Consider the following 70242-nt stretch of genomic DNA (forward strand, 5'->3'; position numbering starts at 1 on the left):
AGAGCCAGAATAAAGTCTTCATACCCCTCTATATACAGAGCCAGAATAAAGTCTTCATACCCCTCTATATACAGAGCCAGAATAAAGTCTTCATACCCCTCTATATACAGAGCCAGAATAAAGTCTTCATACCCCTCTATATACAGAGCCAGAATAAAGTCTTCATACCCCTTGAAATCCCCCACACTCTCTCATGTTACACACAAACCTGTAAATGTCTTTTATTGGGATTTTATGTGAGAGACACAAAGTGTCACATAATTGTGAAGTGGAAGGAAAATGATACAAATAAATATGTGAAAAGTGTGGGGGGGGGGGGCATTTGTATGGCGCCCCCCGGAGTCAATACTTTGTAGAACCCCCTTTCTCTACAAGTCTTTTTTGGGGGGGTCTCTACCAGCTTTGCCCATCTAGAGAGGGACATTTCTGCCCATTCTTCTTCTCAAGCTCTGTCTGGCTGTACTTTAGGGTCGTTGTCCTGCTGGAAGGTGCACCCCCCCCCCCCCCCCCCCGGTCTCATGTCTTTCGTAGGTTTTCTTCTAAGATTGTCCATCAACTCTGACCAGCTTCCCTGTCCCTGCTGAAGAAAAGCATCCCCACCACATGATGCTGCCACCACCATGTTTCACAGTGGGGATGGTGTGTTCAGGGTGATCCCTGTCGCTGCACTCTCCCCACACCCCCTGATTTGCTGTGATTTCAGTCCCTGTACCCCCCCCCCTCCCCTCCATACTCATCATCTTCTCTTCTTCTCTCCGCAGGGACCGCTGTTCTGTGTAGCCCCCCCGTCAACCTGAAGGAAGGAAACAGTAAGACTTTTATTTATTTTCTTATAACAAAAGATACGACTTTGTCTGTGTTAGCTGCAGGGGGGGGGGGCTTGCTGCTGAACTCTGATTTGGGGGGGGCTGGGAATGCTGCCTAGCCTTGATTGAGGGGCGGGGGGGCTTGCTGCTGAACTCTGATTTGGGGGGGGGGGGGCAATGCTGCCTAGCCTTGATTGAGGGGGGGGGGGTGTAGTTCTGACACTTGGTGGTTCTCTCTACCTCCTGCACATTCATGTTGGGCAGTAATGGGTGGGAGGAGCAACAATGACTCTTCTAAAGTAAGAATGGCTCCAGAATCAGAAAAGTGCCCCCCCCCCCCCCCTCGGTACCCACCCTGCTACCTGCTGGAACCATTGTGGAAGGGAAGACTCAATGTAGTAGTCTCCACTACTACAATGAACAGGCTGTCTTCATGTCCCATGCTGAGCTGCTGCATAATTACCACAGGGGGTCACTTACCCGGCACAGACGCCATTCACAGAACGCCTTGTACACCATATAGTGCAAGCAAAACCCTCTGCTTATTTTGAAGCAACTGCTCGGCAGGGGGGGGGCACACTGGGTCTCGTGGCGGCCAGGTCTTGGCGGGCACACTGGGTCTCATGGCGGGGGGGGCACACTGGGTCTCAGGGCGGCCAGGTCTTGGCGGGCACACTGGGTCTCATGGCGGGGGGGGCACACTGGGTCTCAGGGCGGCCAGGTCTTGGCGGGCACACTGGGTCTCATGGCGGGGGGGGCACACTGGGTCTCTTGGCGGCCGGCTCGTGGTGGCCGGCTTGGCGGGGGGGCACACTGGGGCTCGTGGCGGGGGGGCACACTGGGGCTCGTGGTGGCCGGCTCGGAGGGGGGGGCTCGTGGCGGGGGGCTCCTGGGCGGCCGGCTCGGCGTGGCGCACACTGGGGGTTCCTGGGCGGCCGGCTCGGCGGGGGGGCACACTGGGGCTCGTGGCGGGGGGGGCACACTGGGGGCTCGTGGTGGCCGGCTCGGAGGGGGGGGGCACACTGGGGGTCCTGGGTGGCTGGCTCAGCGGGGGGCACACAGGGGCTCCTGGGTGGCTGGCTCAGCGGGGGGCACACTGGGGGCTCCTGGGCGGCCGGCTCGGCGTGGCGCACACTGGGGGTTCCTGGGTGGCCAGCAGTTGTCCATGGGGTGTCAGTCTGGTGTACTCATACTGTGCTCTTCCTCCTCAGATGCAGAGTTCCCGTGCAATTTTCCCAGTTCTTACCAGAACCCGCGTGTGGAGTGGAAGTTCATGTCCGGCAATGATGCCATCCTGGTGTACTATGATGGGGCACTGACAGGTAAGTCACCCATCACCCCCTCCATCTCCTGCCCAGATAAATTTTTAGACACAAATCTGGGTCAGGAGGTGCGAAGAGATCACTGTGTGTATGGGGGGGGGGGGGTATTTGTGAGGGGGCACAGATCATTGAGGTGAGGGAGATATTGGTGAAGGAAGGCATGTACAAATCAAGGGGTGGGGGTTGGATCTTCATGTGAGGGCACTAATATAAATAAGAGGAGGAGGATATAGGGGACAGATATAAATCATATGTGTGGGGGGGGGGGTGGAAGATGGTGATATGCGATGGATACAGTTTGTGAAGGGGGGAGGGGGGGTATTGGTGAGATGGCACACAACAATCGCAGGGTGGGGGGTTGTTTTCCATCATAAATCCCCCGCTATTATCTGTATTGGGACGGGTGAGGTGTCCTCCAGGTATCAGATCTTCATCCTCCATTCATATGTTGGTCTCTCCCTCAGCACCCTATAAGACCCGGGCGACCTTCTTCCCACAAGGCCTCCGGCTGAGTTCGGTGACCCGGAAGGACGCTGGGGAATATTCGTGTGAAGTGACTGGAATGGTTTCCGGGAGTCCGCAGTTGTTCCAGGACAAGACTCAGCTGGTGGTGTTGGGTAAGATGATTGGTGACCTCAGTACTGGGACTTTCTAGGACGGGTTGGGATGACCTCTCACTCTCTGTTCTTCTTCTTCAGTTCCCCCCTCTGTGCCCATCGCTCAGGTACCAACTTCTGTCAGTACCGGGGGTACGGCAACCCTTTACTGCATTGAGACGGACGCCTCCCCACCGCCAACCTTCACCTGGTACAAGAATGGTGTCCTGATGCCCCCAAACCCCAAGGACAGCCCCAACTTCCAGAACTCCAGCTACGCTATCGATGCCACAACTGGACAGCTGGTAAGCTGCAAACCCATATACCAGTTACTGACCATCCACTGTACTAGGTATAGATCAGGGATCGCTATAGTGACCCATCTCCTGTACTAGGTATAGATCAGGGATCGCTATAGTGACCCATTCCCTGTACTAGGTATAGATCAGGGATCGCTATAGTGACCCATCCACTGTACTAGGTATAGATCAGGGATCGCTATAGTGACCCATCCCCTGTACTAGGTATAGATCAGGGATCGCTATAGTGACCCATCCACTGTACTAGGTATAGATCAGGGATCGGTATAGTGACCCATCCACTGTACTAGGTATAGATCAGGGATCGCTATAGTGACCATCCCCTGTACTAGGTATAGATCAGGGATCGCTATAGTGACCCATCCACTGTACTAGGTATAGATCAGGGATCGCTATAGTGACCCATCCCCTGTACTAGGTATAGATCAGGGATCGGTATAGTGACCCATCCCCTGTACTAGGTATAGATCAGGGATCGCTATAGTGACCCATCCACTGTACTAGGTATAGATCAGGGATCGCTATAGTGACCCATCCCCTGTACTAGGTATAGATCAGGGATCGCTATAGTGACCCATCCACTGTACTAGGTATAGATCAGGGATCGCTATAGTGACCCATCCACTGTACTAGGTATAGATCAGGGATAGCTATAGTGACCCATCCCCTGTACTAGGTATAGATCAGGGATCGCTATAGTGACCCATCTTTTGTACTAGGTATAGATCAGGGATCGGTATAGTGACCCATCCACTGTACAAGGTATAGATCAGGGATCGCTATAGTGACCCATCCACTGTACTAGGTATAGATCAGGGATCGCTATAGTGACCCATCCACTGTACTAGGTATAGATCAGGGATCGCTATAGTGACCCATCCCCTATACTAGGTATAGATCAGGGATCGGTATAGTGACCCATCCCCTGTACTAGGTATAGATCAGGGATCGCTATAGTGACCCATCTACTGTACTGGGTATAGATCAGGGATCGCTATAGTGACCCATCCCCTGTACTAGGTATAGATCAGGGATCGCTATAGTGACCCATCCCCTGTACTAGGTATAGATCAGGCATCGCTATAGTGACCCATCCCCTGTACTAGGTATAGATCAGGGATCGCTATAGTGACCCATCCCCTGTACTAGGTATAGATCAGGGATCGCTATAGTGACCCATCCACTGTACTAGGTATAGATCAGGGATCGGTATAGTGACCCATCCCCTGTACTAGGTATAGATCAGGGATCACTATAGTGACCCATCCACTGTACTAGGTATAGATCAGGGATCGGAATAGTGACCCATTTACTGTACTAGGTATAGATCAGGGATCGCTATAGTGACCCATCCCCTGTACTAGGTATAGATCAGGGATCGCTATAGTGACCCATCCACTGTACTAGGTATAGATCAGAGATCGGTATAGTGACCCATCTCCTGTACTAGGTATAGATCAGAGATCGGTATAGTGACCCATCCACTGTACTAGGTATAGATCAGGGATCGCTATAGTGACCCATCCACTGTACTAGGTATAGATCAGGGATCGGTATAGTGACCCATCTCCTGTACTAGGTATAGATCAGGGATCGCTATAGTGACCCATCCACTGTACTAGGTATAGATCAGGGATCGCTATAGTGACCCATCTCCTGTACTAGGTATAGATCAGGGATCGCTATAGTGACCCATCTCCTGTACTAGGTATAGATCAGGGATCGCTATAGTGACCCATCCCCTGTACTAGGTATAGATCAGGGATCGCTATAGTGACCCATCCACTGTACTAGGTATAGATCAGGGATCGCTATAGTGACCCATCCCCTGTACTAGGTATAGATCAGGGATCGGTATAGTGACCCATCCCCTGTACTAGGTATAGATCAGGGATCGCTATAGTGACCCATCCACTGTACTAGGTATAGATCAGGGATCGCTATAGTGACCCATCCCCTGTACTAGGTATAGATCAGGGATCGCTATAGTGACCCATCCACTGTACTAGGTATAGATCAGGGATCGCTATAGTGACCCATCCACTGTACTAGGTATAGATCAGGGATAGCTATAGTGACCCATCCCCTGTACTAGGTATAGATCAGGGATAGCTATAGTGACCCATCCACTGTACTAGGTATAGATCAGGGATCGCTATAGTGACCCATCCCCTATACTAGGTATAGATCAGGGATCGGTATAGTGACCCATCCACTGTACTAGGTATAGATCAGGGATCGCTATAGTGACCCATCCCCTGTACTAGGTATAGATCAGGGATCGCTATAGTGACCCATCCACTGCACTAGGTATAGATCAGGGATCGGTATAGTGACCCATCCCCTGTACAAGGTATAGATCAGGGATCGCTATAGTGACCCATCCACTGTACTAGGTATAGATCAGGGATCGGTATAGTGACCCATCCACTGTACTAGGTATAGATCAGGGATCGCTATAGTGACCCATCCCCTGTACTAGGTATAGATCAGGGATCGCTATAGTGACCCATCCACTGTACTAGGTATAGATCAGGGATCGCTATAGTGACCCATCCACTGTACTAGGTATAGATCAGGGATCGCTATAGTGACCCATCCCCTATACTAGGTATAGATCAGGGATCGGTATAGTGACCCATCCCCTGTACTAGGTATAGATCAGGGATCGCTATAGTGACCCATCTCCTGTACTAGGTATAGATCAGGGATCGCTATAGTGACCCATCTCCTGTACTAGGTATAGATCAGGGATCGGTATAGTGACCCATCCACTGTACTAGGTATAGATCAGGGATCGCTATAGTGACCCATCCCCTGTACTAGGTATAGATCAGGGATCGGTATAGTGACCCATCCACTGTACTAGGTATAGATCAGGGATCGGTATAGTGACCCATCCACTGTACTAGGTATAGATCAGGGATCGCTATAGTGACCCATCCCCTGTACTAGGTATAGATCAGGGATCGCTATAGTGACCCATCCACTGTACTAGGTATAGATCAGGGATCGCTATAGTGACCCATCCCCTGTACTAGGTATAGATCAGGGATCGGTATAGTGACCCATCCCCTGTACTAGGTATAGATCAGGGATCGCTATAGTGACCCATCCACTGTACTAGGTATAGATCAGGGATCGCTATAGTGACCCATCCCCTGTACTAGGTATAGATCAGGGATCGCTATAGTGACCCATCCACTGTACTAGGTATAGATCAGGGATCGCTATAGTGACCCATCCACTGTACTAGGTATAGATCAGGGATAGCTATAGTGACCCATCCCCTGTACTAGGTATAGATCAGGGATCGCTATAGTGACCCATCTTTTGTACTAGGTATAGATCAGGGATCGGTATAGTGACCCATCCACTGTACAAGGTATAGATCAGGGATCGCTATAGTGACCCATCCACTGTACTAGGTATAGATCAGGGATCGCTATAGTGACCCATCCACTGTACTAGGTATAGATCAGGGATCGCTATAGTGACCCATCCCCTATACTAGGTATAGATCAGGGATCGGTATAGTGACCCATCCCCTGTACTAGGTATAGATCAGGGATCGCTATAGTGACCCATCTCCTGTACTAGGTATAGATCAGGGATCGCTATAGTGACCCATCTCCTGTACTAGGTATAGATCAGGGATCGGTATAGTGACCCATCCACTGTACTAGGTATAGATCAGGGATCGCTATAGTGACCCATCCCCTGTACTAGGTATAGATCAGGGATCGCTATAGTGACCTATCCACTGTACTAGGTATAGATCAGGGATCGCTATAGTGACCCATCCCCTGTACTAGGTATAGATCAGGGATCGCTATAGTGACCCATCCCCTGTACTAGGTATAGATCAGGGATCGGTATAGTGACCCATCCACTGTACTAGGTATAGATCAGGGATCGCTATAGTGACCCATCCACTGTACTAGGTATAGATCAGGGATCGCTATAGTGACCCATCCCCTGTACTAGGTATAGATCAGGGATCGGTATAGTGACCCATCCACTGTACTAGGTATAGATCAGGGATCGCTATAGTGACCCATCCACTGTACTAGGTATAGATCAGGGATCGCTATAGTGACCCATCTCCTGTACTAGGTATAGATCAGAGATCGGTATAGTGACCCATCCACTGTACTAGGTATAGATCAGGGATCGGTATAGTGACCCATCCACTGTACTAGGTATGGATCAGGGATCGGTATAGTGACCCATCCCCTGTACTAGGTATAGATCAGGGATCGCTATAGTGACCCATCCCCTGTACTAGGTATAGATCAGGGATCGCTATAGTGACCCATCCACTGTACTAGGTATGGATCAGGGATCGCTATAGTGACCCATCTACTGTACTGGGTATAGATCAGGGATCGCTATAGTGACCCATCCCCTGTACTAGGTATAGATCAGGGATCGCTATAGTGACCCATCCCCTGTACTAGGTATAGATCAGGCATCGCTATAGTGACCCATCCCCTGTACTAGGTATAGATCAGGGATCGCTATAGTGACCCATCCCCTGTACTAGGTATAGATCAGGGATCGCTATAGTGACCCATCCACTGTACTAGGTATAGATCAGGGATCGGTATAGTGACCCATCCCCTGTACTAGGTATAGATCAGGGATCACTATAGTGACCCATCCACTGTACTAGGTATAGATCAGGGATCGGAATAGTGACCCATCTACTGTACTAGGTATAGATCAGGGATCGCTATAGTGACCCATCCCCTGTACTAGGTATAGATCAGGGATCGCTATAGTGACCCATCCACTGTACTAGGTATAGATCAGAGATCGGTATAGTGACCCATCTCCTGTACTAGGTATAGATCAGAGATCGGTATAGTGACCCATCCACTGTACTAGGTATAGATCAGGGATCGCTATAGTGACCCATCCACTGTACTAGGTATAGATCAGGGATCGGTATAGTGACCCATCTCCTGTACTAGGTATAGATCAGGGATCGCTATAGTGACCCATCCACTGTACTAGGTATAGATCAGGGATCGCTATAGTGACCCATCTCCTGTACTAGGTATAGATCAGGGATCGCTATAGTGACCCATCTCCTGTACTAGGTATAGATCAGGGATCGCTATAGTGACCCATCCCCTGTACTAGGTATAGATCAGGGATCGCTATAGTGACCCATCCACTGTACTAGGTATAGATCAGGGATCGCTATAGTGACCCATCCCCTGTACTAGGTATAGATCAGGGATCGGTATAGTGACCCATCCCCTGTACTAGGTATAGATCAGGGATCGCTATAGTGACCCATCCACTGTACTAGGTATAGATCAGGGATCGCTATAGTGACCCATCCCCTGTACTAGGTATAGATCAGGGATCGCTATAGTGACCCATCCACTGTACTAGGTATAGATCAGGGATCGCTATAGTGACCCATCCACTGTACTAGGTATAGATCAGGGATAGCTATAGTGACCCATCCCCTGTACTAGGTATAGATCAGGGATAGCTATAGTGACCCATCCACTGTACTAGGTATAGATCAGGGATCGCTATAGTGACCCATCCCCTATACTAGGTATAGATCAGGGATCGGTATAGTGACCCATCCACTGTACTAGGTATAGATCAGGGATCGCTATAGTGACCCATCCCCTGTACTAGGTATAGATCAGGGATCGCTATAGTGACCCATCCACTGCACTAGGTATAGATCAGGGATCGGTATAGTGACCCATCCCCTGTACAAGGTATAGATCAGGGATCGCTATAGTGACCCATCCACTGTACTAGGTATAGATCAGGGATCGGTATAGTGACCCATCCACTGTACTAGGTATAGATCAGGGATCGCTATAGTGACCCATCCCCTGTACTAGGTATAGATCAGGGATCGCTATAGTGACCCATCCACTGTACTAGGTATAGATCAGGGATCGCTATAGTGACCCATCCCCTGTACTACGTATAGATCAGGGATCGGTATAGTGACCCATCCACTGTACTAGGTATAGATCAGGGATCGCTATAGTGACCCATCCACTGTACTAGGTATAGATCAGGGATCGCTATAGTGACCCATCCACTGTACTAGGTATAGATCAGGGATCGGTATAGTGACCCATCTCCTGTACTAGGTATAGATCAGGGATCGCTATAGTGACCCATCTCCTGTACTAGGTATAGATCAGGGATCGCTATAGTGACCCATCTCCTGTACTAGGTATAGATCAGAGATCGGTATAGTGACCCATCTCCTGTACTAGGTATAGATCAGAGATCGGTATAGTGACCCATCCACTGTACTAGGTATAGATCAGGGATCGGTATAGTGACCCATCCACTGTACTAGGTATGGATCAGGGATCGGTATAGTGACCCATCCCCTGTACTAGGTATAGATCAGGGATCGCTATAGTGACCCATCCCCTGTACTAGGTATAGATCAGGGATCGCTATAGTGACCCATCCACTGTACTAGGTATGGATCAGGGATCGCTATAGTGACCCATCTACTGTACTGGGTATAGATCAGGGATCGCTATAGTGACCCATCCCCTGTACTAGGTATAGATCAGGGATCGCTATAGTGACCCATCCCCTGTACTAGGTATAGATCAGGCATCGCTATAGTGACCCATCCCCTGTACTAGGTATAGATCAGGGATCGCTATAGTGACCCATCCACTGTACTAGGTATAGATCAGGGATCGCTATAGTGACCCATCCACTGTACTAGGTATAGATCAGGGATCGGTATAGTGACCCATCCCCTGTACTAGGTATAGATCAGGGATCACTATAGTGACCCATCCACTGTACTAGGTATAGATCAGGGATCGGAATAGTGACCCATTTACTGTACTAGGTATAGATCAGGGATCGCTATAGTGACCCATCCCCTGTACTAGGTATAGATCAGGGATCGCTATAGTGACCCATCCACTGTACTAGGTATGGATCAGGGATCGGTATAGTGACCCATCCACTGTACTAGGTATAGATCAGGGATCGCTATAGTGACCCATCCACTGTACTAGGTATAGATCAGGGATCGGTATAGTGACCCATCTCCTGTACTAGGTATAGATCAGGGATCGCTATAGTGACCCATCCACTGTACTAGGTATAGATCAGGGATCGGTATAGTGACCCATCCCCTGTACAAGGTATAGATCAGGGATCGCTATAGTGACCCATCCCCTGTACTAGGTATAGATCAGGGATCGGTATAGTGACCCATCCACTGTACTAGGTATAGATCAGGCATCGGTATAGTGACCCATCCACTGCACTAGGTATAGATCAGGGATCGGTATAGTGACCCATCCCCTGTACTAGGTATAGATCAGGGATCGCTATAGTGACTCATCCCCTGTACTAGGTATAGATCAGGGATCGCTATAGTGACCCATCCACTGTACTAGGTATAGATCAGGGATCGGTATAGTGACCCATCCACTGTACTAGGTATAGATCAGAGATCGGTATAGTGACCCATCCACTGTACTAGGTATAGATCAGGGATCGGTATAGTGACCCATCTCCTGTACTAGGTATAGATCAGGGATCGCTATAGTGACCCATCCACTGTACTAGGTATAGATCAGGGATCGGTATAGTGACCCATCTCCTGTACTAGGTATAGATCAGGGATCGCTATAGTGACCCATCCACTGTACTAGGTATAGATCAGGGATCGGTATAGTGACCCATCTCCTGTACTAGGTATAGATCAGGGATCGGTATAGTGACCCATCCACTGTACTAGGTATAGATCAGGGATCGCTATAGTGACCCATCCCCTGTACTAGGTATAGATCAGGGATCGGTATAGTGCTCAAGGGGGGTCCACCTCTGATGGCCTTCAACCTCTCTCTCCTACGGGTGCCCGCCCAGATCATAGAACTGCATGTATGGAAAACTCAAGAGTCCGGATGGTGTCTGCACTCTCTGATATCCATAAAATCGCCGGAATGCAGCACTAGGACCCAGTGGGAGCCTGGAGAAAAGGTCAACGCGTTTCACACTATCGCTGCACTTACTCATGACACCACCATGGCTGTGCCTTGCATAACCCAAGGAAGCACGAGAAGTAGGGCGGCCCGGAAGGAAGCGGATCTCTTCCTCTCCTGAGTGGAGCTTCACGATCCCGCTTTGTCCGCGGTCCTCATAGGAGGGGAAGATTGGCAGGTGGATTTACTGTCAGCAGATGTCTCCAGGAGAGGGAGCTCTGCATCGGGAGGTGTTCAAGGGAGACCTGTCAGTGGGGGGAGGGGGGCACACAGGATGAGGACCTTCAGGTGTTCTGTGGGGGAGGGGGGCACACAGGATGAGGGCCAACAGGTGTTCAGTGGAGGAGGGGGGCACCCAGGATGAGGGCCTTCAGGTGTTCTGTCGGGGGTAGGGGGGCACACAGGATGAGGACCCTCAGGGGTAGGGGGGCACACAGGATGAGGACCCTCAGGTGTTCTGTCGGGGGTAGGGGGGCACACAGGATGAGGACCCTCAGGGGTAGGGGGGCACACAGGATGAGGACCCTCAGGTGTTCTGTCAGTGGGTAGGGGGGCACACAGGATGAGGACCCTCAGGTGTTCTGTCAGAGGTAGGGGGGCACACAGGATGAAGACCCTCAGGGGTTCTGTCAGGGGGGGGCACACACAGGATGAGGACCCTCAGGTGTTCAGTGGAGGAGGGGGACACACACAGGATGAGGACCCTCAGGTGTTCTGTCAGTGGGTAGGGGGGCACACAGGATGAGGACCCTCAGGTGTTCTGTCAGAGGTAGGGGGGCACACAGGATGAAGACCCTCAGGGGTTCTGTCAGGGGGGGGCACACACAGGATGAGGACCCTCAGGTGTTCAGTGGAGGAGGGGGCACACAGGATGAGGACCCTCAGGTGTTCTGTCAGAGGTAGGGGGGCACACAGGATGAGGACCCTCAGGTGTTCTGTCAGTGGGGGAGGGGGGCACACAGGATGAGGACCCTCGGGTGTTCAGTAGGGGAGGGGGGCACACAGGATGAGGACCCTCGGGTGTTCTGTCAGTGGGGGGGCACACAGGATGAGGACCCTCAGGTGTTCTGTCAGGGGGGGGGGGCACACACAGGATGAGGACCTTTAGGTGTTCTGTCAGTGGGGGAGGGGGGCACACAGGATGAGGACCCTCCGGTGTTCAGTGGAGGGGGGCACACAGGATGAGGACCCTCCGGTGTTCAGTGGGAGGGGGGCACACAGGATGAGGACCCTCGGGTGTTCAGTGGAGGGAGGGGGGCACACACACAGGATGAGGACCCTCAGGTGTTCTGTCAGTGGAGGGGGGCACACAGGATGAGGACCCTCAGGTGTTCAGTAGGGTAGGGGGGCACACAGGATGAGGACCCTCAGGTGTTCAGTGGGGGAGGGGGGCACACACACAGGATGAGGACCCTCAGGTGTTCTGTCAGTGGGGGGCACACAGGATGAGGACCCTCAGGTGTTCTGTCAGTGGGGGTAGGGGGGCACACAGGATGAGGACCCTCAGGTGTTCTGTCAGTGGAGGAGGGGGGCACACAGGATGAGGACCCTCAGGTGTTCTGTCAGTGGGGGGGGGGGGCACATAGGATGAGGACCCTCAGGTGTTCTGTCAGTGGGGGGTCACACAGGATGAGGACCCTCAGGTGTTCTGTCAGTGGGGGGGGGCACACAGGATGAGGACCCTCAGGTGTTCTGTCAGTGGGGGGGGCACATAGGATGAGGACCCTCAGGTGTTCTGTCAGTGGGGGGGGGCACACAGGATGAGGACCCTCAGGTGTTCTGTCAGTGGGGGGGGGGGGGCACACAGGATGAGGACCCTCAGGTGTTCTGTAGGGGGGCACACAGGATGAGGACCCTCAGGTGTTCTGTCAGTGGGGGGTCACACAGGATGAGGACCCTCAGGTGTTCTGTCAGTGGGGGGTCACACAGGATGAGGACCCTCAGGTGTTCTGTCAGTGGGGGGTCACACAGGATGAGGACCCTCAGGTGTTCTGTCAGTGGGGGGTCACACAGGATGAGGACCCTCAGGTGTTCTGTCAGTGGGGGGGCACCCAGGATGAGGACCCTCAGGTGTTCTGTCAGTGGGGGCACACACAGGATGAGGACCTTCAGGTGTTCAGTGGAGGGGGGCACACAGGATGAGGACCTTCAGGTGTTCTGTAGGGGGGCACACAGGATGAGGACCCTCAGGTGTTCTGTAGGGGGGCACACAGGGTGAGGACCCTCAGGTGTTCAGTAGGGTAGGGGGGCACCCAGGATGAGGACCCTCAGGTGTTCTGTAGGGGGGCACACAGGATGAGGACCCTCAGGTGTTCTGTCGGGGGGGCACACAGGATGAGGACCCTCAGGTGTTCAGTGGGGGGGCACACAGGATGAGGACCCTCAGGTGTTCTGTCAGTGGGGGGGCACACAGGATGAGGACCCTCAGGTGTTCTGTCAGTGGGGGGTAGGGGGGCACACAGGATGAGGACCCTCAGGTGTTCTGTCGGGGGTAGGGGGGCACACAGGATGAGGACCCTCAGGTGTTCTGTCAGTGGGGGGGCACCCAGGATGAGGACCCTCAGGTGTTCTGTCAGTGGGGGGGCACCCAGGATGAGGACCCTCAGGTGTTCTGTCAGTGGGGGGCACACAGGATGAGGACCCTCAGGTGTTCTGTCAGTGGGGGGGCACACAGGATGAGGACCCTCAGGTGTTCTGTAGGGGGGCACACAGGATGAGGACCCTCAGGTGTTCTGTCGGGGGTAGGGGGGCACACAGGATGAGGACCCTCAGGTGTTCTGTCAGTGGGGGGGCACCCAGGATGAGGACCCTCAGGTGTTCTGTCAGTGGGGGGCACACAGGATGAGGACCCTCAGGTGTTCTGTCAGTGGGGGGGCACACAGGATGAGGACCCTCAGGTGTTCTGTAGGGGGGCACACAGGATGAGGACCCTCAGGTGTTCTGTCAGTGGGGGGGCACCCAGGATGAGGACCCTCAGGTGTTCTGTCAGTGGGGGGGCACCCAGGATGAGGACCCTCAGGTGTTCTGTCAGTGGAGGAGGGGGCACACAGGATGAGGACCCTCAGGTGTTCTGTCAGTGGGGGGGGGGGCACACAGGATGAGGACCCTCAGGTGTTCTGTCAGTGGGGGGGGGGGCACACAGGATGAGGACCCTCAGGTGTTCTGTCGGGGGTAGGGGGGCACACAGGATGAGGACCCTCAGGTGTTCTGTCGGGGGTAGGGGGGCACACAGGATGAGGACCCTCGGGTGTTCTGTCAGTGGGGGGGCACACAGGATGAGGACCCTCAGGTGTTCTGTAGGGGGGCACACAGGATGAGGACCCTCAGGTGTTCTGTCAGTGGGGGACACACAGGATGAGGACCCTCGGGTGTTCTGTCAGTGGGGGGGCACACAGGATGAGGACCCTCAGGTGTTCTGTCGGGGGTAGGGGGGCACACAGGATGAGGACCCTCGGGTGTTCTGTCAGTGGGGGGGCACACAGGATGAGGACCCTCAGGTGTTCTGTAGGGGGGCACACAGGATGAGGACCCTCAGGTGTTCTGTCAGTGGGGGACACACAGGATGAGGACCCTCAGGTGTTCTGTCAGTGGGGGAGGGGGGCACACAGGATGAGGACCCTCAGGTGTTCTGTCGGGGGTAGGGGGGCACACAGGATGAGGACCCTCAGGTGTTCTGTCGGGGGTAGGGGGGCACACAGGATGAGGACCCTCGGGTGTTCTGTCAGTGGGGGACACACAGGATGAGGACCCTCAGGTTTTATGTAGAACAGGGCGGGTCCATCTCCAGGTTGGGGGGTCCTCGGCTGATTATTGTTGAATCCTCTGCAGCTCTTCATGGATCTCGGTCCTCGGGTGTCCTTACATTCCCTACCTGTGTGCAGTGTTGTCTTTGTCCTGTGGGGGGCGCTCTTCACACTGACACATGTGGGGTGTCTTTCCCCCTGTGCTGTGTGATGTCATCACTAGGGGGTGTGGTTGGTGGGTGGGACTTCATAATGAGGGGCGGAGCTCTTCCAGTATTGGATGTGTAGATCTTTTATCTATATACAATGTAATAATGATCGTCTCTCTGCAATGATTGTGTGATGATGGAGTGTTTGCCTGTCCAGTGACTTGGAGGGGGGGTGTACTTACTTTCTCACATGACTGCACGGTATTGGGGTCCAGTCGCTCGTGTACAGATCTCATGACGCGCTTTGTTCATCTTGCAGCGGATCAGTCCGGTGACGCAGGCGGACGTCGCACAATATTCCTGCCAGGCAGAGAATTCTGAGGGGAAGCGAACCTCGGAGCCGGTCCAGGTGGCAATCAGTAAGTGTGGGAACTGCGGGGGATGTGTTGTACTTGTGTCCCAGCTCCGCCCTGACCCCGTTCTTCAGTGTGGGACCTGCGGGGGATGTGCTGTACTTGTGTCCCAGCTCCGCCCTGACCCCGTTCTTCAGTGTGGGAACTGCGGGGGATGTGCTGTACTTGTGTCCCAGCTCCGCCCTGACCCCGTTCTTCAGTGTGGGACCTGCGGGGGATGTGCTGTACTTGTGTCCCAGCTCCGCCCTGACCCCGTTCTTCAGTGTGGGACCTGCGGGGGATGTGCTGTACTTGTGTCCCAGCTCCGCCCTGACCCCGTTCTTCAGTGTGGGACCTGCGGGGGATGTGCTGTACTCGTGTCCCAGCTCCGCCCTGACCCCGTTCTTCAGTGTGGGACCTGTGGGGGATGTGCTGTACTTGTGTCCCAGCTCCGCCCTGACCCCGTTCTTCAGTGTGGGACCTGCGGGGGATGTGCTGTACTTGTGTCCCAGCTCCGCCCTGACCCCGTTCTTCAGTGTGGGACCTGCGGGGGATGTGCTGTACTTGTGTCCCAGCTCCGCCCTGACCCCGTTCTTCAGTGTGGGACCTGCGGGGGATGTGCTGTACTTGTGTCCCAGCTCCGCCCTGACCCCGTTCTTCAGTATGGGACCTGCGGGGGATGTGCTGTACTTGTGTCCCAGCTCCGCCCTGACCCCGTTCTTCAGTGTGGGACCTGTGGGGGATGTGCTGTACTTGTGTCCCAGCTCCGCCCTGACCCCGTTCTTCAGTGTGGGACCTGCGGGGGATGTGCTGTACTTGTGTCCCAGCTCCGCCCTGCCCCCGTTCTTCAGTGTGGGACCTGCGGGGGATGTGCTGTACTTGTGTCCCAGCTCCGCCCTGACCCCGTTCTTCAGTGTGGGACCTGCGGGGGATGTGCTGTACTTGTGTCCCAGCTCCGCCCTGACCCCGTTCTTCAGTATGGGACCTGCGGGGGATGTGCTGTACTTGTGTCCCAGCTCCGCCCTGACCCCGTTCTTCAGTGTGGGAACTGCGGGGGATGTGCTGTACTTGTGTCCCAGCTCCGCCCTGACCCCGTTCTTCAGTGTGGGAACTGCGGGGGATGTGCTGTACTTGTGTCCCAGCTCCGCCCTGACCCCGTTCTTCAGTGTGGGAACTGCGGGGGATGTGCTGTACTTGTGTCCCAGCTCCGCCCTGACCCCGTTCTTCAGTATGGGACCTGCGGGGGATGTGCTGTACTTGTGTCCCAGCTCCGCCCTGACCCCGTTCTTCAGTGTGGGAACTGCGGGGGATGTGCTGTACTTGTGTCCCAGCTCCGCCCTGACCCCGTTCTTCAGTGTGGGACCTGCGGGGGATGTGCTGTACTTGTGTCCCAGCTCCGCCCTGACCCCGTTCTTCAGTGTGGGACCTGCGGGGGATGTTCTGTACTTGTGTCCAAGCTCCGCCCTGACCCCGTTCTTCAGTGTGGGAACTGCGGGGGATGTGCTGTACTTGTGTCCCAGCTCCGCCCTGATCCCGTTCTTCAGTATGGGACCTGCGGGGGATGTGCTGTACTTGTGTCCCAGCTCCGCCCTGACCCCGTTCTTCAGTGTGGGACCTGCGGGGGATGTGCTGTACTTGTGTCCCAGCTCCGCCCTGACCCCGTTCTTCAGTGTGGGACCTGCGGGGGATGTGCTGTACTTGTGTCCCAGCTCCGCCCTGACCCCGTTCTTCAGTGTGGGACCTGCGGGGGATGTGCTGTACTTGTGTCCCAGCTCCCCCCTGACCCCGTTCTTCTTGTACCCCGCAGAGGACGTGAACGTTGGAGGGATTGTCGCCGCCGTCATCGTCAGCCTCCTGATCCTTGGACTCATCGCATTCGCTGTCTGGTTCGCCTATCAGCGGGGATACATCGGCAGTGAGTATCCGGCGGCTCTGCAGGGGAGGGGGGAGGGTGGGGCTCCTCTGTAGTGATTGGTCCGCTCCACTCACTGATTTAATTGGGGAGGGGACCAGAGTACCAGAAGAACCAATCACCTCCTCCTGTAACACTACCAACTCCTACAGAGGGGGGCAGTAGTGATGTAGGGGGGTGTGTGAGGGGTGGTTTGGGGGGGGGGGGTATTATGGTGTAGTTTGGGGTGTTTGTAACATAATGAGATACATTTCTAATTGTTTTTTCTTTTTTTCCTTTTTATTTCAGAGAAAGACAAGTAAGTGGATACTTACTGGAGCGTGCCACCGGTCCTCCTTCTGTGTTACACCCCCCCTCCTCTGTGTAACTCCCCCTCCCCCCCATCATCCTATGTGTCACCTTCCTGCCTCCGGGTGTCCCCCCTGCTCACACTTTGCTTTCTCTGTTCACTTTGTCACCTCTGGGTGTCGCTCTATTCACACCCAATACTGTCATCCTGCTCGCATTGCTAGCGCAGTGTCCCCCCCTGTCCACCTCCCGGGGGTCGCGCCCTGCTGGCGCAGTGTCCCCCTTGTCCACCTCCCGGGGGTCGCGCCCTGCTGGCGCAGTGTCCCCCTTGTCCACCTCCCGGGGGTCGCGCCCTGCTGGCGCAGTGTCCCCCTTGTCCACCTCCCGGGGGTCGCGCCCTGCTGGCGCAGTGTCCCCCCTGTCCACCTCCCGGGGGTCGCGCCCTGCTAGCGCAGTGTCCATCTCCTGGGGTCGCCCTTCTCACGCTCTGCTCTGTTTCTTGCAGTAAGAAAGTCATCTACAGTCAGCCGTCAGAGACGCGGAGTGATGTAAGTACAGCCGGGATTGCTTTGTGTGTAATGGGGAGGGGTTATAATGGGGTGGACTTCCAGTTATGGGCGGAGTCCAGCAGACTGAAGTGCTCACCGATCTCTTGGCGATTCATCTCTGAATTCTGTATAATACGACCGACTCTCATTATACGGCCAGAGATGGTGCTCAGCCCATCATTGGGCTCTGCTAGTACCCGTCCAGAATGGTGAGTTGTGGGGGTTGTTGGTCGATGGGTGGCCCCGGGGGGGGGGGGGGGGTTTGTTGGGCGATGGGTGGCCTGGTGTTGTAAACTTTTTTTTTTTTTTTATTCTTTCTTGTCCATTGAGGGACACGGGAATTCAGATGCTGTCGGGTTATCCTGACACCTGGAGGAGGATTGGACCCTGACAAATTCCCAGCATCACAACATGGATTCAGGATGGGCATGAGAACAGTTGACCTGATCTTGGTTTTAGGAGATTCATCGGCTTGACTCTGGAGGCTGAACCCCACTGGGCTGGAGGATCTCCCTTGCCCAGGATCCTTGGCTGTTGGAGGGGGGGAGGAGCTCCCTTGCCCAGGATCCTTGGCTGTTGGAGGAGGAGGAGCTCCCTTGCCCAGGATCCTTGGCTGTTGGAGGAGCTCCCTTGCCCAGGATCCTTGGCTGTTGGAGGAGCTCCCTTGCCCAGGATCCTTGGCTGTTGGAGGAGCTCCCTTGCCCAGGATCTTTGGCTGTTGGAGGAGCTCCCTTGCCCAGGATCCTTGGCTGTTGGAGGGGGAGGATCTCCCTTGCCCAGGATCCTTGGCTGTTGGAAGGGGAGGAGCTCCCTTGCCCAGGATCCTTGGCTGTTGGAGGGGGGAGGAGCTCCCTTGCCCAGGATCCTTGGCTGTTGGAGGGGGAGGAGCTCCCTTGCCCAGGATCCTTGGCTGTTGGAGGGGGAGGAGCTCCCTTGCCCAGGATCCTTGGCTGTTGGAGGGGGAGGAGCTCCCTTGCCCAGGATCCTTGGCTGTTGGAGGGGGAGGAGCTCCCTTGCCTGGGAGCCTTTGCAAAGGGATGTGTCGGCACAGCCAAGCCTGAATGTCTTCCAAGACTTTGTGCTCACACGCCCTCCCACACACACGCCTTTTCACTAGGAAAGATCAGTGTACTGCTGTTTCTCTGCCTCCTGCTGACACTTTCCCTTGTAGTCTCCACCACCACCTCTCCAAGCCCCTTGTGGAGGTCCCGCCCCCCTCTGGTTGCATTGAGGGACGCGGGGTCCTGCCCCCTTCTGGTCATACAGTATAACCCAACAGTATCAGAATTTCTGGTCCCCTCAATGGACTCCAATCAAAGGATTTCCTTGATCTTCTATGAAGCCGCAATGATGTAATGACACCATTTTTTTTATTTCAGAAAAACTTCCAGCAAACTTCCTCCTTCCTGGTGTGAGTCTCCTGTGCGGGGAGGCCGCCCGTCCTCTTCTCTGCTGTGGCCTTTCACCTATCCAGAGGAAACCCTTCTCCCCAGATGTCTGACTCCCGGGGCGGGGTGACGGGGGGGGGGTGACTGCGTGTCTGTGTATGTCTGTGTGTGTGTGTCTGTCTCTGTGCGCATGCGTGTGACGCCGCTTGTGTAGTAGAATGGGGACAGGCGTGGGCTTTACATGTGGTTTGTTATTTATAATTCTCAGACTTGGTGCCTTCCGCTGGTCTCCAATGAGCCAGGAACAATGCTTTCCAGAAATCTTATATTTTAGGTATTTATTGATTAGTGATTGGGATCCGATATCATGCTTATGTTACCTGTAGTAAGTCCGGGCTCAGGATGGGGGAACGATTAAACCTCTCCAGTTACTGGGTGACGATGCTTACTCATTGGTCAGTTTAGGGCAACACGTTCAGTAATATCACAGCTGCTTCCATGTGGTGACGGCTGACTGTGGCCTTGTTTTACTCTAAATGTAACAGAAATATCATCTTTTTGATAATAATGAAATTTTAGTAGTTCACACTGAGGGATATGAATGAATTGCAATATTCTGCCATGGCCACAAGAGGGCAGGGGTGCACAAAGCACCGAAAAGAAGCTGTGGTCCTTGGGTTGCCTCCCGCGGAGCTCCTTTGGGTTGGGTTGCCTCCCGCGGAGCTCCTTTGGGTTGGGTTGCCTCCCGCGGAGCTCCTTTGGGTTGGGTTGCTTCCCGCGGAGCTCCTTTGGGTTGGGTTGCTTCCCGCGGAGCTCCTTTGGGTTGGGTTGCTTCCCGCGGAGCTCCTTTTGGGTTGGGTTGCCTCCCGCGGAGCTCCTTTGGGTTGGGTTGCCTCCCGCGGAGCTCCTTTGGGTTGGGTTGCCTCCCGCGGAGCTCCTTTGGGTTGGGTTGCTTCCCGCGGAGCTCCTTTTGGGTTGGGTTGCCTCCCGCGGAGCTCCTTTGGGTTGCCTCCCGCAGAAGTGTGAAGTAATGTCTCCCAGGAAGAGTTGCATTGCTGGTTAGAGAGGGAAAAGAGCATCTTGAGCCAGAGAACTGTCCCAAGGGCCACAATAGTCCCTCATATACTGATGTGACATATGGAACTTCCAGAGTGCAGAGGTAGTGCATGGTCTGTAGGCAGTCCGACAGCCATCCACACCCTCTGCCAGAAGGCCGTATTTTTGAGTGGGAAGTCCTGATTTGTAAGTCTCCTCTCTGGTCTAACACTTGATAGTCCGGATGCAGGGACAGCGGTGGGGGCTGGTATGGGTATGGGGCTTGTGTGTCTTGTCCTGATGGAGGGGTCCAGTATGGGGCTGTGTGTCTGATTGGTCCTGATGCAGGGACAGCGGAGGGGTCCGGTATGGGGCTGTGTGTCTGATTGGTCCTGATGGAGGGGTCCGGTATGGGGCTGTGTGTCTGGTCCTGATGGAGGGGTCCGGTATGGGGCTGTGTGTCTGATTGGTCCTGATGGAGGGGTCCGGTATGGGGCTGTGTGTCTGATTGGTCCTGATGGAGGGGTCCGGTATGGGGCTGTGTGTCTTGTCCTGATGGAGGGGTCCAGTATGGGGCTGTGTGTCTGATTGGTCCTGATGGAGGGGTCCGGTATGGGGCTGTGTGTCTTGTCCTGATGGAGGGGTCCAGTATGGGGCTGTGTGTCTGATTGGTCCTGATGGAGGGGTCCGGTATGGGGCTGTGTGTCCGATTGGTTCTATCGGGAGGAGCCAGTAATTTGCCGATCATTGGTAACCTGATGTGGGTGCCAGAGGGGTTGGATGATCTGCAGGGTGGGGAAAAAGTCCTTGTGTGTTGTGGGGAAGGGGGAAGGGTTCGCTGATTTTGGGGGTGGGGGGTTGTCGTGTTTTTTTTTTTTTTTTTTTTCTTCATTTGTTTTGTTTTTTTTAACGTGTTTTTCTATCATTTTTAAATCCAAATTTTGGGAATAAATCTCCTGAATGAAAGAAATCTGTCCTGTGTTCTTGTATGGGAAAGGGTGGGGAGGGGGGTGGCGGCGTCTAATGTTTGGAGAAGGTGGGGGCTATATCTTATGGTCTGGGGGGGGGGGGGGGGGTCATGCCTGTAATGGGTGGAGGAGGTGAGGGCGTTACATTGGTTGGGAGGTCGGCCTGAGCACAGCAGTTGGTGCGATGAGAAGTCTACCCAGTTCCACCATCACTATTCTGTCTGCCAATCACCAGGCTGGAGTTTGGTCGGCGTAACTTCGGCATCCACATGACTTGCAGAAAATCTGGACTGAGCGGGTCCGAGCTGCAGGGTACGGCGCCATGTCTGTGCAGCCTTCACCAAAGGTACAGAGGGAGGTCATGTGACCGGGCGGGAAGGCTCATCCATTCTACGGACATTACATTGTTTTACTCTCATATAACCAATCTGTACCAAGTGTTCACTGATAATATTCACCCTCAGAAAATGCATATCAAACTCTTTATTAATTTGTTTAATTTCTACCAAAGTCTATTAGATTGGAAACATTCTGTCCCTTCCATGGGATGTCCCTGCCTTGCAGTGCACTATACATTGACTTGGTCCCTTTCTTGTGAAGTCCCCTGCGGTAGACTACAGTGGTTTTGTCCCTCATGGGATGTCCCCTTACAGTAGACTATACATCCACTTTGTCCCTTTTCTTGTGATGTCCCCTTACAGTAGACTCTGCATTGGCTTTGTTCCCTCGTAGGATGTCCCCAGAGACTCTACATTGAATTGGTCCCTTTCTTATGATTTCCCCTGCAGTAGACTCTACATTGGCTCTGTCCCTCATGGGATGACCCTTACAGTAGACTATATAATCGGCTCTGTCCCTCATGGGATGACTCTTATATCAGCTTTGTCCCTTGCGGTGGACTATACATTGACTTGGTCCCTTTCTTGTGATTCCCCCTGCAGTAGACTCTACAGTGGCTTTGTCCCTCATGGGATGTCCCCTTACAGTAGACTATACATCCGCTTTATCCCTTTTCTTGTGATGTCCCCTTACAGTAGACTGCACTGGCTTTCTTCCCTCATAGGATATCCCCAGAGACTCCACATTGACCTGGTCCCTTTCTTGTGATGTCCCATGTGGTAGACCTTACATCTTTGTCGCTCCATAGGATGTCCCCTGCAGTAGACTATATATTGACTTTGTCCCTCATGGGATGTCCCCTTGCAGTAGACTATGCACCGGCTTTATCCCTTACAGTAGATTCTGCATTGGCTTTGTTCCCTCGTAGGATGTCCCCAGAGACTCTACATTGAATTGGTCCCTTTCTTGTGATGTCCCCTGTGGTAGACCATACATCTTTGTCCCTCCATGGGATGACCCTTGCAGTAGACTATATAATCAGCTTTGTCCCTCATGGGATGTCCCTTTACAGTACACTATACATTGACCTGGTCCCTTTCTTGTGATGTCCCCTGCAGTATACCATACATCTTTGTCCCTCCCAGAGGATGTCCCCTGCAGTAGACTCTACAGTGACTTTGTCCCTCATGGGATGTCCCCTTATGGTAGACTATACATCTGCTTTATCCCTTTTCTTGTGCTGTTCCCTTACAGTAGACTCTGCATTGGCTTTGTTCCCTCATAGGATGTCCCCAGAGACTCCACATTGGTTCCTTTCTTGTGATGTCCCATGTGGTAGACCATACATTTTATTATCCCTCCATAGGATACCCCTTGCAGTAGACTATACATTGGCTTTGTCCCTCATGGCATGACTCTTACAGTAGACTATACATCCGCTTTGTCCCTTTTCTTGTGCTGTTCCCTTACAGTAGACTATGCATCGGCTTTATCCCTTACAGTAGACTCTGCATTGACTTTGTTCCCTCATAGGATGTCCCCAGAGACTCTACATTGACTTGGTCCCTTTCTTGTGATGTCCCCTGCGGTAGACCATACATCTTTGTCCCTCCATAGGATGTCCCTTGCAGTAGACTATACATTAGCTCTGTCCCCAGACAGTAGACTACATTGACATTGTCACATACATTCATGCATAAGGTGCTGGGTTAGTATTCGAGAAGTTAATCACTTATTCTCTAACGTTTTAGACTTTTCATGTCTCTCTATAGCAGCAATTCACTCGTCGTCCTCCCTCCCGTCTCGGATTCAGTCAGTTCCCCCGATGATGCCTGGTTCAGATTTCTGCTTACTACTTGAAGGCACTGATCATCTTGTAGAACAGAAGTGGTGCTGTGCAAACAGGAACAAAAAAAAGTGTTCTGGCCATAAACTTTCAAGAAATGGCCCCATGTATTAGGATGGCTGCCCCCACCCCACCATGTGGTCCATTGACATGGCAGATGAGGCAGAATTCAGAGAGAAGGGTGTCTCTAGATTCATTGATTGGATGGATGTACATAAACACTCCTCTAGGAGAAGGTCCTGAGGGGGATCTTCTGAAACGGATCTCATTGCCGAACATTCCACCTCTCGCACCTCCAGAATAGCTTACAATTCGGCTGCTAAACAAATTCACACAAATCGCCAATTCTCCAGATGAAAGTGTCCTGGAGGAAACATTCAGCTGGTGGGTTTTCTACATTCCCCTAGAAGTTAGGATATAAGGCATCAGTGTATAGTGTGCCTGGCTGGGTTGAGCCGGCTTCTACTATAGAATGGTGTCTAGGACTAGAGATCATACGTTGCTGATCCTGACACTCAATGGGCTTCCTTCTTTCTCGGACTTATCCCTGAATGATTCTTCAAGTTTCAGCTTTTCGGGGTCTCCATAGCGAACAGCCTCGTGAAAGCAGCATGGCGGAGACACTTTGAGGACTTGATCAAATAAAGTAAAGTCTGCTACATACTTTCCACTGGAAGACAAAGAAATGATTGGGGTGAACTCGTAACCCCATAAAATCTCCTCGGGAAGGTAGGATGTTCTGACCTGACAGGTTGCACTGGTGGACTCCACTGTCCCACTAAGAATGACCACCAGTTCAAAGTCCCCTTCACCCGAACGAATGGCCACATCTCTGAGAGGACTTGCCTCATCGACCACATGATAGAAAGTGAGTGGCAGGATTAGAAAGGGACTGTCAGACGAGGTGTCCACCTGGAAGTCCACATTGATCTGATTTAGGTGTATGTTCTCGCCCTCTTTCGTGGCCTGGGTGTGAAGGAGTTTTCCAGTCACTTGGCATCCAATGAGTAGACTTTTGCGCATGTTGGCCACTCGAATCATGAGGCAGAGCTTGCCTTCGTTTTGGGCCACCACGGCATTCTGGCTGAATTTGATAGTCTCCGCTCTTTTTTTTGGGCGAGCAATTTTTGCCAAAAAAGTTCCAGTGATAAAAATTTCCAGGATTGTGGTCAAAACCAGCTGACTGATGAGCAGAATGATGGCCAGAGGACATTCTTCGCTGATGTACCGGAAGCCATAGCCAATGGTGGTCTGTGATTCCAGCGAGAAGAGGAACGCTCCAGTTAAAGTGTGGACCTGCATGACGCAGGGGGTGTGGTTAGCCGGTGCGTTGAATTCCAGGAGATCACCGTGGACTAAGGCCACCAAATACCAGATCACCCCAAAAATAAACCAAGTTCCAGCAAATGTGGCAGAGAATAGAAGCAGCTTGTATCGCCATTGCATGTCAATGAATGTCGTCCATAGGTCCTTGAGGTAGAGGAAACTCTTATCAGTGATGTGGTCCATACGCACGTTACTCCGCCCATCCTTGGTCATCACACGCCTCCGCCTCAGGCTGGAAGCAATAAGGGGCCGGCTATCTGTCTGGGTGGTTTGGCTGTAATAGACCTTCACCGGAGACGTCATCTGTGGAGAGCAGAAGAGAGAAAATGTTAGTTTAGCCACAATGGTGGCTTCCTTGCAGCAGAGGGCAGTAACCATAGCAACCGGAACTTCTGACTATAAAATGAGGGGAATGCAGTGACCATAGCAACCGGAACTTCTCACTATAAAATGAGGGGAATGCAGTGACCATAGCAACCGGAACTTCTGACTATAAAATGAGGGGAATGCAGTGACCATAGCAACCGGAACTTCTGACTATAAAATGAGGGGAATGCAGTGACCATAGAAACCGGAACTTCTGACTATAAAATGAGGGGAATGCAGTGACCATTTCCCCTGACCTGCAGGCATGACGACCGACTGATGGCTGAAAAACGTTTGTGTAGACTGTGACTCTGGGCCAGATCTATGAATGCTCAAGCCATTGGCTAACCCTCGTCTTTTTACCGATGAAACTCTTGCCCCGTATACACGATCGGAAATTCCGACAAGAAAACCTGTTGATTTTTTCTGACGGAATGTTGGCTCAAACTTGTCGTGCATACACACGGTCACACAAATCTTGTCAGAATTTCCAATTGTGTGTACACGGCATTGGTGTGCGACATAACTATAGCACAGCCTGCCCAGTTTTTCATGTATGGAAAAGAACAAAGATCTTCTCTTTTTTTTTTTTTTTGATGGGTTATAACTGGAGATATAAAGCCGTAATTGTCAATGGTCCACCATCACAACCGCCAATGAAAATGCTGACACCAGTAATGTCGTGCTGCTAGAGTCAATCCAGGGATTCCACAAGACTTCAGTCAGCAGTCAGACTGTTGGCTGAGGGATCCATTAAGACTGATCAGAGGGAGGGGGGAGTATGGCAGATATGCCAGGTGTGGCCTTTATCTCAGGAACCAGGCTCACCAAAACATTTCATCCTCTCCTTTGAAGGACCAGCTTTGGGTGTCCACCTCCCTGAATCTGGTCACCTAAGCTGGCTCCATTGGATGAGGATCTCGCCTGTGGGGATGGCTTTAGTTTGGTTACAGTTCATTGTCTGCAGTATGGAAGACTAACCATGTCTAGGTGCTAACTGGTTGGCATAAAGCAGGGGTCTCAAACTGATGGCCCTTCAACTGTTGTTTAAACTACAAGTCCCCATGAGGCATTGCAAGGCTGACAGTTACAAGCATGACTCCCACAGGCAGAGACATGATGGGACTTGTAGTTTTGCAACAGATGGAGGGCCACCAGTTTGAGACCCCTGGTATAAAGCCTTCTAAGCAAGGTACTGATTTATGGTCCTTCAGATTTGTGGGGGCAGACTGTGGCCAATGGGAGCAGGAAATGTCCCAGCATCAGGGGGACAACTCACCATGCTCAGTGGTGGTAGTCGGATTATAGTACCTGTGGGCAGTTGTAGGAGAAATGGTGCCCCATTGTTTGTGTTAGTGGGATAAATGGTGCCCCATTGTTGGTGGGAGAAATGGTGCCATATCATTGATGTTGGTGAAAGGAATTGTAACTCAAGGGCTGGATTAAGACAAGAAAAGGGCCACATCTGGGCAGTTTGAAGACCACTGGTATAAAGCAGAATGGGGATCTGAAGTCAGGGACTCATCGGTTGGTGTCATTAAGCCAAAGATCATGAAGTGTTGTCATGACCTTCACAGGCCAGTCTACTAATCATGATCTACACTGTTAAATACTGTATATGGTCTGTGGATCTTCCTCACTAATTGGTGATTCTGCCCCTCCCGCAATAGTGAGAATTCCTATAGTAGGTTGCCTTTACCCCTCCCACAATGGTGAGATTTCCTGTGGTAGGTTGCCTCTGCCCCTCCCACAATGGGGAGATTTCCTGCGGTAGGTTACCTCTGCCCCTCCCACAATGGTGAGATTTCCTGCGGTAGGTTGCCTCTGCCCCTCCCACAATGGTGAGATTTCCTGCGGTAGGTTGCCTCTGCCCCTCCCACAATGGTGAGATTTCCTGCGGTAGGTTGCCTCTGCCCCTCCCACAATGGTGAGATTTCCTGCGGTAGGTTGCCTCTGCCCCTCCCACAATGGTGAGATTTCCTGCGGTAGGTTGCCTCTGCCCCTCCCACAATGGTGAGATTTCCTGCGGTAGGTTGCCTCTGCCCCTCCCACAATGGTGAGATTTCCTGCGGTAGGTTGCCTCTGCCCCTCCCACAATGGTGAGATTTCCTGCGGTAGGTTGCCTCTGCCGCTCCCACAATGGTGAGATTTCCTGCGGTAGGTTGCCTCTGCCCCTCCCACAATGGTGAGATTTCCTGCGGTAGGTTGCCTCTACCCCTCCCACAATGGTGAGATTTCCTGCGGTAGGTTGCCTCTGCCCCTCCCACAATGGTGAGATTTCCTCCCGTAGGCGGTTTTCGGATGGAGATTGTAAAGTGGTATAAAGTCTCATACACTAAATTGTGGGTGGCATTGTCTTTTGACAAAGTGCGGTGTGTGGTGATTTGAGTGTCTATTGGAGCAGAGGTGTGAGGGGATTGGCGGAGAGAGAGAAGTCTGAGGACGCCATTGTATATGTGTCAGAAGGTGGCGATTGTTGATGAGGCGCCAGATATTGTCCTCGTCTCCAGAGGGAAAAGAGAGGAGATTTATGGTGGAGTACAATGGCGGCTCAGCGGAGATCCCTCTGGAGATGACATTTCATTCCAAAACAATTCACTCTCATCTGTCCAATCCATGTGACCCTGTGTGTGGGGGCAGACCGAGGGGGGTGTGAATTGAGGGGACCCCTCTGAGAGATGGGGGTTTGTATTGGGGGTGATGAGGGATCGGAGTAATGGATCGGTTTGGGGGTGAGGGGGTTTTGATGTGTGGTGGGCTTCAGGGGTCAGGATGGAGCGGGTGATGGGCTCCAGGGAGATGAATGGCTGACAGGGAGTGATTTATGTGGCCTTTTGTGTGTCGGGGGCCCCACATCAGCTCAGGAATATGGAAACCGAGCAACCAGCTGCTGGATTATAGAATGGAGATGGGGGGGGGGGGTTGTACATCGGCCTAACACACAGCCTGATGTGGTCACACGACCCCCAGTGCTCCCTTTTCATGGTGGAAATCTCTGAGGATGGACACGGTTCCTACATGGTCAGATTGCAGATTTGGAGTTTTGCCGCCATGCTGTCCCGTATTTCCACATACACGACTATGGCAAAGTCTTAGGCAGGTGTGATGCCGGAAATAAAGTCTTCCAGACTTCCAAGTGTAAGCGTTATTTTTATCAATAAAGAAAATGAAGATGGTTCCTAATAACATTGGCTGGATGTTGGGGGTGGTTGTCCTGCAGAATAAATGTGGGGCCGATCGTACGCCTCCCTGATATGTGTGACAGGAGTGACTGGCTAGATTTCTCAGCATTGAGGACGCCATTAATCGGGTAACATTGAGGAGCGTAGACGAAGTGATGAGCCAAATAAACTTAATGCAACAGATAAAAGACACATCCCGGCTTCCTTCCCTCCCACATCAAAAGATGTCTAGCAGTGCCATCAGCACAGAACTGGAGGAAACCAGTAGGGCCCAGGTACCCCCATCTACTATCCAGAGACGTCTGAGGGAAACCAGTGGGACCCAGGTACCCCCCCCCCCCCCATCTACTGTCCAGAGAAGTCTGAGGGAAACCAGTGGGACCTAGGTACCCCCATCTACTGTCCGGAGGAGTCTGGTGGGACCAAGGTACTTTCATCTACTGTCCAGAGAAGTCTGGGGAAACCAGTGGGACCCGAGGAAACCAATGGAACTCAGGGAAACCAGTGGTACCTAGGTACCCCCATCTACTGTCCAGAGAAGTCTGGGGAAACCAGTGGGATCCAGTTACCCCCATCTTCTGTTCGGAGAAGTCTGGGAAAACCAGTGGGACTCGGGTACCCTCATCTACTGTCAGGAGGAACCAGTGGGACCTAGGTACCCCCATCTACTGTCCAGAGAAGTCTGGGGAAACCAGTGGGACCCAGGTACATCCATCTACTGTCCAGAGATGTCTGGGGGAAATCAGTGGGACCCAGGTACCCCCCCATCTACTGTCCGGAGTAGTCTGGGGAAACCAGTGGGACCCGAGGAAACCAATGGGACTCGGGGAAACCAGTGGGACCCGGGGAAACCAGTGGGACCCAGGTACCCCCATCTACTGTCCAGAGAAGTCTGAGGGAAACCAGTGGGACCCAGGTACCCCCCCCCCCCATCTACTGTCCAGAGGAGTCTGGTGGGACCAAGGTACTTTCATCTACTGTCCAGAGAAATCTGGGGAAACCAGTGGGACCCGAGGAAACCAATGGGACTCTGGGAAACCAGAGGTACCTAGGTACCCCCATCTACTGTCCAGAGGAGTCTGGGGAAACAAGTGGGATCCAGTTACCCCCATCTTCTGTTCGGAGAAGTCTGGGAAAAGCAGTGGAACTCGGGTACCCTCATCTACTATCAGGAGGAACCAGTGGGACCCAGGTACCCCCATCTACTGTCCAGAGAAGTCTGGGGAAACCAGTGGGACCCGAGGAAACCAATGGGACTCGGGGAAACCAGTGGTACCTAGGTACCCCCATCTACTGTCCAGAGAAGTCTGGGGAAACCAGTGGGACCCAGGTACCCCCCCATCTACTGTCCGGAGGAGTCTGTTGGGACCAAGGTACTTTCATCTATTGTCCGGAGAAGTCTGGGGGAAACCAGTGGGACCCAGGTACATCCATCTACTGTCCGGAGAAGTCTGGTGGGACCAAGGTACTCTACTGTCCAGTGACATCTGGTAGAAAGCAGTGGGACCTAAGTACCTCTATCTACTGTCCTAAGGAAACCAGTGGGACCCAGGTACCCCCATCTACTGTCCGGAGAAGATGTGATCAGGATCAATGGTGTCCTCAATGCTGAGAAATCCAGGCAGATTTGTCATGCCATACCATCAGGGAGGCTTGCGATTGGCTGGATGTTTGGGGTGGTTCCCCTGTTGAAGTATAAACTAGGGGCCAATGTCATTAGGATCCATCTTTCGTGTAAAGAGGGGATCCTGGAAGTGATGGTTTGGCCCTGTTCTTTGTTCTCCAAGATGTACAGAGAACAACCTACCTGCAGAGTTCCTTCACACACCGTGCAAGTCTACCTAGAAGAAGGGGGGAGGGGGGACCCCAAATATTGATTTATTTACCTTCTAATTTTTTTTCATTGATAAAAATATATTAACCTTTTGATGTCTGGAAGACTTCTTAATTTCCAGCATCACACCTGCCTATGACTTTAGTACAGTACTGTATAATCGGCCAATAGGAGATGACCTTCTGTGGTATAAATAGACACGGATGGGAATGAAGGTGTCAGTTGGATCATTTTGGGGTTCCCCATGGATGGGGATGAAGGTGTCGGTTGGATCATGTCGGGGTCCCCCATAGATGGGGATGAAGGTGTCGGTTTGATCATGTCGGGGTCCCCCATGGATGGGGATGAAGGTGTCGGTTGGATCATGTTGGGGTCCCCCATGGATGGGGATGAAGGTGTCGGTTGGATCATGTCAGGGTCCCCCATGGATGCAGATGAAGGTGTCGGTTGGATCATGTCGGGGTCCCCCATGGATGGGGGTGAAGGTGTCGGTTGGATCATTTCTGGGTCCCCCATGGATGGGGGTGAAGGTGTCAGTTGGATCATTTCTGGGTCCCCCATGGATGGGGATGAAGGTGACGGTTGGATCATGTCGGGGTCCCCCATGGATGGGGGTGAAGGTGTCGGTTGGATCATTTCTGGGTCCCCCATGGATGGGGGTGAAGGTGTCGGGGTCCCCCATGGATGGGGGTGAAGGTGTCGGTTGGGGCCCCACATGGATGGGGGTGAAGGTGTCGGGGTCCCCCATGGATGGGGGTGAAGGTGTCCCCCATGGATGGGGGTGAAGGTGTCCCCCATGGATGGGGGTGAAGGTGTCCCCCATGGATGGGGGTGAAGGTGTCCCCCATGGATGGGGGTGAAGGTGTCCCCCATGGATGGGGGTGAAGGTGTTGGGGTCCCCCATGGATGGGGGTGAAGGTGTCTGGGTCCCCCATGGATGGGGGTGAAGGTGTCTGGGTCCCCTATGGATGGGGGTGAAGGTGTCTGGGTCCCCTATGGATGGGGGTGAAGGTGTCGGGGTCCCCCATGGATGGGGGTGAAGGTGTCGGGGTCCCCTATGGATAGGGGTGAAGGTGTCGGGGTCCCCCATGGATGGGGGTGAAGGTGTCGGGGTCCCCCATGGATGGGGGTGAAGGTGTCTGGGTCCCCCATGGATGGGGGTGAAGGTGTTGGGGTCCCCCATGGATGGGGGTGAAGGTGTCTGGGTCCCCCATGGATGGGGGTGAAGGTGTCTGGGTCCCCCATGGATGGGGGTGAAGGTGTCTGGGTCCCCCATGGATGGGGGTGAAGGTGTCGGGGGTCTCCCATGGATGGGGGTGAAGGTGTCGGGGTCCCCCATGGATGGGGGTGAAGGTGTCAGTCCCCCATGGATGGGGGTGAAGGTGTCGGGGGTCTCCCATGGATGGGGGTGAAGGTGTCTGGGTCCCCCATGGATGGGGGTGAAGGTGTCGGTCCCCTATGGATAGGGGTGAAGGTGTCGGGGTCCCCCATGGATGGGGGTGAAGGTGTCGGGGGTCTCCCATGGATGAGGGTGAAGGTGTCGGGGTCCCCCATGGATGGGGGTGAAGGTGTCGGGGTCCCCCATGGATTGGGGTGAAGGTGTTGGTTGGGGCCCCCATGGATGGGGGTGAAGGTGTCGGGGTCCCCCATGGATGGGGGTGAAGGTGTCGGGGTCCCCCATGGATAGGGGTGAAGGTGTCGGGGTCCCCCATGGATGGGGGTGAAGGTGTCGGGGGTCTCCCATGGATGGGGGTGAAGGTCTCGGGGTCCCCCATGGATGGGGGTGAAGGTGTCGGGGTCCCCCATGGATGGGGGTGAAGGTGTCGGGGTCCCCCATGGATGGGGGTGAAGGTGTCGGGGGTCTCCCATGGATGGGGGTGAAGGTCTCGGTCCCCCATGGATGGGGGTGAAGGTCTCGGGGTCCCCCATGGATGGGGGTGAAGGTGTCGGGGGTCTCCCATGGATGGGGGTGAAGGTGTTGGGGTCCCCCATGGATGGGGGTGAAGGTGTCGGGGGTCTCCCATGGATGGGGGTGAAGGTGTTGGGGTCCCCCATGGATGGGGGTGAAGGTGTTGGGGTCCCCCATGGATGGGGGTGAAGGTGTTGGGGTCCCCCATGGATGGGGGTGAAGTTGTCTGTCCCCCATGGATGGGGGTGAAGGTGTCGGGTCTCCCATGGATGGGGGTAAAGGTGTCGGTCCCCTATGGATAGGGGTGAAGGTGTTGGGGCCCCCCATGGATGGGGGTGAAGGTGTCGGGGGTCTCCCATGGATGAGGGTGAAGGTGTCGGGGTCCCCCATGGATGGGGGTGAAGGTGTCGGGGTCCCCCATGGATGGGGGTGAAGGTGTTGGTTGGGGCCCCCATGGATGGGGGTGAAGGTGTCGGGGGTCTCCCATGGATGGGGGTGAAGGTGTCGGGGGTCTCCCATGGATGGGGGTGAAGGTGTCGGGGTCCCCCATGGATGGGGGTGAAGGTGTCGGTCCCCTATGGATAGGGGTGAAGGTGTCGGGGTCCCCCATGGATGGGGGTGAAGGTGTCGGGGTCCCCCATGGATGGGGGTGAAGGTGTCGGTTGGGTCCCCCATGGATGGGGGGTGAAGGTGTCCCCCATGGATGGGGGTGAAGGTGTCGGTTGGGGCCCCCCCATGGATGGGGGTGAAGGTGTTCCCCATGGATGGGGATGAAGGTGTCGGGGTCCCCCATGGATGGGGATGAAGGTGTCGGGGTCCCCCATGGGTGAAGGTGTCGCGGGTCCCCCATGGATAGGGGTGAAGGTGTCGGGGTCCCCCATGGATGGGGGTGAAGGTGTCAGGGGTCCCCCATGGATGGGGGTGAAGGTGTCGGGGTCCCCCATGGATGGGGGTGAAGGTGTCGGGGGTCCCCCATGGGTGAAGGTGTCGCGGGTCCCCCATGGATAGGGGTGAAGGTGTCGGGGTCCCCCATGGATGGGGGTGAAGGTGTCGGGGGTCTCCCATGGATGGGGGTGAAGGTGTCGGGGCCCCCCATGGATGGGGGTGAAGGTGTCGGGGTCCCCCATGGATGGGGGGTGAAGGTGTCCCCCATGGATGGGGGGTGAAGGTGTCCCCCATGGATGGGGGTGAAGGTGTCGGGGTCCCCCATGGATGGGGGTGAAGGTGTCGGGGGCCCCCATGGATGGGGGTGAAGGTGTCGGGGTCCCCCATGGATGGGGGTGAAGGTGTCCCCCATGGATGGGGGTGAAGGTGTCCCCCATGGATGGGGGTGAAGGTGTTGCTTGGGGCCCCCATGGATGGGGGTGAAGGTCTCGGGGTCCCCCATGGATAGGGGTGAAGGTGTCGGGGTCCCCCATGGATGGGGGTGAAGGTGTCGGGGTCCCCCATGGATGGGGGTGAAGGTGTCGGGGGTCCCCCATGGGTGAAGGTGTCGCGGGTCCCCCATGGATAGGGGTGAAGGTGTCGGGGTCCCCCATGGATGGGGGTGAAGGTGTCGGGGGTCTCCCATGGATGGGGGTGAAGGTGTCGGGGCCCCCCATGGATGGGGGTGAAGGTGTCGGGGCCCCCCATGGATGGGGGGTGAAGGTGTCCCCCATGGATGGGGGTGAAGGTGTCGGGGTCCCCCATGGATGGGGGTGAAGGTGTCGGGGTCCCCCCATGGATGGGGGTGAAGGTGTTGGGGGCCCCCATGGATGGGGGTGAAGGTGTCGGTTGGGGGCCCCCATGGATGGGGGGTGAAGGTGTCGGGGTCCCCCATGGATGGGGGTGAAGGTGTCCCCCATGGATGGGGGTGAAGGTGTCCCCCATGGATGGGGGTGAAGGTGTTGCTTGGGGCCCCCATGGATGGGGGTGAAGGTCTCGGGGTCCCCCATGGATGGGGGTGAAGGTGTCGGGGGCCCCCATGGATGGGGGTGAAGGTGTCGGTTGGGGTTCCCCCATGGATGGGGGTGAAGATGTTCCCCATGGATGGGGGTGAAGGTCTCGGGGTTCCCCATGGATGGGGGTGAAGGTGTCGGTTGGGGTTCCCCCATGGATGGGGGTGAAGATGTTCCCCATGGATGGGGGTGAAGGTGTCGGTTGGGGCCCCCCATGGATGGGGGTGAAGGTGTTGCTTGGGGCCCCCATGGATGGGGGTGAAGGTGTTGGATTTTTCGCAGTGTTATGTAAACTGATCTCTTCCCCTCCCCCTTACTCATCTCCGGGGGGGGGGGGGAGAATGGCATCCGCAATGTTCTGCCAGCAGCGCTGCACCTGGATTGGCCGGCGGAGGAGGAAGGGGCGCAGAGCGGACACTGGCACCATTGTACATCGGCTCTGAATGGCCCCGGCGCTGACAAAGACGCTTTGACAATGGAGCTCATTAGGATGCAGAGAGCGGGACGCGCACCAATTCCCTCGTCTTCTGTCCCACTTATATCGCACACAGAGGCCGGGGCCACGCTCACCGCCAATCCCCGCCCATTAACCCCTTCATGACGTGTGAGCCAATGAGAAGCCGACATCTGATTGGCTGCTTAGAGCAGCACTGACGGGCCGGGGCAAATCGGAGGCATTAAATGAGACGGATAATGGGGGAGGGGAGATATTTCCTGACTTCCTGTCCTGCCAGATATACTGTATTTAATATTTAGGGGGCCCCTCCCCCACCCAACCCGCTTATCCGGGGAGGACAAATATGATTGGACAACATTTTCTGACTTCCCCCTCCCCCGAGGTTCCCCCCCCCCCATTTCGTGTCTGTTGGTGACGCACACCCGTGTAGTGGAGCGCGGTAACCCGTAGCAACGAGTCTCTCTGATTGGCTGCTATGGGTTACATCTCTTCACATGACGTCACCTGTTCTCAGGGTAGGGTGACCGCTGTGCCCTGATTGGCTGCCGCACTTCCTGCCGCTTACATAAAGGTCGCAGTGTCAGTTGGTTTGTCTTTTGTGACTTTACATAAACAGTTTGTGAATCTGGTTCCTGCAGCTGTGTGTTCCGCCGTCTGGACGCGGCGAGCGAGAGGAGAATGGCGCCATTGTTCTGCTTCCGCCGCTGTCAGTGTATCGTCTGCAGGATGTGCCGCCAAATTTCCCCACCGGGGGCACCGATCTGACAGATTCCTGGCCACCAATCAGCCGCCACCGTTCACAGAAACTGAGAGCTGATTGGAGGCCAATTCACCCCACCGTGATATTCTCCCCACCACGATATTCACCCACCGCCGTATATACCCACCGTGATATTCACCCACCGCCGTATATACCCACCGTGATATTCACCCACCGCCATATATACCCACCGTGATATTCACCCACCGCCGTATATACCCACCGTGATATTCACCCACCGCCATATATACCCACCGTGATATTCACCCACCGCCGTATATACCCACCGTGATATTCACCCACCGCCATATATACCCACCGTGATATTCACCCACCGCCGTATATACCCACCAATATATTCACCCACCGCCGTATATACCCACCGTGATGTATACCCACCGTGATATTCACCCACCGCCGTATATACCCACCGTGATATTCACCCACCGCCATATATACCCACTGTGATATTCACCCACCGCCATTTATACCCACCATGATATTCACCCATCAATATATTCGCCCACCGTCATAGCCACCATGATATTCACCCACCGCCATATATATACCCACCGTGATATTCACCCCACCATGATTTTCACCCACCGCTGTATATACCCACCAATATATTCACCCATCAATATATTCGCCCACCGTCATATATACCCACCGTGATATTCACCCCACCATGATTTTCACCCACCGCTGTATATACCCACAAATATATTCACCCACCGCCAATATATTCACCCATCAATATATTCGCCCACCGTCATATATACCCACCATGATATTCACACACTGTGATATTGACCCACCGCCATATTCACCCACCGCCATATATACCCACCATGATATTCACACACTGATATTCGCCCACCATCATTCACCCACCGCTGTATATACCCACCATATCCACCCACCGATGTATATACCCACCAATATATTCACCCACCGCTGTATATACCCACCAATATATTCACACACTGTGATATTGGCCCACCGTGATTCACCCACTGCCATATTCACCTACCATGATATTCACCCACCGCCATATTCACCCACCGTGATTCTCACCTGCAGTGACTGTGACAGACCCGGCTAGGACAGGGGATTTTGAAGGGGACTGCAGGGTGGCCTCCTGCCTACTGACTATGGACCCGGGCTTTTAGGGGAACACTGCTCTTTGGGAGGGGTGTGATCCTGGGGGACCCTTGGAGTGATCTTGTTTTAGGATTCAAGACCATGTCTCCCCAAAACAGAGACTCCTCTGGGAACTGGGGGACCCCGACACATATTTGGGGTCTCTATGCCCAAACCAGCAATGACTTCTTCCCACTGTGAGACTCAGAGTAGATGTAATATGTTCAGCCCAAAGCATCCTGATTCTGGGGTCTCCTGTTACAGTAAAATCTGTTTATTGGGGTGTTATGTTTTTTTTTGTCTCATTGTGCACCTCCTAGGTGTGCATTCCCATTGGTAATTTAGTCACCTATTGTTTTCGTCTGTCTAATCATCTCTTGGAAATGTGATTATTATGGTGACCACTGTACCTGGTTGTGGTGTCTCCTGTACCTGGTTGTGGTGTCTCCTGTACCTGGTTGTGGTGACCCTTGTACCTGGTTGTGGTGACCCTTGTACCTGGTTGTGGTGACCCCTGTACCTGGTTGTGGTGTCCCCCTGTACCTGGTTGTGGTGTCCCCCTGTACCTGGTTGTGGTGTCTCATGTACCTGATTGTGGTGACCCCTGTACCTGGTTGTGGTGTCCCCCTGTACCTGGTTGTGGTGTCCCCCTGTACCTGGTTGTGGTGTCCCCCTGTACCTGGTTGTGGTGTCCCCCTGTACCTGGTTGTGGTGTCCCCCTGTACCTGGTTGTGGTGTCCCCCTGTACCTGATTATGGTGACCCCTGTACCTGGTTGTGGTGTCCCCCTGTACCTGGTTGTGGTGTCTCATGTACCTGGTTGTGGTGTCTCATGTACCTGGTTGTGGTGTCCCCCTGTACCTGGTTGTGGTGTCTCCTGGACCTGGTTGTGGTGTCCCCCTGGACCTGGTTGTGGTGTCCCCCTGGACCTGGTTGTGGTGTCCCCCTGTACCTGGTTGTGGTGTCCCCCTGTACCTGGTTGTGGTGTCTCCCTGTACCTGGTTGTGGTGTCCCCCTATACCTGGTTGTGGTGTCTCCTGTACCTGGTTGTGGTGTCGCCCTGTACCTGGTTGTGGTGTCGCCCTGTACCTGGTTGTGGTGTCGCCCTGTACCTGGTTGTGGTGTCGCCCTGTACCTGGTTGTGGTGTCCCCCTGTACCTGGTTGTGGTGACCCCTGTACCTGATTATTGAACCTTTTGTGGGATGTTTATAATGTGTAATGTACTTTGTAGGGGGTGGGAGATATGGTGGGGAGCTGGGTGCCGGACGGTCTGGTCACATGGGCTAGTTGTTAATAATATCATTGTCCACTATTTGTTGCTATATGTGGATTATAGTTTCTGTTGGTTGTTCCTTAGTTATGGTCATTATATTCCTGTATAGAGATTCCTTTGCATACGATGTGATCAGCCTCACCTGATACTATACATTCTGTGTAATTTTATAATAAAGAGTTCCAGTTTGCATCTAAGCCGGTGTCCTCTAGTATCTTGGGTGCGATATTCAGCTATAATACCCAGTTCCTGGGTCCAAACCGGAGGAAGATGTGTAAAGAACCTAAGCTGGGTTTGGACGGGTCCGTCACAGTGATATCCACCCACCATGGGATTCACTTGCTCTGATAGTCACTCAGTCTGTCTGCATATTGGATCTGTGGGTTCCTGCACCCCGCAGGGGGTGGGAGATGAGGTGGATCTGTGAGTTCCTGTGCAGGGCGGGAGATGAGGTGGATCTGTGGGTTCCTGTGCCCTGTAGGGGGCGGGAGAGATGAGGGGGATCTGTGGGTTCCTGTGCCCTGTAGGGGGTGGGAGATGAGGTGGATCTGTGGGTTCCTGTGCCCTGTAGGGGGTGGGAGATGAGGTGGATCTGTGAGTTCCTGTGCCCTGTAGGGGGTGGGAGATGAGGTGGATCTGTGGGTTCCTGTGCCCTGTAGGGGGTGGGAGATGAGGTGGATCTGTGGGTTCCTGTGCCCTGTAGGGGGTGGGAGATGAGGTGGATCTGTGGGTTCGTGTGCCCTGTAGGGGGTGGGAGATGAGGTGGATCTGTGAGTTCCTGTGCCCTGTAGGGGGTGGGAGATGAGGTGGATCTGTGGGTTCCTGTGCCCTGTAGGGGGTGGGAGATGAGGTGGATCTGTGAGTTCCTGTGCCCTGTAGGGGGTGGGAGATGAGGTGGATCTGTGGGTTCCTGTGCCCTGTAGGGGGTGGGAGATGAGGTGGATCTGTGGGTTCCTGTGCCCTGTAGGGGGTGGGAGATGAGGTGGATCTGTGAGTTCCTGTGCCCTGTAGGGGGTGGGAGATGAGGTGGATCTGTGAGTTCCTGTGCCCTGTAGGGGGTGGGAGATGAGGTGGATCTGTGGTGGGTTCCTGTGCCCTGTAGGGGACGGGAGATGAGGTGGATCTGTGGGTTCCTGTGCCCTGTAGGGGGTGGGAGATGAGGTGGATCTGTGGGTTCCTGTGCCCTGTAGGGGGTGGGAGATGAGGTGGATCTGTGGGTTCCTGTGCCCTGTAGGGGGCGGGAGATGAGGTGGATCTGTGAGTTCCTGTGCAGGCGGGAAATGAGGTGGATCTGTGGGTTCCTGTGCCCTGTAGGGAGCGGGAGATGAGGTGGATCTGTGGGTTCCTGTGCCCTGTAGGGGGCGGGAGATGAGGTGGATCTGTGGGTTCCTGTGCCCTGTAGGGGGCGGGAGATGAGGTGGATCTGTGGGTTCCTGTGCCCTGCAGGGGACGGGAGATGAGGTGGATCTGTGGGTTCCTGTGCCCTGTAGGGGGTGGGAGATGAGGTGGATCTGTGAGTTCCTGTGCCCTGTAGGGGGCGGGAGATTAGGTGGATCTGTGGGTTCCTGTGCCCTATAGGGGGTGGGAGATGAGGTGGATCTGTGGGTTCCTGTGCAGGGCGGGAGATGTGGTGGATCTGTGGGTTCCTGTGCCCTGTAGGGGGCGGGAGATGAGGTGGATCTGTGGGTTCCTGTGCCCTGCAGAGGACGGGAGATGAGGTGGATCTGTGGGTCCCTGTGCCCTGTAGGGGGTGGGAGATTAGGTGGATCTGTGAGTTTCTGTGCCCTGTAAGGGGTGGGAGATGAGGTGGATCTGTGAGTTCCTGTGCCCTGTAGGGGGTGGGAGATGAGGTGGATCTGTGAGTTCCTGTGCCCTGTAGGGGGTGGGAGATGAGGTGGATCTGTGAGTTCCTGTGCCCTGTAGGGGGTGGGAGATGAGGTGGATCTGTGGGTTCCTGTGCCCTGTAGGGGGTGGGAGATGACGTGGATCTGTGGGTTCCTGTGCCCTGTAAGGGGTGGGAGATGAGGTGGATCTGTGGGTTCCTGTGCCCTGCAGGGGACAGGAGATGAGGTGGATCTGTGGGTTCCTGTGCCCTGCAGGGGACAGGAGATGAGGTGGATCTGTGGGTTCCTGTGCCCTGTAGGGGGCGGGAGATGAGGTTGATCTGTGGGTTCCTGTGCCCTGTAGGGGGTGGGAGATGAGGTGGATCTGTGAGTTCCTGTGCCCTGTAGGGGGTGGGAGATGAGGTGGATCTGTGAGTTCCTGTGCCCTGTAGGGGATGGGAGATGAGGTGGATCTGTGGGTTCCTGTGCCCTGCAGGGGACGGGAGATGAGGTGGATCTGTGGGTTCCTGTGCCCTGTAGGGGGCGGGAGATGAGGTGGATCTGTGGGTTCCTGTGCCCTGTAGGGGACGGGAGATGAGGTGGATCTGTGGGTTCCTGTGCCCTGCAGGGGACAGGAGATGAGGTGGATCTGTGGGTTCCTGTGCCCTGTAGGGGGCGGGAGATGAGGTTGATCTGTGGGTTCCTGTGCCCTGTAGGGGGTGGGAGATGAGGTGGATCTGTGAGTTCCTGTGCCCTGTAGGGGGTGGGAGATGAGGTGGATCTGTGAGTTCCTGTGCCCTGTAGGGGATGGGAGATGAGGTGGATCTGTGGGTTCCTGTGCCCTGCAGGGGACGGGAGATGAGGTGGATCTGTGGGTTCCTGTGCCCTGTAGGGGGCGGGAGATGAGGTGGATCTGTGGGTTCCTGTGCCCTGTAGGGGACGGGAGATGAGGTGGATCTGTGGGTTCCTGTGCCCTGTAGGGGACGGGAGATGAGGTGGATCTGTGGGTTCCTGTGCCCTGTAGGGAGGGGGAGATGAGGTGGATCTGTGAGTTCCTGTGCCCTGTAGGGGGTGGGAGATGAGGTGGATCTGTGAGTTCCTGTGCCCTGTAGGGGACGGGAGATGAGGTGGATCTGTGGGTTCCTGTGCCCTGTAGGGGGTGGGAGATGAGGTGGATCTGTGGGTTCCTGTGCCCTGCAGGGGACGGGAGATGAGGTGGATCTGTGAGTTCCTGTGCCCTATAGGGGGTGGGGGATGAGGTGGATCTGTGGGTTCCTGTGCCCTGTAGGGGGTGGGAGATGAGGTGGATCTGTGGGTTCCTGTGCCCTGCAGGGGGGGGAGATGAGGTGGATCTGTGGGTTCCTGTGTCCTGTAGGGGGTGGGAGATGAGGTGGATCTGTGGGTTCCTGTGTCCTGTAGGGGGTGGGAGATGAGGTGGATCTGTGAGTTCCTGTGCCCTGTAGGGGGTGGGAGATGAGGTGGATCTGTGGGTTCCTGTGCCCTGTAGGGGGTGGGAGATGAGGTGGATCTGTGGGTTCCTGTGCCCTATAGGGGGTGGGAGATGAGGTGGATCTGTGGGTTCCTGTGCCCTGCAGGGGACAGGAGATGAGGTGGATCTGTGAGTTCCTGTGCCCTGCAGGGGGTGGGAGATGAGGTGGATCTGTGGGTTCCTGTGCAGGGCGGGAGATGAGGTGGATCTGTGGGTTCCTGTGCCCTGTAGGGGGTGGGAGATGAGGTGAAATGGGGGTTCCTGTGCCCTGCAGGGGACGGGAGATTAGGTGGATCTGTGGGTTCCTGTGCCCTGTAGGGGACGGGAGATGAGGTGGATCTGTGAGTTCCTGTGCCCTGTAGGGGGTGGGAGATGAGGTGGATCTGTGAGTTCCTGTGCCCTGTAGGGGACGGGAGATGAGGTGGATCTGTGGGTTCCTGTGCCCTGTAGGGGGTGGGAGATGAGGTGGATCTGTGAGTTCCTGTGCCCTGTAGGGGGCGGGAGATGAGGTGGATCTTTGGGTTCCTGTGCCCTGTAGGGGGTGGGAGATGAGGTGGATCTGTGAGTTCCTGTGCCCTGTAGAGGGCGGGAGATGAGGTGGATCTGTGGGTTCCTGTGCCCTGTAGGGAGGGGGAGATGAGGTGGATCTGTGGGTTCCTGTGCCCTGTAGGGGGCGGGAGATGAGGTGGATCTGTGGGTTCCTGTGCCCTGTAGGGGGCGGGAGATGAGGTGGATCTGTGGGTTCCTGTGCCCTGTAGGGGGGGGGAGATGAGGTGGATCTGTGGGTTCCTGTGCCCTGTAGGGGGTGGGAGATGAGGTGGATCTGTGGGTTCCTGTGCCCTGTAGGGGGCGGGAGATGAGGTGGATCTGTGGGTTCCTGTGCCCTGTAGGGGGTGGGAGATGAGGTGGATCTGTGGGTTCCTGTGCCCTGTAGGGGGTGGGAGATGAGGTGGATCTGTGGGTTCCTGTGCCCTGTAGGGGACAGGAGATGAGGTGGATCTGTGAGTTCCTGTGCCCTGTAGGGGGTGGGAGATGAGGTGGATCTGTGGGTTCCTGTGCCCTGTAGGGGGTGGGAGATGAGGTGGATCTGTGAGTTCCTGTGCCCTGCAGGGGTGGGAGATGAGGTGGATCTGTGAGTTCCTGTGCCCTGTAGGGGGTGGGAGATGAGGTGGATCTGTGGGTTCCTGTGCCCTGTAGGGGGTGGGAGATGAGGTGGATCTGTGGGTTCCTGTGCCCTGTAGGGGGTGGGAGATGAGGTGGATCTGTGAGTTCCTGTGCCCTGTAGGGGGTGGGAGATGAGGTGGATCTGTGGGTTCCTGTGCCCTGTAGGGGACGGGAGATGAGGTGGATCTGTGGGTTCCTGTGCCCTGTAGGGGGTGGGAGATGAGGTGGATCTGTGAGTTCCTGTGCCCTGTAGGGGGTGGGAGATGAGGTGGATCTGTGAGTTCCTGTGCCCTGTAGGGGGTGGGAGATGAGGTGGATCTGTGGGTTCCTGTGCCCTGTAGGGGGTGGGAGATGAGGTGGATCTGTGGGTTCCTGTGCCCTGTAGGGGGTGGGAGATGAGGTGGATCTGTGAGTTCCTGTGCCCTGTAGGGGGTGGGAGATGAGGTGGATCTGTGAGTTCCTGTGCCCTGTAGGGGGTGGGAGATGAGGTGGATCTGTGGGTTCCTGTGCCCTGTAGGGGACGGGAGATGAGGTGGATCTGTGGGTTCCTGTGCCCTGTAGGGAGGGGGAGATGAGGTGGATCTGTGAGTTCCTGTGCCCTGTAGGGGGTGGGAGATGAGGTGGATCTGTGAGTTCCTGTGCCCTGTAGGGGACGGGAGATGAGGTGGATCTGTGGGTTCCTGTGCCCTGTAGGGGGTGGGAGATGAGGTGGATCTGTGGGTTCCTGTGCCCTGCAGGGGACGGGAGATGAGGTGGATCTGTGAGTTCCTGTGCCCTATAGGGGGTGGGGGATGAGGTGGATCTGTGGGTTCCTGTGCCCTGTAGGGGGTGGGAGATGAGGTGGATCTGTGGGTTCCTGTGCCCTGCGGGGGGGGGAGATGAGGTGGATCTGTGGGTTCCTGTGTCCTGTAGGGGGTGGGAGATGAGGTGGATCTGTGGGTTCCTGTGTCCTGTAGGGGGTGGGAGATGAGGTGGATCTGTGAGTTCCTGTGCCCTGTAGGGGGTGGGAGATGAGGTGGATCTGTGGGTTCCTGTGCCCTGTAGGGGGTGGGAGATGAGGTGGATCTGTGGGTTCCTGTGCCCTATAGGGGGTGGGAGATGAGGTGGATCTGTGGGTTCCTGTGCCCTGCAGGGGACAGGAGATGAGGTGGATCTGTGAGTTCCTGTGCCCTGCAGGGGGTGGGAGATGAGGTGGATCTGTGGGTTCCTGTGCAGGGCGGGAGATGAGGTGGATCTGTGGGTTCCTGTGCCCTGTAGGGGGTGGGAGATGAGGTGAAATGGGGGTTCCTGTGCCCTGCAGGGGACGGGAGATTAGGTGGATCTGTGGGTTCCTGTGCCCTGTAGGGGACGGGAGATGAGGTGGATCTGTGAGTTCCTGTGCCCTGTAGGGGGTGGGAGATGAGGTGGATCTGTGAGTTCCTGTGCCCTGTAGGGGACGGGAGATGAGGTGGATCTGTGGGTTCCTGTGCCCTGTAGGGGGTGGGAGATGAGGTGGATCTGTGGGTTCCTGTGCCCTGTAGGGGGCGGGAGATGAGGTGGATCTTTGGGTTCCTGTGCCCTGTAGGGGGTGGGAGATGAGGTGGATCTGTGAGTTCCTGTGCCCTGTAGAGGGCGGGAGATGAGGTGGATCTGTGGGTTCCTGTGCCCTGTAGGGAGGGGGAGATGAGGTGGATCTGTGGGTTCCTGTGCCCTGTAGGGGGCGGGAGATGAGGTGGATCTGTGGGTTCCTGTGCCCTGTAGGGGACGGGAGATGAGGTGGATCTGTGGGTTCCTGTGCCCTGTAGGGAGGGGGAGATGAGGTGGATCTGTGGGTTCCTGTGCCCTGTAGGGGGTGGGAGATGAGGTGGATCTGTGGGTTCCTGTGCCCTGTAGGGGGCGGGAGATTAGGTGGATCTGTGGGTTCCTGTGCCCTGTAGGGGGTGGGAGATGAGGTGGATCTGTGGGTTCCTGTGCCCTGTAGGGGGTGGGAGATGAGGTGGATCTGTGGGTTCCTGTGCCCTGTAGGGGACAGGAGATGAGGTGGATCTGTGAGTTCCTGTGCCCTGTAGGGGGTGGGAGATGAGGTGGATCTGTGGGTTCCTGTGCCCTGTAGGGGGTGGGAGATGAGGTGGATCTGTGGGTTCCTGTGCCCTGTAGGGGGTGGGAGATGAGGTGGATCTGTGAGTTCCTGTGCCCTGTAGGGGGTGGGAGATGAGGTGGATCTGTGGGTTCCTGTGCCCTGTAGGGGACGGGAGATGAGGTGGATCTGTGGGTTCCTGTGCCCTGTAGGGGGTGGGAGATGAGGTGGATCTGTGAGTTCCTGTGCCCTGTAGGGGGTGGGAGATGAGGTGGATCTGTGAGTTCCTGTGCCCTGTAGGGGGTGGGAGATGAGGTGGATCTGTGGGTTCCTGTGCCCTGTAGGGGGTGGGAGATGAGGTGGATCTGTGGGTTCCTGTGCCCTGTAGGGGGTGGGAGATGAGGTGGATCTGTGAGTTCCTGTGCCCTGTAGGGGGTGGGAGATGAGGTGGATCTGTGAGTTCCTGTGCCCTGTAGGGGGTGGGAGATGAGGTGGATCTGTGGGTTCCTGTGCCCTGTAGGGGACGGGAGATGAGGTGGATCTGTGGGTTCCTGTGCCCTGTAGGGGGTGGGAGATGAGGTGGATCTGTGGGTTCCTGTGCCCTGTAGGGGGTGGGAGATGAGGTGGATCTGTGGGTTCCTGTGCCCTGTAGGGGGCGGGAGATGAGGTGGATCTGTGAGTTCCTGTGCCCTGCAGGGGAGGGAGATGAGGTGGATCTGTGGGTTCCTGTGCCATGTAGGGGGCGGGAGATGAGGTGGATCTGTGAGTTCCTGTGCAGGCGGGAAATGAGGTGGATCTGTGGGTTCCTGTGCCCTGTAGGGAGCGGGAGATGAGGTGGATCTGTGGGTTCCTGTGCCCTGTAGGGGGCGGGAGATGAGGTGGATCTGTGGGTTCGTGTGCCCTGTAGGGGGCGGGAGATGAGGTGGATCTGTGAGTTCATGTGCCCTGTAGGGGGCGGGAGATGAGGTGGATCTGTGAGTTTCTGTGCCCTGTAGGGGGTGGGAGATGAGGTGGATCTGTGAGTTTCTGTGCCCTGTAAGGGGTGGGAGATGAGGTGGATCTGTGAGTTCCTGTGCCCTGCAGGGGGTGGGAGATGAGGTGGATCTGTGGGTCCCTGTGCCCTGTAGGGGGTGGGAGATGAGGTGGATCTGTGAGTTCCTGTGCCCTGTAGGGGGTGGGAGATGAGGTGGATCTGTGAGTTCCTGTGCCCTGTAGGGGGTGGGAGATGAGGTGGATCTGTGAGTTCCTGTGCCCTGTAGGGGGTGGGAGATGAGGTGGATCTGTGGGTTCCTGTGCCCTGTAGGGGGTGGGAGATGACGTGGATCTGTGGGTTCCTGTGCCCTGTAAGGGGTGGGAGATGAGGTGGATCTGTGGGTTCCTGTGCCCTGCAGGGGACAGGAGATGAGGTGGATCTGTGGGTTCCTGTGCCCTGTAGGGGGCGGGAGATGAGGTTGATCTGTGGGTTCCTGTGCCCTGTAGGGGGTGGGAGATGAGGTGGATCTGTGGGTTCCTGTGCCCTGCAGGGGGTGGGAGATGAGGTGGATCTGTGAGTTCCTGTGCCCTGTAGGGGGTGGGAGATGAGGTGGATCTGTGAGTTCCTGTGCCCTGTAGGGGGTGGGAGATGAGGTGGATCTGTGAGTTCCTGTGCCCTGTAGGGGATGGGAGATGAGGTGGATCTGTGGGTTCCTGTGCCCTGCAGGGGACGGGAGATGAGGTGGATCTGTGGGTTCCTGTGCCCTGTAGGGGGTGGGAGATGAGGTGGATCTGTGGGTTCCTGTGCCCTGCAGGGGACGGGAGATGAGGTGGATCTGTGGGTTCCTGTGCCCTATAGGGGGTGGGAGATGAGGTGGATCTGTGGGTTCCTGTGCCCTGTAGGGGGTGGGAGATGAGGTGGATCTGTGAGTTCCTGTGCCCTGTAGGGGATGGGAGATGAGGTGGATCTGTGGGTTCCTGTGCCCTGCAGGGGACGGGAGATGAGGTGGATCTGTGGGTTCCTGTGCCCTGTAGGGGGCGGGAGATGAGGTGGATCTGTGGGTTCCTGTGCCCTGTAGGGGACGGGAGATGAGGTGGATCTGTGGGTTCCTGTGCCCTGTAGGGAGGGGGAGATGAGGTGGATCTGTGAGTTCCTGTGCCCTGTAGGGGGTGGGAGATGAGGTGGATCTGTGGGTTCCTGTGCCCTGTAGGGGGTGGGAGATGAGGTGGATCTGTGGGTTCCTGTGCCCTGCAGGGGACGGGAGATGAGGTGGATCTGTGAGTTCCTGTGCCCTATAGGGGGTGGGAGATGAGGTGGATCTGTGGGTTCCTGTGCCCTGTAGGGGGTGGGAGATGAGGTGGATCTGTGGGTTCCTGTGCCCTGCAGGGGGGGGAGATGAGGTGGATCTGTGGGTTCCTGTGTCCTGTAGGGGGTGGGAGATGAGGTGGATCTGTGGGTTCCTGTGCCCTGCAGGGGACGGGAGATGAGGTGGATCTGTGAGTTCCTGTGCCCTGCAGGGGGTGGGAGATGAGGTGGATCTGTGGGTTCCTGTGCAGGGCGGGAGATGAGGTGGATCTGTGGGTTCCTGTGCCCTGTAGGGGGTGGGAGATGAGGTGAAATGGGGGTTCCTGTGCCCTGCAGGGGACGGGAGATTAGGTGGATCTGTGGGTTCCTGTGCCCTGTAGGGGACGGGAGATGAGGTGGATCTGTGGGTTCCTGTGCCCTGTAGGGAGGGGGAGATGAGGTGGATCTGTGGGTTCCTGTGCCCTGTAGGGGGTGGGAGATGAGGTGGATCTGTGGGTTCCTGTGCCCTGTAGGGGGCGGGAGATGAGGTGGATCTGTGGGTTCCTGTGCCCTGTAGGGGGTGGGAGATGAGGTGGATCTGTGGGTTCCTGTGCCCTGTAGGGGGTGGGAGATGAGGTGGATCTGTGGGTTCCTGTGCCCTGTAGGGGACAGGAGATGAGGTGGATCTGTGAGTTCCTGTGCCCTGCAGGGGTGGGAGATGAGGTGGATCTGTGGGTTCCTGTGCCCTGTAGGGGGTGGGAGATGAGGTGGATCTGTGGGTTCCTGTGCCCTGTAGGGGGTGGGAGATGAGGTGGATCTGTGAGTTCCTGTGCCCTGTAGGGGATGGGAGATGAGGTGGATCTGTGGGTTCCTGTGCCCTGTAGGGGGCGGGAGATGAGGTGGATCTGTGGGTTCCTGTGCCCTGTAGGGGGCGGGAGATTAGGTGGATCTGTGGGTTCCTGTGCCCTGCAGGGGGTGGGAGATGAGGTGGATCTGTGGGTTCCTGTGCCGTGCAGGGGGTAGGAGATGAGGTGGATCTGTGAGTTCCTGTGCCCTGTAGGGGATGGGAGATGAGGTGGATCTGTGGGTTCCTGTGCCCTGTAGGGGGCGGGAGATTAGGTGGATCTGTGGGTTCCTGTGCCCTGCAGGGGACGGGAGATGAGGTGGATCTGTGGGTTCCTGTGCCCTGTAAGGGGTGGGAGATTAGGTGGATCTGTGGGTTCCTGTGCCCTGTAGGGGGTGGGAGATGAGGTGGATCTGTGGGTTCCTGTGCCCTGCAGGGGACGGGAGATGAGGTGGATCTGTGGGTTCCTGTGCCCTGTAAGGGGTGGGAGATTAGGTGGATCTGTGGGTTCCTGTGCCCTGCAGGGGACGGGAGATGAGGTGGATCTGTGGGTTCCTGTGCCCTGTAAGGGGTGGGAGATAAGGTGGATCTGTGGGTTCCTGTGCCCTGTAGGGGGTGGGAGATGAGGTGGATCTGTGGGTTCCTGTGCCCTGCAGGGGACGGGAGATGAGGTGGATCTGTGGGTTCCTGTGCCCTGTAGGGGGCGGGAGATGAGGTGGATCTGTGAGTTCCTGTGCCCTGTAGGGGGCGGGAGATGAGGTGGATCTGTGGGTTCCTGTGCCCTGTAGGGGGCGGGAGATGAGGTGGATCTGTGGGTTCCTGTGCCCTGTAGGGGGCGGGAGATGAGGTGGATCTGTGGGTTCCTGTGCCCTGTAGGGGGCGGGAGATGAGGTGGATCTGTGGGTTCCTGTGCCCTGCAGGGAGGGGGAGATGAGGTGGATCTGTGGGTTCCTGTGCCCTGCAGGGGACGGGAGATGAGGTGGATCTGTGAGTTCCTGTGCCCTGCAGGGGACGGGAGATGAGGTGGATCTGTGAGTTCCTGTGCCCTGTAGGGGGTGGGAGATGAGGTGGATCTGTGAGTTCCTGTGCCCTGTAGGGGGTGGGAGATGAGGTGGATCTGTGGGTTCCTGTGCCCTGTAAGGGGTGGGTGATGAGGTGGATCTGTGGGTTCCTGTGCCCTGCAGGGGACGGGAGATGAGGTGGATCTGTGGGTTCCTGTGCCCTGTAAGGGGTGGGTGATGAGGTGGATCTGTGGGTTCCTGTGCCCTGTAAGGAGGGGGAGATGAGGTGGATCTGTGGGTTCCTGTGCCCTGTAGGGGGTGGGAGATGAGGTGGATCTGTGGGTTCCTGTGCCCTGCAGGGGACGGGAGATGAGGTGGATCTGTGGGTTCCTGTGCCCTGTAGGGGGTGGGAGATGAGGTGGATCTGTGAGTTCCTGTGCCCTGTAGGGGGCGGGAGATGAGGTGGATCTGTGGGTCCCTGTGCCCTGTAGGGGGCGGGAGATGAGGTGGATCTGTGAGTTCCTGTGCCCTGTAGGGGGTGGGAGATGAGGTGGATCTGTGGGTTCCTGTGCCCTGTAGGGGGTGGGAGATGAGGTGGATCTGTGGGTTCCTGTGCCCTGTAGGGGGTGGGAGATGAGGTGGATCTGTGGATTCCTGTGCCCTGTAGGGGACGGGAGATGAGGTGGATCTGTGAGTTCCTGTGCCCTGTAGGGGGCGGGAGATGAGGTGGATCTGTGGGTTCCTGTGCCCTATAGGGGGTGGGAGATGAGGTGGATCTGTGGGTTCCTGTGCCCTGTAGGGGGTGGGAGATGAGGTGGATCTGTGAGTTCCTGTGCCCTATAGGGGGTGGGAGATGAGGTGGATCTGTGAGTTCCTGTGCCCTGTAGGGAGGGGGAGATGAGGTGGATCTGTGGGTTCCTGTGCCCTATAGGGGGTGGGAGATGAGGTGGATCTGTGAGTTCCTGTGCCCTGTAGGGTGGGAGATGAGGTGGATCTGTGAGTTCCTGTGGCCAGCAGGGGGCGGGAGATGAGGTGGATCTGTGGGTTCCTGTGCCCTGTAGGGGGCGGGAGATGAGGTGGATCTGTGAGTTCCTGTGCCCTGTAGGGGACGGGAGATGAGGTGGATCTGTGGGTCCCTGTGCCCTGTAGGGGGCGGGAGATGAGGTGGATCTGTGGGTTCCTGTGCCCTGGAAGGGGTGGGAGATGAGGTGGATCTGTGGGTTCCTGTGCCCTGTAGGGGGTGGGAGATGAGGTGGATCTGTGGGTTCCTGTGCCCTGTAGGGGGTGGGAGATGAGGTGGATCTGTGGGTTCCTGTGCCCTGTAGGGGACGGGAGATGAGGTGGATCTGTGGGTTCCTGTGCCCTGTAGGGGGCGGGAGATGAGGTGGATCTGTGGGTTCCTGTGCCCTGCAGGGGACGGGAGATGAGGTGGATCTGTGGGTTCCTGTGCCCTGTAGGGGGTGGGAGATGAGGTGGATCTGTGGGTTCCCGTGCCCTGTAGGGTGTGGGAGATGAGGTGGATCTGTGGGTTCCTGTGCCCTGTAGGGGGTGGGAGATGAGGTGGATCTGTGGGTTCCTGTGCCCTGCAGGGGACGGGAGATGAGGTGGATCTGTGGGTTCCTGTGCCCTGTAGGGGGCGGGAGATGAGGTGGATCTGTGGGTTCCTGTGCCCTGTAGGGGGTGGGAGATGAGGTGGATCTGTGGGTTCCTGTGCCCTGCAGGGGATGGGAGATGAGGTGGATCTGTGGGTTCCTTGTCCTGTAGGGAGGGGGAGATTAGGTGGATCTGTGGGTTCCCGTGCCCTGTAGGGTGTGGGAGATGAGGTGGATCTGTGGGTTCCTGTGCCCTGCAGGGAGGGGGAGATGAGGTGGATCTGTGAGTTCCTGTGCCCTGTAGGGGGTGGGAGATGAGGTGGATCTGTGGGTTCCTGTGCCCTGTAGGGGGCGGGAGATGAGGTGGATCTGTGGGTTCCTGTGCCCTGTAGGGGGTGGGAGATGAGGTGGATCTGTGAATTCCTGTGCCCTGTAGGGGGCGGAAGATGGGGTGAATCTGTGGGTTCCTGTGCCCTGTAGGGGGTGGGAGATGAGGTGGATCTGTGAGTTCCTGTGCCCTGTAGGGGGTGGGAGATGAGGTGGATCTGTGGGTTCCTGTGCCCTGCAGGGGACAGGAGATGAGGTGGATCTGTGAGTTCCTGTGCCCTGTAGGGGGTGGGAGATGAGGTGGATCTGTGGGTTCCTGTGCCCTGTAAGGGGTGGGAGATGAGGTGGATCTGTGAGTTCCTGTGCCCTGTAGGGAGGGGGAGATGAGGTGGATCTGTGGGTTCCTGTGCCCTGTAGGGGGTGGGAGATTAGGTGGATCTGTGGGTTCCTGTGCCCTGTAGGGGGCGGGAGATGAGGTGGATCTGTGAGTTCCTGTGCAGGCGGGAAATGAGGTGGATCTGTGGGTTCCTGTGCCCTGTAGGGGGCGGGAGATGAGGTGGATCTGTGGGTTCCTGTGCCCTGTAGGGGGCGGGAGATGAGGTGGATCTGTGGGTTCCTGTGCCCTGTAGGGGGCGGGAGATGAGGTGGATCTGTGAGTTCCTGTGCCCTGTAGGGGACAGGAGATGAGGTGGATCTGTGAGTTCCTGTGCCCTGTAGGGGGTGGGAGATGAGGTGGATCTGTGAGTTCCTGTGCCCTGTAGGGGGCGGGAGATGAGGTGGATCTGTGGGTTCCTGTGCCCTGCAGGGGACGGGAGATGAGGTGGATCTGTGGGTTCCTGTGCCCTGTAGGGGGTGGGAGATGAGGTGGATCTGTGGGTCCCTGTGCCCTGTAGGGGGAGGGAGATGAGGTGGATCTGTGGGTCCCTGTGCCCTGTAGGGGGAGGGAGATGAGGTGGATCTGTGAGTTCCTGTGCCCTGTAGGGGGTGGGAGATGAGGTGGATCTGTGAGTTCCTGTGCCCTGTAGGGGGCGGGAGATGAGGTGGATCTGTGAGTTCCTGTGCCCTGTAGGGGGTGGGAGATGAGGTGGATCTGTGGGTTCCTGTGCCCTGCAGGGAGGGGGAGATGAGGTGGATCTGTGGGTTCCTGTGCCCTGCAGGGAGGGGGAGATGAGGTGGATCTGTGGGTTCCTGTGCCCTGTAGGGGGCGGGAGATGAGGTGGATCTGTGGGTTCCTGTGCCCTGTAGGGGGCGGGAGATGAGGTGGATCTGTGAGTTCCTGTGCCCTGTAGGGGGTGGGAGATGAGGTGGATCTGTGGGTTCCTGTGCCCTGCAGGGGGGGGAGATGAGGTGGATCTGTGGGTTCCTTTGCCCTGTAGGGGGTGGGAGATGAGGTGGATCTGTGAGTTCCTGTGCCCTGCAGGGAGGGGGAGATGAGGTGGATCTGTGGGTTCCTGTGCCCTGTAGGGACGGGAGATGTGGTGGATCTGTGGGTTCCTGTGCCCTGTAGGGGGTGGGAGATGAGGTGGATCTGTGGGTTCCTGTGCCCTGCAGGGAGGGGGAGATGAGGTGGATCTGTGGGTTCCTGTGCCCTGTAGGGACGGGAGATGAGGTGGATCTGTGGGTTCCTGTGCCCTGTAGGGGGTGGGAGATGAGGTGGATCTGTGGGTTCCTGTGCCCTGCAGGGGACAGGAGATGAGGTGGATCTGTGAGTTCCTGTGCCCTGTAGGGGGTGGGAGATGAGGTGGATCTGTGGGTTCCTGTGCCCTGTAAGGGGTGGGAGATGAGGTGGATCTGTGAGTTCCTGTGCCCTGTAGGGAGGGGGAGATGAGGTGGATCTGTGGGTTCCTGTGCCCTGTAGGGGGTGGGAGATTAGGTGGATCTGTGGGTTCCTGTGCCCTGTAGGGGGCGGGAGATGAGGTGGATCTGTGAGTTCCTGTGCAGGCGGGAAATGAGGTGGATCTGTGGGTTCCTGTGCCCTGTAGGGGGCGGGAGATGAGGTGGATCTGTGGGTTCCTGTGCCCTGTAGGGGGCGGGAGATGAGGTGGATCTGTGAGTTCCTGTGCCCTGTAGGGGACAGGAGATGAGGTGGATCTGTGAGTTCCTGTGCCCTGTAGGGGGTGGGAGATGAGGTGGATCTGTGAGTTCCTGTGCCCTGTAGGGGGCGGGAGATGAGGTGGATCTGTGGGTTCCTGTGCCCTGTAGGGGGCGGGAGATGAGGTGGATCTGTGAGTTCCTGTGCCCTGTAGGGGACAGGAGATGAGGTGGATCTGTGAGTTCCTGTGCCCTGTAGGGGATGGGAGATGAGGTGGATCTGTGGGTTCCTGTGCCCTGCAGGGGACGGGAGATGAGGTGGATCTGTGGGTTCCTGTGCCCTGCAGGGGACGGGAGATGAGGTGGATCTGTGGGTTCCTGTGCCCTGTAGGGGGTGGGAGATGAGGTGGATCTGTGGGTCCCTGTGCCCTGTAGGGGGTGGGAGATGAGGTGGATCTGTGAGTTCCTGTGCCCTGTAGGGGGTGGGAGATGAGGTGGATCTGTGAGTTCCTGTGCCCTGTAGGGGGCGGGAGATGAGGTGGATCTGTGAGTTCCTGTGCCCTGTAGGGGGTGGGAGATGAGGTGGATCTGTGGGTTCCTGTGCCCTGCAGGGAGGGGGAGATGAGGTGGATCTGTGGGTTCCTGTGCCCTGCAGGGAGGGGGAGATGAGGTGGATCTGTGGGTTCCTGTGCCCTGTAGGGGGCGGGAGATGAGGTGGATCTGTGGGTTCCTGTGCCCTGTAGGGGGCGGGAGATGAGGTGGATCTGTGAGTTCCTGTGCCCTGTAGGGGGTGGGAGATGAGGTGGATCTGTGGGTTCCTGTGCCCTGCAGGGGGGGGAGATGAGGTGGATCTGTGGGTTCCTGTGCCCTGTAGGGACGGGAGATGAGGTGGATCTGTGGGTTCCTGTGCCCTGTAGGGGGTGGGAGATGAGGTGGATCTGTGAGTTCCTGTGCCCTGCAGGGAGGGGGAGATGAGGTGGATCTGTGGGTTCCTGTGCCCTGCAGGGAGGGGGAGATGAGGTGGATCTGTGGGTTCCTGTGCCCTGTAGGGGGCGGGAGATGAGGTGGATCTGTGGGTTCCTGTGCCCTGTAGGGGGTGGGAGATGAGGTGGATCTGTGGGTTCCTGTGCCCTGCAGGGGGCGTGAGATGAGGTGGATCTGTGGGTTCCTGTGCCCTGCAGGGGGCGTGAGATGAGGTGGATCTGTGGGTTCCTGTGCCCTGTAGGGGACGGGAAATGAGGTGGATCTGTGGGTTCCTGTGCCCTGTAGGGGGCGGGAAATGAGGTGGATCTGTGAGTTCCTGTGCCCTGCAGGGAGGGGGAGATGAGGTGGATCTGTGGGTTCCTGTGCCCTGCAGGGAGGGGGAGATGAGGTGGATCTGTGGGTTCCTGTGCCCTGTAGGGGGCGGGAGATGAGGTGGATCTGTGGGTTCCTGTGCCCTGTAGGGGGTGGGAGATGAGGTGGATCTGTGGGTTCCTGTGCCCTGCAGGGAGGGGGAGATGAGGTGGATCTGTGGGTTCCTGTGCCCTGCAGGGAGGGGGAGATGAGGTGGATCTGTGGGTTCCTGTGCCCTGTAGGGGGCGGGAGATGAGGTGGATCTGTGGGTTCCTGTGCCCTGTAGGGGGTGGGAGATGAGGTGGATCTGTGGGTTCCTGTGCCCTGCAGGGAGGGGGAGATGAGGTGGATCTGTGGGTTCCTGTGCCCTGTAGGGGGTGGGAGATGAGGTGGATCTGTGGGTTCCTGTGCCCTGTAGGGGACGGGAGATTAGGTGGATCTGTGGGTTCCTGTGCCCTGTAGGGGGTGGGAGATGAGGTGGATCTGTGAGTTCCTGTGCCCTGTAGGGGACGGGAGATTAGGTGGATCTCCGCAGGGAGCGCAGACAGTAGTGTCCCGTGGCTGGATGAAGCCCCCCCCCCCACACTCCAGCATTGGCCATTTGGTGCTTAGGTCTTTGCTGAGATCAAAGTACAATATAAGTTACTCCCGGGATGGACACGGAGGAGTCGGATAGTTCAGTATGGATGTGTGCTACTTTCTGGACCCTGGGTCGGCTGGGACATGTAGTTCCATATTGTCTGTGCTGCTTTCAGATGCTAGAACTCCCCTCTTTCCCCACGTTGTAGGCAGGAGTCACTTGCTGCCGGAACATGTGGGGGCCCCAAGACTGGTGTGTGTCTGGAGGGTTCCAAGGATTGCCCTGCTGGCACCCCCTACTCCTCTCTCCCCCCTGGATCCAGCACTGGCTCCAGAGATACTGCCTCCATGAATCCATCATGACCAGTCCCCCAGACCACTCCACCAATGGCCACGGGCCACCAAAGTCCAACATGTGAGTCCCTGAACCCCCTGCCTCATCTGTACCCTACTATCTGCCTGGACACTTAACCTGTGCCGTGCCATATTACCCCTCTGAGGATCTGACTCCCCTTCCTATGCCTGAGTGTGGCTCTGTGGACAGTTTCCCCAATCTGTGTCGGTCTATTTCCCGGAGGATCACCTACCCTTGTATCTTATCGTTCCGTTCAACTGTTCACCCACTGCCCCCCCAGGTGGACTGCTTACCTGTGATGTCCCCACTGCCCCCCCAGGTGGACTGCTTACCTGTGATGTCCCCACTGCCCCCCCACATGGACTGCTTGCCTGTGATGTCCTCACTGCTCCCATGTGGACTGCTTACCTGTAATGTCCCTACTGCCCCCCACGTGGACTGCTTACCTGTGATGTCCCCACTGCCCCCCACGTGGACTGCTTACCTGTGATGTCCCCACTGCCCCCCACACATGGACAGCTTACCTGTGATGTCCCTACTGCCCCCCACACATGGACTGCTTACCTGTGGTGTCCCCACTGCCCCCCACATGGACTGCTTACCTGTGGTGTCCCCACTGCCCCCCACGTGGACGGCTTACCTGTGATGTCCCTACTGCCCCCCCACATGGACTGCTTACCTGTGATGTCCCCACTGCTCCCATGTGGACTGCTTACCTGTAATGTCCCCACTGCCCCCCCACGTGGACAGCTTACCTGTAATGTCCCCACTGCTCCCTCATGACCTGCTTACCTGTGATGTCCCCACTGCCCCCCACATGGACTGCTTACCTGTGATGTCCCCACTGCTCCCTCATGACCTGCTTACCTGTGATGTCCCCACTGCCCCCCCACGTGGACAGCTTACCTGTAATGTCCCCACTGCCCCCCACATGGACTGCTTACCTGTGGTGTCCCCATTGCTCCCCCATGGACTGTTTACCTGTAATGTCCCCACTGCTCCCCCGTGGACTGTTTACCTGTGATGTCCCCATCGCTCCCCCGTGGACTGTTTACCTGTGATGTCCCCATCGCTCCCCCGTGGACTGTTTACCTGTGATGTCCCCATCGCTCCCCCGTGGACTGTTTACCTGTGGTGTCCCCATCGCTCCCCCGTGGACTGTTTACCTGTGATGTCCCCATCGCTCCCCCGTGGACTGTTTACCTGTGATGTCCCCATTGCTCCCCCGTGGACCGTTTACCTGTGCTGCCCCCACACATGGACTGTTTACCTGTGATGTCCCCATCGCTCCCCCGTGGACTGTTTACCTGTGATGTCCCCATCGCTCCCCCGTGAACTGTTTACCTGTGATGTCACCATGGCTCCCCCGTGGACTGTTTACCTGTGATGTCCCCATCGCTCCCCCGTGGACTGTTTACCTGTGATGTCCCCATCGCTCCCCCGTGGACTGTTTACCTGTGATGTCCCCATCGCTCCCCCGTGGACTGTTTACCTGTGATGTCCCCATCGCTCCCCTGTGGACTGTTTACCTGTGATGTCCCCATCGCTCCCCCGTGGACTGTTTACCTGTGATGTCCCCATCGCTCCCCCGTGGACTGTTTACCTGTGATGTCCCCATTGCTCCCCCGTGGACCGTTTACCTGTGCTGCCCCCACACATGGACTGTTTACCTGTGATGTCCCCATCGCTCCCCCGTGGACTGTTTACCTGTGATGTCCCCATCGCTCCCCCGTGAACTGTTTACCTGTGATGTCACCATGGCTCCCCCGTGGACTGTTTACCTGTGATGTCCCCATCGCTCCCCCGTGGACTGTTTACCTGTGATGTCCCCACTGCCCCCACACATGGACTGTTTACCTGTGATGTCCCCATCGCTCCCCCGTGGACTGTTTACCTGTGATGTCCCCACTGCCCCCCACGTGGACTGCTTACCTGTGGTTTCCCCACACCACCCCTCCTGTACCCAGAAGTCTGCCAATAAACGCCAGCATGTCGAGTTCTGTGTGATCTCTCACCTCCTATAGTCACCCAATGGGACAATCATTGACCTTTTGGCTTCAATAAGTTTCCACACTTTTTTTTAAAACTATTCGATCTGAAAAAGTGCGCAAACTTCGTAGACCCCGCCCCCCCCCCCCCGCCTTTCACCGCGATATTCGCCATCACAGAAGATATTTGATAAGCAGAGTGGATTGGCGTAAAGTATTTCAGAAAATAACATCGATTACAACCCCCCCCCCCCCCCAGGTGGATTTCAGTGTCGGGAACGATCGTTCTGATCGGTGTTTGTGCCGAGTGAGGAAAGATTGTCCTGTGTGCAAAGCGCAGATAGAAGCTGGACAGTCAGAGTATGACGAGAGTTGGTGAAAGGTTCAGTCATCCATTGAATTCTTGCAATGAACAAACCGCCCAAATCCACCGACCACCAGGCGATCTGTCGCTGATATCGATGGAAAAGGCGATCCGATCTGTCGCCGATATCGATGGAAAAAGCGATCCGATCTGTCGCCGATATCGATGGAAAAGGCGATCCGATCCGTCGCCGATATCGATGGAAAAAGCGTTCTGCTCCGTCGCCGATATCGATGGAAAAAGCGTTCTGCTCCGTCGCCGATATCGATGGAAAAACCAGACTTTTCCATCGATATCGGCGACAGATCAGATCGCTTTTTCCATCGATATCAGCGACAGATCAGAACGCTTTTTCCCATCGATATCGGCGACAGATCAGATCGCTTTTTCCATCGATATCGGCGACAGATCAGAACGCTTTTTCCATCGATATCGGCATCGGATCGCTTTTTCCATCGATATCGGTGACAGATCGGATCGACTTTTCCATCGATATCGGCGACAGATCAGATCTGTCACCGATATCGATGGAAAAAGCGATCCGATCCGTCGCCGATATCGATGGAAAAAGCGTTCTGATCTGTCGCCGATATCGATGGAAAAAGCGATCCAATCTGTCACTGATATCGATGGAAAAAGCGATCTGATCTGTCGCCGATATCGATGGGGAAAAAGCGATCCGATCTGTCACCGATATGGATGGAAAAGGCGATCCGATCTGTCGCTGATATCGATGGAAAAGGCGATCCGATCTGTCGCCGATATCGATGGAAAAAGCGATCCGATCCGTCGCCGATATCGATGGAAAAGGCGATCCGATCTGTCGCCGATATCGATGGAAAAGGCGATCCGATCTGTCGCCGATATCGATGGAAAAGGCGATCCGATCTGTCACCGATATCGATGGAAAGGGCGATCCGATCTGTCGCCGATATGGATGGAAAAGGCGATCCGATCTGTCGCCGATATCGATGGAAAAAGCGATCCGATCCGTCGCCGATATGGATGGAAAAGGCGATCCGATCTGTCACCGATATGGATGGAAAAGGCGATCTGTCGCCGATATCGATGGAAAAGGCGATCCAATCTGTCGCCGGTATGGATGGAAAAGGCGATCCGATCTGTCGCCGATATCGATGGATAAAGCGATCCGATCTGTCGCCGATATCGATGGAAAAGGCGCTCCGATCTGTCACCGATATGGATGGAAAAGGCGATCTGTCGCCGATATCGATGGAAAAGGCGATCCAATCTGTCGCCGGTATGGATGGAAAAGGCGATCCGATCTGTCGCCGATATCGATGGAAAAGGCGATCCCATCCGTCGCCGATTGGCTGCGTATTGTATGAGAATCGGGAAGGAATTGCCCCATAGAGAGATGAAAACCTCTTACCGTGGCGGATCGGTGGGACGGGAGAATCTTCGATGGATGGATGTGGTGAGCCGAGCGTCTCGTTCTCCTCCGTCTTTTATCGCGTCTGATCAGAGAAGACTCCGCCGTCATACGGGGTGCAGCGACCCCCTAATTCTGCAGCCACCGGCCCATCGCCCTCCGAGATGAAAGGAGAGTTTTATTTCACAGAGAGAAAAGACGGCGAGTGGCCGGCTCCGCGATTGGAGGAGAGTCCGGGGAGGGGGGAGGGGGGGATAAAAGTGGGAAAAGTGGGGAGGAGATGACGGAACTTTCTGAAGAGATTAAATGAGCTGGAAATGAATGGAGAGCGCTCATCACATTACTGGGAGGAGAGAGAGAGGGGGATGGAGAGAGAGAGAGAGGGGGATGGATAGAGAGAGAGGGGGATGGAGAGAGAGATAGAGAGAGAGAGAGGGGGATGGAGAGAGAGAGGGGGGATGGAGAGAGAGAGGGGGGATGGAGAGAGAGAGAGGAATAGAGAGAGAGAGAGAGGGGGGGGTGGAGAGAGAGAGAGAGAGAGAGAGGGGGGATGGAGAGAGAGAGAGATATGGAGAGAGAGAGGGGGATGGAGAGAGAGAGGGGGGATGGGGAGAGAGAGGGGGGATGGAGAGAGAGAGAGGAATAGAGAGAGAGAGAGAGGGGGGGGTGGAGAGAGAGAGAGAGAGAGAGGGGGGATGGAGAGAGAGAGAGATATGGAGAGAGAGAGGGGGATGGAGAGAGAGAGGGGGGATGGGGAGAGAGAGTGGGGGGATGGAGAGAGATGGGGGGGGAGAAAGGGACATGGAGAAAGAGAGGAATGGAGATGGAGAGAGAGGGGGGTGGAGAGAGGGATGGATGGAAAGAGGAGGATGGAGAGAGAGAGAGGGGGATGGAGAAAGAGAGGAATTAATGGGGATGGAGAGGGGGAATGAGGAGAAGGGGGGATAGGGATGGAAAGAGTTGGGTGGAGAGAGAGGGGGTGGGTGGAGAGAGAGAGAGGGGGTGGAGAGAGAGATGGATGGTGAGAGAGGTGGGGGGGAGAGAGAGAGGGGGTGGGGGAGAGAGAGAGGTGGGTGAAAAGAGAGGGGGTGGAGAGAGAGGGGGGTGGAGAGAGGTGGATGGAGAGAGAGAGAGAGGTGGATGGAGAGAGAAGGGGGTGGAGAGAGGGAGAGAGGGGGGATCGAGATGGAGAGAGGGGGGGTAGAGAGAGATGGATGGAGAGAGGGGGGGGTAGAGAGAGAGATGGATGGAGAGAGAGAGGGGGTGGAGAGAGAAGGGGGTGGAGAGAGGGAGAGAGGGGGGATCGAGATGGAGAGAGGGGGGGTAGAGAGAGAGAGATGGATGGAGAGAGGGAGGTTAGAGAGAGAGAGATGGATGGAGAGGGGGGGTGGAGAGAGAGGTGGGTGAAAAGAGAGGGGGTGGAGAGAGATGGAGAGAGAGGGGGTGGAGAGAGAGGGGGGTGGAGAGAGATGGAGAGAGGGGGGGTAGAGAGAGAGAGGTGGATGGAGAGAGAGAGGTGGATGGAGAGAGAAGGGGGTGGAGAGAGGGAGAGAGGGGGGATCGAGATGGAGAGAGGGGGGGGTAGAGAGAGAGAGATGGATGGAGAGAGGTGGGGGTAGAGAGAGAGGGGGTGGAGAGAGAGGGGGGTGGAGAGAGATGGAGAGAGATGGATGGAGAGAGGGGGGGTAGAGAGAGAGAGAGAGAGAGGTGGATGGAGAGAGAGAGGTGGATGGAGAGAGAAGGGGGTGGAGAGAGGGAGAGAGGGGGGATCGAGATGGAGAGAGGGGGGGGGTAGAGAGAGAGAGATGGATGGAGAGAGGTGGGGGTAGAGAGAGAGGGGGTGGAGAGAGAGAGGGGGTGGAGAGAGAAGGGGGTGGAGAGAGGGGGGATCGAGATGGAGAGAGGGGGGGGGGTAGAGAGAGAGATGGATGGAGAGAGGGGGGGGAGAGAGAGAGGGGGTGGAGAGAGAAGGGGGTGGAGAGAGGGAGAGAGGGGGGATCGAGATGGAGAGAGGGGGGGTAGAGAGAGAGAGCTGGATGGAGAGAGGGGGGGGAGAGAGAGAGGGGGTGGGGAGAGAGGGGGGATCGAGATGGAGAGAGGGGGGGGGTAGAGAGAGAGAGATGGATGGAGAGGGGGGGTGGAGAGAGAGAGAGAGATCTGGCCAGCAAGTCTGTTTTTCAGCATAACAAAGTGTCTTGCAGATGTATCAGTTACAGGGATGAGACAAACCATTTATCACTGACAGGGGTGCTTACAATGATCAGCTTTTATTTAATGATGTAAAATCTTTATCCCAAAAGGAGGAAAACTCTTCCTGTAACTGATAAGTGTGATCAGGAGTTTGGCTTCAATTTGTTAGTGTATATAAATCTGCTAGTCCACCCAACACCCCTAGTCTACCCCCAGACCAACAATGCTGCTGTCCAAATGTGCCCCCTGTGCTCCTTCCTCCAGGGTGGTGGTGGGGGGGGAGGGGCTCTAATACAGGAGGTGTGTAATGGCCATTAGGGGAGTCCTCTCAGTTCTCACCACCCTCCCACAAGGGGGCGCCCTGTTTCTCGTTCCTAGCTGGATTGGACCAATCATTATCTGAAGGATCGATTGGGTTCCATTCTTCACTCTGCCTGATCTGTTAGATCTTCTTCTCGAGATTTCCCGGATCTCAGAGTGACGGGGGTGACGCCGGGTCTTCTCTGGGATCTCAGAGTGACGGGGGTGACGCCGGGTCTTCTCTGGGATCTCAGAGTGACGGGGGTGACGCCGGGTCTTCTCTGGGTTCTCAGAGTGACGGGGGTGACGCCGGGTCTTCTCTGGGATCTCAGAGTGACGGGGGTGACGCCGGGTCTTCTCTGGGATCTCAGAGTGACGGGGGTGACGCCGGGTCTTCTCTGGGATCTCAGAGTGACGGGGGTGACGCCGGGTCTTCTCTGGGTTCTCAGAGTGACGGGGGGTGACGCCGGGTCTTCTCTGGGTTCTCAGAGTGACGGGGGGTGACGCCGGGTCTTCTCTGGGATCTCAGAGTGACGGGGGGTGACGCCGGGTCTTCTCTGGGATCTCAGAGTGACGGGGGTGACGCCGGGTCTTCTCTGGGTTCTCAGAGTGACGGGGGGTGACGCCGGGTCTTCTCTGGGATCTCAGAGTGATGGGGGTGACGCCGGGTCTTCTCTGGGATCTCAGAGTGACGGGGGTGACGCCGGGTCTTCTCTGGGTTCTCAGAGTGACGGGGGTGACGCCGGGTCTTCTCTGGGATCTCAGAGTGACGGGGGTGACGCCGGGTCTTCTCTGGGTTCTCAGAGTGACGGGGGTGACGCCGGGTCTCCTCTGGGATCTCAGAGTGACGGGGGTGACGCCGGGTCTTCTCTGGGATCTCAGAGTGACGGGGGTGACGCCGGGTCTTCTCTGGGATCTCAGAGTGACGGGGGTGACGCCGGGTCTTCTCTGGGTTCTCAGAGTGACGGGGGTGACGCCGGGTCTCCTCTGGGTTCTCAGAGTGACGGGGGTGACGCCGGGTCTCCTCTGGGATCTCAGAGTGACGGGGGTGACGCCGGGTCTTCTCTGGGATCTCAGAGTGACGGGGGTGACGCCGGGTCTCCGTGACGGGGGTGACGCCGGGTCTTCTCTGGGATCTCAGAGTGACGGGGGTGACGCCGGGTCTTCTCTTGGATCTCAGAGTGACGGGGGTGACGCCGGGTCTTCTCTGGGATCTCAGAGTGACGGGGGTGACGCCGGGTCTTCTCTGGGATCTCAGAGTGACGGGGGTGACGCTGGGTCTTCTCTGGGTTCTCAGAGTGACGGGGGTGACGCCGGGTCTTCTCTGTGATCTCAGAGTGACGGGGGGTGACGCCGGGTCTTCTCTGGGATCTCAGAGTGACGGGGGTGACGCCGGGTCTTCTCTGGGTTCTCAGAGTGACGGGGGTGACGCCGGGTCTTCTCTGGGTTCTCAGAGTGACGGGGGTGACGCCGGGTCTTCTCTGGGGTCTCAGAGTGACGGGGGTGACGCCGGGTCTTCTCTGGGGTCTCAGAGTGACGGGGGTGACGCCGGGTCTTCTCTGGGATCTCAGAGTGACGGGGGTGACGCAGGGTCTTCTCTGGGATCTCAGAGTGACGGGGGTGACGCCGGGTCTCCTCTGGGATCTCAGAGTGACGGGGGTGACGCCGGGTCTTCTCTGGGATCTCAGAGTGACGGGGGTGACGCCGGGTGTTTTCTGGGATCTCAGAGTGACGGGGGTGACGCAGGGTCTTCTCTGGGATCTCAGAGTGACGGGGGTGACGCCGGGTCTTCTCTGGGATCTCAGAGTGACGGGGGTGACGCCGGGTCTTCTCTGGGATCTCAGAGTGACGGGGGTGACGCCGGGTCTTCTCTGTGATCTCAGAGTGACGGGGGGTGACGCCGGGTCTTCTCTGGGATCTCAGAGTGACGGGGGTGACGCCGGGTCTCCTCTGGGTTCTCAGAGTGACGGGGGTGACGCCGGGTCTTCTCTGGGATCTCAGAGTGACGGGGGGTGACGCCGGGTCTTCTCTGGGATCTCAGAGTGACGGGGGTGACGCCGGGTCTTCTCTGGGATCTCAGAGTGACGGGGGGTGACGCCGGGTCTCCTCTGGGATCTCAGAGTGACGGGGGTGACGCCGGGTCTTCTCTGGGATCTCAGAGTGACGGGGGTGACGCCGGGTCTTCTCTGGGATCTCAGAGTGACGGGGGTGACGCAGGGTCTTCTCTGGGATCTCAGAGTGACGGGGGTGACGCCGGGTCTTCTCTGGGATCTCAGAGTGACGGGGGTGACGCCGGGTCTTCTCTGGGATCTCAGAGTGACGGGGGTGACGCCGGGTCTTCTCTGGGATCTCAGAGTGACGGGGGTGACGCCGGGTCTTCTCTGTGATCTCAGAGTGACGGGGGGTGACGCCGGGTCTTCTCTGGGATCTCAGAGTGACGGGGGTGACGCCGGGTCTTCTCTGTGATCTCAGAGTGACGGGGGTGACGCCGGGTCTCCTCTGGGTTCTCAGAGTGACGGGGGTGACGCGGGTCTTCTCTGGGATCTCAGAGTGACGGGGGTGACGCCGGGTCTTCTCTGGGTTCTCAGAGTGACGGGGGTGACGCCGGGTCTCCTCTGGGATCTCAGAGTGACGGGGGTGACGCCGGGTCTTCTCTGGGATCTCAGAGTGACGGGGGTGACGCCGGGTCTCCTCTGGGGTCTCAGAGTGACGGGGGTGACGCCGGGTCTTCTCTGGGATCTCAGAGTGACGGGGGGTGACGCCGGGTCTTCTCTGGGATCTCAGAGTGACGGGGGTGACGCCGGGTCTTCTCTGGGTTCTCAGAGTGACGGGGGTGACGCCGGGTCTTCTCTGGGATCTCAGAGTGACGGGGGTGACGCCGGGTCTTCTCTGGGATCTCAGAGTGACGGGGGTGACGCCGGGTCTTCTCTGGGTTCTCAGAGTGACGGGGGTGACGCCGGGTCTTCTCTGGGTTCTCAGAGTGACGGGGGTGACGCCGGGTCTTCTCTGGGATCTCAGAGTGACGGGGGTGACGCCGGGTCTTCTCTGGGGTCTCAGAGTGACGGGGGTGACGCCGGGTCTTCTCTGGGTTCTCAGAGTGACGGGGGTGACGCCGGGTCTTCTCTGGGATCTCAGAGTGATGGGGGTGACGCCGGGTCTTCTCTGGGATCTCAGAGTGACGGGGGTGACGCCGGGTCTTCTCTGGGTTCTCAGAGTGACGGGGGTGACGCCGGGTCTCCTCTGGGATCTCAGAGTGACGGGGGTGACGCCGGGTCTTCTCTGGGATCTCAGAGTGACGGGGGTGACGCCGGGTCTCCGTGACGGGGGTGACGCCGGGTCTTCTCTGGGATCTCAGAGTGACGGGGGTGACGCCGGGTCTTCTCTTGGATCTCAGAGTGACGGGGGGTGACGCCGGGTCTTCTCTGGGATCTCAGAGTGACGGGGGGTGACGCCGGGTCTTCTCTGGGATCTCAGAGTGACGGGGGTGACGCTGGGTCTTCTCTGGGTTCTCAGAGTGACGGGGGTGACGCCGGGTCTTCTCTGTGATCTCAGAGTGACGGGGGTGACGCCGGGTCTTCTCTGGGATCTCAGAGTGACGGGGGTGACGCCGGGTCTTCTCTGGGTTCTCAGAGTGACGGGGGGTGACGCCGTGTCTTCTCTGGGTTCTCAGAGTGACGGGGGTGACGCCGGGTCTTCTCTGGGGTCTCAGAGTGACGGGGGTGACGCCGGGTCTTCTCTGGGATCTCAGAGTGACGGGGGGTGACGCCGGGTCTTCTCTGGGATCTCAGAGTGACGGGGGTGACGCAGGGTCTTCTCTGGGATCTCAGAGTGACGGGGGTGACGCCGGGTCTCCTCTGGGATCTCAGAGTGACGGGGGTGACGCCGGGTCTTCTCTGGGATCTCAGAGTGACGGGGGTGACGCCGGGTGTTTTCTGGGATCTCAGAGTGACGGGGGGTGACGCAGGGTCTTCTCTGGGATCTCAGAGTGACGGGGGGTGACGCCGGGTCTTCTCTGGGATCTCAGAGTGACGGGGGTGACGCCGGGTCTTCTCTGGGATCTCAGAGTGACGGGGGGTGACGCCGGGTCTTCTCTGTGATCTCAGAGTGACGGGGGTGACGCCGGGTCTTCTCTGGGATCTCAGAGTGACGGGGGGTGACGCCGGGTCTCCTCTGGGTTCTCAGAGTGACGGGGGGTGACGCCGGGTCTTCTCTGGGATCTCAGAGTGACGGGGGTGACGCCGGGTCTTCTCTGGGATCTCAGAGTGACGGGGGTGACGCCGGGTCTTCTCTGGGATCTCAGAGTGACGGGGGTGACGCCGGGTCTCCTCTGGGATCTCAGAGTGACGGGGGTGACGCCGGGTCTTCTCTGGGATCTCAGAGTGACGGGGGTGACGCCGGGTCTTCTCTGGGATCTCAGAGTGACGGGGGGTGACGCCGGGTCTTCTCTGGGATCTCAGAGTGACGGGGGTGACGCCGGGTCTTCTCTGGGATCTCAGAGTGACGGGGGTGACGCCGGGTCTTCTCTGGGATCTCAGAGTGACGGGGGTGACGCCGGGTCTTCTCTGTGATCTCAGAGTGACGGGGGTGACGCCGGGTCTTCTCTGGGATCTCAGAGTGACGGGGGTGACGCCGGGTCTTCTCTGTGATCTCAGCGTGACGGGGGTGACGCCGGGTCTCCTCTGGGTTCTCAGAGTGACGGGGGTGACGCCGGGTCTTCTCTGGGATCTCAGAGTGACGGGGGTGACGCCGGGTCTTCTCTGGGTTCTCAGAGTGACGGGGGTGACGCCGGGTCTCCTCTGGGATCTCAGAGTGACGGGGGTGACGCCGGGTCTTCTCTGGGATCTCAGAGTGACGGGGGGTGACGCCGGGTCTCCGTGACGGGGGTGACGCCGGGTCTTCTCTGGGATCTCAGAGTGACGGGGGTGACGCCGGGTCTTCTCTTGGATCTCAGAGTGACGGGGGTGACGCCGGGTCTCCTCTGGGATCTCAGAGTGACGGGGGTGACGCCGGGTCTTCTCTGGGATCTCACAGTGACGGGGGTGACGCCGGGTCTTCTCTTGGATCTCAGAGTGACGGGGGTGACGCCGGGTCTCCTCTGGGATCTCAGAGTGACGGGGGTGACACCGGGTCTCCTCTGGGATCTCAGAGTGACGGGGGTGACGCCGGGTCTCCTCTGGGATCTCAGAGTGACGGGGGTGACGCCGGGTCTTCTCTGGGTTCTCAGAGTGACGGGGGTGACGCCGGGTCTTCTCTGGGGTCTCAGAGTGACGGGGGTGACGCCGGGTCTTCTCTGGGATCTCAGAGTGACGGGGGTGACGCCGGGTCTTCTCTGGGATCTCAGAGTGACGGGGGTGACGCCGGGTCTTCTCTGGGTTCTCAGAGTGACGGGGGTGACGCCGGGTCTTCTCTGGGATCTTAGAGTGACGGGGGTGACGCCGGGTCTCCTCTGGGTTCTCAGAGTGACGGGGGTGACGCCGGGTCTCCTCTGGGATCTCAGAGTGACGGGGGTGACGCCGGGTCTCCTCTGGGATCTCAGAGTGACGGGGGTGACGCCGGGTCTTCTCTGTGATCTCAGAGTGACGGGGGTGACGCCGGGTCTCCTCTGGGTTCTCAGAGTGACGGGGGTGACGCCGGGTCTTCTCTGGGATCTCAGAGTGACGGGGGTGACGCCGGGTCTTCTCTGGGTTCTCAGAGTGACGGGGGTGACGCCGGGTCTCCTCTGGGATCTCAGAGTGACAGGGGTGACGCCGGGTCTTCTCTGGGATCTCAGAGTGACGGGGGTGACGCCGGGTCTCCGTGACGGGGGTGACGCCGGGTCTTCTCTGGGATCTCAGAGTGACGGGGGTGACGCCGGGTCTTCTCTTGGATCTCAGAGTGACGGGGGTGACGCCGGGTCTTCTCTGGGATCTCAGAGTGACGGGGGTGACGCCGGGTCTTCTCTGGGATCTCAGAGTGACGGGGGTGACGCCGGGTCTCCTCTGGGATCTCAGAGTGACGGGGGTGACGCCGGGTCTCCTCTGGGATCTCAGAGTGACGGGGGTGACGCCGGGTCTCCTCTGGGATCTCAGAGTGACGGGGGTGACGCCGGGTCTTCTCTGGGATCTCAGAGTGACGGGGGTGACGCCGGGTCTCCTCTGGGATCTCAGAGTGACGGGGGGTGACGCCGGGTCTTCTCTGGGATCTCAGAGTGACGGGGGTGACGCCGGGTCTTCTCTGGGTTCTCAGAGTGACGGGGGTGACGCCGGGTCTCCTCTGGGTTCTCAGAGTGACGGGGGTGACGCCGGGTCTTCTCTGGGATCTCAGAGTGACGGGGGTGACGCCGGGTCTCCTCTGGGATCTCGGAGTGACGGGGGGGTGACGCCGGGTCTCCTCTGGGATCTCAGAGTGACGGGGGGTGACGCCGGGTCTCCTCTGGGGTCTCAGAGTGACGGGGGTGACGCCGGGTCTTCTCTGGGTTCTCAGAGTGACGGGGGTGACGCCGGGTCTTCTCTGGGGTCTCAGAGTGACGGGGGTGATGCCGGGTCTTCTCTGTGATCTCAGAGTGACGGGGGTGATGCCGGGTCTTCTCTGGGATCTCAGAGTGACGGGGGGTGACGCCGGGTCTTCTCTGGGGTCTCAGAGTGACGGGGGGTGACGCCGGGTCTCCTCTGGGATCTCAGCGTGACGGGGGTGACGCCGGGTCTTCTCTGGGATCTCAGAGTGACGGGGGTGACGCCGGGTCTTCTCTGTGATCTCAGAGTGACGGGGGTGACGCCGGGTCTTCTCTGGGATCTCAGAGTGACGGGGGTGACGCCGGGTCTCCTCTGGGATCTCAGAGTGACGGGGGGTGACGCCGGGTCTCCTCTGGGATCTCAGAGTGACGGGGGTGACGCCGGGTCTCCTCTGGGTTCTCAGAGTGACGGGGGTGACGCCGGGTCTTCTCTGGGTTCTCAGAGTGACGGGGGTGACGCCGGGTCTTCTCTGGGTTCTCAGAGTGACGGGGGTGACGCCGGGTCTTCTCTGGGATCTCAGAGTGACGGGGGTGACGCCGGGTCTCCTCTGGGATCTCAGAGTGACGGGGGTGACGCCGGGTCTTCTCTGGGATCTCAGAGTGACGGGGGTGACGCCGGGTCTCCTCTGGGATCTCAGAGTGACGGGGGTGACGCCGGGTCTTCTCTGGGATCTCAGAGTGACGGGGGTGACGCCGGGTCTTCTCTGGGTTCTCAGAGTGACGGGGGTGACGCCGGGTCTTCTCTGGGATCTCAGAGTGACGTGGGTGACGCCGGGTCTTCTCTGGGATCTCGGGGTGACGCCGGGTCTTCTCTGGGATCTCAGAGTGACGGGGGTGACGCCGGGTCTCCTCTGGGATCTCAGAGTGACGGGGGTGACGCCGGGTCTTCTCTGGGATCTCAGAGTGACGGGGGTGACGCCGGGTCTTCTCTGGGATCTCAGAGTGACGGGGGTGACGCCGGGTCTTCTCTGGGATCTCAGAGTGACGGGGGTGACGCCGGGTCTTCTCTTGGATCTCAGAGTGACGGGGGTGACGCCGGGTCTTCTCTTGGATCTCAGAGTGACGGGGGTGACGCCGGGTCTTCTCTGGGATCTCAGAGTGACGGGGGTGACGCCGGGTCTCCTCTGGGATCTCAGAGTTACGGGGGTGACGCCGGGTCTTCTCTGGGATCTTAGAGTGACGGGGGTGACGCCGGGTCTCCTCTGGGTTCTCAGAGTGACGGGGGTGACGCCGGGTCTCCTCTGGGATCTCAGAGTGACGGGGGTGACGCCGGGTCTCCTGTGGGATCTCAGAGTGACGGGGGTGACGCCGGGTCTTCTCTGGGATCTCAGAGTGACGGGGGGTGACGCCGGGTCTCCTCTGGGATCTCAGAGTGACGGGGGTGACGCCGGGTCTTCTCTTGGATCTCAGAGTGACGGGGGTGACGCCGGGTCTTCTCTGGGATCTCAGAGTGACGGGGGTGACGCCGGGTCTCCTCTGGGTTCTCAGAGTGACGGGGGTGACGCCGGGTCTCCTCTGGGATCTCAGAGTGACGGGGGTGACGCCGGGTCTTCTCTGGGATCTTAGAGTGACGGGGGTGACGCCGGGTCTCCTCTGGGTTCTCAGAGTGACGGGGGTGACGCCGGGTCTCCTCTGGGATCTCAGAGTGACGGGGGTGACGCCGGGTCTCCTCTGGGATCTCAGAGTGACGGGGGTGACGCCGGGTCTTCTCTGGGATCTCAGAGTGACGGGGGGTGACGCCGGGTCTTCTCTGGGTTCTCAGAGTGACGGGGGTGACGCCGGGTCTCCTTTGGGTTCTCAGAGTGACGGGGGTGACGCCGGGTCTTCTCTGGGATCTCAGAGTGACGGGGGTGACGCCGGGTCTTCTCTGGGATCTCAGAGTGACGGGGGTGACGCCGGGTCTTCTCTGGGATCTCAGAGTGACGGGGGGTGACGCCGGGTCTCCTCTGGGTTCTCAGAGTGACGGGGGTGACGCCGGGTCTCCTCTGGGATCTCAGAGTGACGGGGGTGACGCCGGGTCTTCTCTGGGATCTCAGAGTGACGGGGGTGACGCCGGGTCTTCTCTGGGATCTCAGAGTGACGGGGGGTGACGCCGGGTCTCCTCTGGGATCTCAGAGTGACGGGGGTGACGCCGGGTCTTCTCTGGGATCTCAGCGTGACGGGGGTGACGCCGGGTCTTCTCTGGGATCTCAGAGTGACGGGGGTGACGCCGGGTCTCCTCTGGGATCTCAGAGTGACGGGGGTGACGCCGGGTCTTCTCTGGGATCTCAGAGTGACGGGGGTGACGCCGGGTCTTCTCTGGGTTCTCAGAGTGACGGGGGTGACGCCGGGTCTCCTTTGGGTTCTCAGAGTGACGGGGGTGACGCCGGGTCTTCTCTGGGATCTCAGAGTGACGGGGGTGACGCCGGGTCTTCTCTGGGATCTCAGAGTGACGGGGGTGACGCCGGGTCTTCTCTGGGATTTCAGAGTGATGGGGGTGACGCCGGGTCTTCTCTGGGATCTCAGAGTGACGGGGGTGACGCCGGGTCTTCTCTGGGATCTCAGAGTGACGGGGGTGACGCCGGGTCTTCTCTGGGATCTCAGAGTGACGGGGTGACGCCGGGTCTTCTCTGGGATCTCAGAGTGACGGGGGTGACGCCGGGTCTTCTCTGGGATCTCAGAGTGACGGGGGTGACGCCGGGTCTTCTCTGGGATCTCAGAGTGACGGGGGTGACGCCGGGTCTCCTCTGGGATCTCAGAGTGACGGGGGTGACGCCGGGTCTTCTCTGGGATCTCAGAGTGATGGGGGTGACGCCGGGTCTTCTCTGGGA

The 70242-nt window shown here is 57.1% G+C and overlaps 2 protein-coding genes across 3 annotated transcripts; one reads left to right on the forward strand and one right to left on the reverse strand.

Moving 5' to 3' along the window:
* Positions 1–703: 703 nt before the first annotated feature.
* F11R (F11 receptor) lies at positions 704–20039 on the forward strand (the record flags this gene model as incomplete). Its single annotated transcript, XM_040334538.1, has 9 exons — positions 704–809; positions 2018–2128; positions 2593–2745; positions 2827–3029; positions 15271–15370; positions 17151–17258; positions 17544–17553; positions 18049–18091; positions 19471–20039. Coding segments are annotated over 9 exons (870 nt in total), but the record flags the coding sequence as incomplete, so codon positions are not given.
* Positions 20040–21950: 1911 nt separating this feature from the next.
* On the reverse strand, positions 21951–58655 carry KCNJ10 (potassium inwardly rectifying channel subfamily J member 10). 2 transcript variants are annotated; one of them, XR_005745026.1, is made up of 3 exons: positions 58453–58655; positions 23163–25296; positions 21951–22606 (listed from the first exon to the last, which is right to left on the reverse strand). XR_005745026.1 is itself a non-coding variant. In XM_040334539.1 (2 exons), exons 1-2 carry the CDS (start codon positions 58561–58563, stop codon positions 24160–24162), a joined length of 1248 nt encoding a protein of 415 aa, XP_040190473.1. In that variant the 5' UTR covers positions 58564–58655; the 3' UTR covers positions 21951–24159. The 2 variants fall into 2 exon arrangements, 1 of the variants encoding a protein (XP_040190473.1); XM_040334539.1 differs by having other exon boundaries at positions 21951–25296.
* Positions 58656–70242: the final 11587 nt, after the last annotated feature.

Source organism: Rana temporaria (assembly GCF_905171775.1).
Source record: "Rana temporaria chromosome 13 unlocalized genomic scaffold, aRanTem1.1 scaffold_545_arrow_ctg1, whole genome shotgun sequence".
In the NCBI taxonomy this organism is placed as follows: domain Eukaryota; kingdom Metazoa; phylum Chordata; class Amphibia; order Anura; family Ranidae; genus Rana; species Rana temporaria.

Bases quoted from the DNA above. Each gene is read 5' to 3' on its own strand.
- KCNJ10 (XM_040334539.1), bottom strand. From the start codon at position 58,563: ATGACGGCGGAGTCTTCTCTGATCAGACGCGATAAAAGACGGAGGAGA. The intron at 25,297-58,452 runs GTAAGAGGTTTT...TGCTCTCCACAG, and splicing joins CGTCCCACCGATCCGCCACG to ATGACGTCTCCGGTGAAGGT.